The sequence below is a fragment of the Passer montanus genome, unplaced genomic scaffold (genome assembly GCF_014805655.1).
Source record: "Passer montanus isolate IOZ18808 unplaced genomic scaffold, ASM1480565v1 scaffold106, whole genome shotgun sequence".
Classification (NCBI taxonomy): domain Eukaryota; kingdom Metazoa; phylum Chordata; class Aves; order Passeriformes; family Passeridae; genus Passer; species Passer montanus.
Window position 1 is genome coordinate 435292 of NW_024357170.1, and position 72089 is coordinate 507380.

At 40.3% G+C, this 72089-nt stretch overlaps 3 protein-coding genes across 6 annotated transcripts in view; 1 reads left to right on the forward strand and 2 right to left on the reverse strand.

Moving 5' to 3' along the window:
* Positions 1-1473: 1473 nt before the first annotated feature.
* On the reverse strand, positions 1474-36713 carry TXNRD1 (thioredoxin reductase 1). Of its 2 annotated transcripts, none has more exons than XM_039721056.1 (15): positions 36541-36713; positions 26258-26367; positions 23979-24104; positions 20714-20786; positions 20478-20597; positions 19648-19790; positions 19403-19518; positions 17818-18043; positions 15688-15780; positions 13927-14003; positions 12169-12325; positions 9950-10057; positions 8515-8610; positions 6324-6458; positions 1474-3154 (listed from the first exon to the last, which is right to left on the reverse strand). In XM_039721056.1, the coding sequence occupies exons 1-15, from the start codon at positions 36617-36619 to the stop codon at positions 3092-3094; spliced, it is 1722 nt and encodes a 573-aa protein (XP_039576990.1). In that variant the 5' UTR covers positions 36620-36713; the 3' UTR covers positions 1474-3091. The 2 variants fall into 2 exon arrangements, with proteins under 2 accessions (XP_039576990.1, XP_039576999.1); XM_039721065.1 differs by lacking the exon at positions 36541-36713 and adding an exon at positions 29223-29240.
* Positions 36714-48125: 11412 nt separating this feature from the next.
* On the forward strand, positions 48126-65394 carry NFYB (nuclear transcription factor Y subunit beta). 3 transcript variants are annotated; one of them, XM_039720765.1, is made up of 8 exons: positions 48126-48262; positions 51059-51157; positions 56154-56247; positions 56731-56861; positions 58651-58848; positions 60554-60635; positions 62938-63017; positions 63240-65394. In XM_039720765.1, exons 2-8 carry the CDS (start codon positions 51149-51151, stop codon positions 63270-63272), a joined length of 627 nt encoding a protein of 208 aa, XP_039576699.1. In that variant the 5' UTR covers positions 48126-48262; positions 51059-51148; the 3' UTR covers positions 63273-65394. The 3 variants fall into 3 exon arrangements, with proteins under 3 accessions (XP_039576699.1, XP_039576707.1, XP_039576715.1); XM_039720773.1 differs by lacking the exon at positions 51059-51157; XM_039720781.1 differs by lacking the exons at positions 48126-48262; positions 51059-51157 and adding an exon at positions 49027-49182.
* Positions 65395-71450: 6056 nt separating this feature from the next.
* The window catches only part of HCFC2 (host cell factor C2), an 18353-nt gene continuing 17714 nt past the window's right edge, over positions 71451-72089 (reverse strand). Inside the window, exon 16 of the mRNA XM_039720374.1 lies at positions 71451-72089. This exon is cut by the window's right edge and continues 1410 nt beyond it. The gene's annotated coding sequence lies outside the window, so the exon portion shown is untranslated.

The window sequence follows — 72089 nt, forward strand, 5'->3', positions numbered from 1 at the left end:
GATGCCTACTCTGTCACGAGATCTCCAGCATCCACGGCATCCCCAGAAAACCCACTGTGCCTGGCACAGGTCCTGCCCAGCCTGCAGCTCCACAGCGAGGGAGCCTCCTGCATCGGGGCTCTGCGCAGGCAGAGGGGCTCGAAGGAGGGAAGGTGGGATGCAACTTGGAATACAAAATTTCCAGAAAAGTTAGGATTGCTCAGACAACTCGCACCAAGGGGAGAGGGGTAAAAAGGGGAATGAACAGCTGGGGTAGACAAGCTTAAAAAAAAAAAAAAAGAGAGAGAGAAAAGAGAGAAAATTCTGGGAGCTGTCAGTGAAACTATTGAATTCCCCATTCGTCTGTAAAATTTCCTGTCAACATTTGTATCTGTGGTATGTGAGGCTGATTCTGACCCTCATGTAAGAACATCCAAAAATGTTGATTACAAATCAATACGAGCAGAACATAAATACTGATTAGCTTAGTAAATTTTCTAGTATGTGCTTCCAAAGCATGCATTACCCCAAGTATGCTTAATCTGATAAAAAACTTAGCTTTGGTGTTTAATAAATACTTATGTGATTATAAGCATAGTAATATATAATTATTTAGTAAATCCTTATGTGTATATTATATACCTCTATCATCATGCACAGATGACATAAATACTGATTAGCTTAGTAAATTTTCTAGTATGTGCTTCCAAAGCACCCATTACCCCAAGTATGCTTAATTTGATAAAAAACTCTGAATACTTAGCTTTGGTGTTTAATAAATACTTATGTGATTATAAGCATAATAATACATAATTATTTAGTAAATCCTTATGTGTATATTATATACCTCTATCATCATGCACAGATGACATAAATACACACCTGAAAATGTCTTCCTTATGGAGGATTAACAGAAAAAATCCTACCAAAAAAAGTCTCACAATTTTAAATTTGAAGTAAAAATAGAAGTAATTAAGCCAAATACCTGAATTAGTGTAGAAACATGCATCATAAATGATGACATGACCCAAGAATAGATATGTGTAGGTCCAGCCTTACAAAGCCAAGATCATACATATCTTTATTTCCTCCAGGAGTAAAGGATCCTAATCTCCAGAACCTTTCTTAGACACCTGCTTGAAAATGCTGCTATCCATGTGCTTAAATATGAGCAGCTACACTGCCCAGCAGCTCAGGAACCTGCACTCCTGGGTTTTCAGAAGTTACATGGATGGCAGCTGGTGCAAACAGTGTAAGATTTGTTTCCTAATTATCTTTTATTTTAAGTATGTCCTTCTCAAATATTTAACATGCAAAACAAATGTGTATGAAACAGCCTCAAACCCTGTTTTTAAGAGAAATATCTACCTTCAAAATGCAAGCTGTGAAGGCAAATCAAGCTGGATTTATCATGGTGCCCTCTTCTGGCCCTTGAAAAACAGTCGCCTTGCTGTCATCTGGTGTCTGCTTGGAAAAGGCATCACAAGGAGCATCTGCTTGTGCAAATCGATTTATTTATTAAACTAGCCAGAAAAATACCATCACAGACCCTTCTAGATACCATACAAAACACATTTAAAAATTTAAAATGGGTTTGTAAAAATAACTTACAACACTATTTTAGAAATCTCAGGAGAAATACATGAATTTGTTACCAGGTAGGAATTTAGGCATGAGGCATTCTGCCCACAGGGCTGGGGAATTCACCCCTGTTCACACTGCACTACTGAACTCCCAAGAACCATTTAATAAAAGTAATCCAAACCTTTCTGCTAAAAGAGAGGGAAATGGGAAAACAGATGAAAAAAACCACATTCATCTCCATTACAAAGAGCCACTTTTGCCATTTCTTGACAAGTAAATATGCAGCTGATCCAACACAGGAGGGATACTCAAGAATCTGGTATTTTCACTGAAACCTCCATTTTAAAAGTATTGTTTTCTTAATTAAATATAAAACATAGCACACATGGAACTAAATAGAACTTCCAGACCCTATCTACACAACAGATTTTTCACTACTGGTTTTTGGAGTTTGGCTGGAGGGTTTGTTTGGATGGTTGTTTTGGGGGCATGTTGTTTGGTTATGTAATTTTTTTGATTCTAAGGGCTCACTAATCTTCAGGAAATCTCAATACTTTTATGTTCAAAGTGGGCAGTTTAGACCTGAAATAGTGCAGCTTATGACAGCTCACCTGGAAAGAAAGAAATTTATTCAAATTTAATGAAGTTGCACAAAGCTCTTGGAAGGACAATTCATTCAATATTGGAATTCTGTCAGCTCCAAATCAGATTCATTATAATCACATAAGCTTCAGGAAGAGCTAAGATCATCACATCTGCATTATATGCATGATTTCAGGGAAGAAACACAATAACTTTCTGTATCAAAAGACCTTAATTATTTTCCTTTCTCACTGAGAAGAACGTTTTCACAACTAAGGCTCTCTAAATAAAAAGTCACAACAGAGTCAGTTTGGAAGGCACGAAATATGTTATTTTAGGTGGTACTAAACTTTTTTCCAAGGCTATTTTCTTCCTCGTGATCAAACAAGTAGAACTTGCCCTCCATAGGCATGTGAGCTGGTAAAGCGTGTGCTCATGAGGAGACCTTGGATTTGCTGTGTCATGACCCAGAACACAGGAGCTATTTCATCTGATACAACTACCTGGATTTGGGGGGGATTTTTCTGAGTTGGAAAGTTCTTTTTTCTGGAAAGAACTAGAAAGGAATGTTCAGGAAAGAAACTAGAGAGGAATAAAGCCAAACCAAAACAGTTGTTTTCCAGCTGTGCTAGCAGTTCTTCCATCACTGCCCACCAGACAATGCAGGCTTCAGGCTGTGACTTCATGAATGCATATATTACATGCCCTGCTAATCAGCAGCTCAACAGTCAAGATTCCCATTGCATTGCTAATTGCCAGCCAGGCACCACAGGTGATCAACTCCCACAGAGCTCTTCTCCTTAGGACGATGGAGTGTCCAGGTTAAGCTCTACACATTTCTGCAGGTATCCAAGGGTGACTTCTGCCAAAATCTTCTGAATCGCAGGAGTCAGACACTGTGATGAAAGTCAGTCTCTGGCAATAGCAAGGATGGGGGAATTTAACCTCAGCATCCACTCACAGTGGTGCTTTCACCAGAACGCTTAGTCACGGACAGGGTGGTGAATACCTTGAGACAAAGAAGAAAGAAAACTCTCAGTATGGCTAATTTTGTTTTTCCTCTGGAAGATTAAATTGAGCATGATGCTCAAAACAGCAGCCATTTCTTAAAGTACGAAAATAACGAAAATAATACATTTAAAATCCTTGCCTTGAAACAGCACACACACATACAAATTACTTTTATTCTCTTAATTTAGCTTATGTTCTTCCTTTTACAGTGGAAAAGAAAGAATTAAGGAAGTCACATGGCTTTATACCACCTCTTGTCTTAATTCTCCTAAGTTTTTACAGTGGGAACAAGCTCAGCAATAACTGACTCCAGTACACCTAATGAATAAGTGTCTTTATGGCTCAAAGAAAACTCCTTTGTTTGGGAAAGTGAAGTTAACTCAAGGCCTGGGCATTTGGAGAGAATTTTGCCTTTTTGCCTTTCTAGACATTATAGAAATGTGGCAGTGATTGCTGATGAAGGCATTATGTCTGGGATCTGTGTCCTCTCAACAATAGCTATGGGAACACTGAGTAAAACTAGTTTGAAAAATTCCATTCTTTACTGCTTTCAAGTCACATTAAAGAAAGTAACATATATTTTTATATATATATAGATATATAAATTCCTAAATAATTATTGTAAAATTAACAGATTAAAATTTGGGAAGGAAAATTCTACAAAAATTTGCTTAATACTGGTACTTTACTATGCAAATAATTGCATGGTTTTGCATACATACAATATAGAAAGGAAAAAAGGAAATCAAAATCACTGTTATCTAAATGCTTCAAAGTTGCAATGATTAATTATCATCAGAGCCATCTCTCAGGAAGAATAAACTTAGCATAGAATAAAGTACATACATGTTTCAACTATACAAATAACACTGAAGTATCTAAAGATAATGCGGATCAGAAAGACCTATATTTCTTTAAGTAGAAGCTTTGCTGCATTAAGACTGCTAGCAGCTCTTCAGAGAATGACATCAATAAATTATAAACCTTTTTCACTTTCTATATGCATGAAAAGCATTATACACAAATCAGGAAGACATGCATGTCTAATAAAAATGGCATAAGAACAGCGACTTATCTGAAATATAGTGCATGTCTTGGGAGAGGGGTTTGTAGACTTTATTTCTGATCCACAGCCTGACAACATATGGGAATCAGGAATCTTCACTTATTGTTATTTCACTTCAAAAGACCAAGACTGAAAAGCACAAAATTTATCTGCTTTCCTCCTGGCCAGACTGCAAGCTCCAGGTGTGGGAGGGGACCACACTGCTCCCTAGTAAGCCAGCTGAAGTAATTTGATAATTGTTTGAAGCAAATATTTCTAGATAGAATTTGTTTGTTACTTAAGAGAGGACAAAACCTTAGATCCAATGGCTGAAAAGCCATAATTAGCTACCTGGAAGAATCACCCCAGCTTTCAGAAGACAATTTCTCTTCATCATAGATTATCAATAGTACCCCGCTGAATGTCAGGCATCACAGTGCAGTTGAGGCTGAGATGTAATTCTCTGTAGGGCAGAGATCCTACCAGTTCTGTGCTTGCAGTTATTTGCACTTAACCTTGCAAGAAATACCATTCTGAGCTCCTGTTTTCTGCAGAATAAAATGCTGCTTCAAGAAGAGAAGGGGAATCTGGCTCTAATTTGTAGACAGTGAGAATGTAACACTTGGTCTTAAGGTTTTCTTCAAGTGGAATAAAACCATGTTTCACAAGAGACTTAACAATTAATTAGCACTAGTGCCAGTGAAGATGTCAGCATTTGACCCTGTAATACTGGCCCTTACCTGTTCAAATCAGATTTCATTTTCTTTAACTTTTACAGGGATGTAACAGTGATATTATTCATCATTCTATTCATCCAATATGCTCATACCTCACAAATCCCAGTTTTCAAGCATTTTCTAATCAAAGAGTGCCATCTTGCACTTTGATTTTTGTTTACTGCTCAAGAGATTAAATTAAGTAAAAGCATAAAAAAGCCTTTTGAAGACTGTCACTAAAAATGATCACTGTTCCCTGAAGCTTTCAAATAGCGTATTTCTTCTGAGCCAATTTCTTCCTCCCCCACTCAAACAAATATGATTATCTGAAATTACCTCCCTGAATTATGTCTAATCATCATTCTATTCAGTTTCAATTTTAGCAGCTCAGATGTCCAGAATAAATTATGACTCTCATCCTCTCTTCACAGTGCATATGCTAATACTCCACTTGAGTTCACAGGTTTGAATGCTGCCCTCAGAGATCCCCCTCCACAGGCCTCCTGGGAAGATAAGGACCTGCTAGCCCTCTTCAAGGGCCTCCAAGAATGCCATTAGATGGTACCACAAAGAACAGAATATATTGTGGATGCTTTGCAGAGGATTCAGATTGCTAGCAGTCCATTAATGGAGCCCTTATTACATTGCTTTTACTAAACCACCTAGAAAGTAGGAAAGAAGAGAGGTGGATGTCACTTCTGCACAGGAGCATTCTGGTGCTCCCTTGTACTGCTTTAGTTCTAACACAGCCAGAGACTCTGTATGAAGACTTACACAGGTCATAAACAAGATTTCAGGGATCCTCAGCAAATATAAACTGGTCCTAATGCTACTAAAATCAACCTGTGATTTACATCTGGGAGGAGCTGTTCCACACCTGCTAGAGAAAATTGAGCTCTTCATTAAAGAGGAACAGCAAGATAAAAAGAAGAAATAGTTGTGTGGCTTCATGAATTGAAAGCCTATAAGATAAAGAAAAGATCTTCAAGAGAGAGTTTAATAGAAAAATTGTCATGTAGCTGGTCCATTTTCCCAGCACTAGTTTGTAATCCTATTTTGGGAACAGTAATCTAGCTATGACAATCACTTCAGCAGAAATAGTATTTGAAGCCTTCATAATCTTGAGTGGGATAAAAATTCTATAGTTTCCAGTAGAGAGAGAAATGGATTAAGGGAAGCCATACATTTTTAACAAATGAACACAAAAAAAAAAAGAAGAAAAAATATCCCAGACTAAGCCTAAGTGTTAGAATTCTAAATATTAAAACAGGTAATTTCTTCTCCTTTCCTCCCCACTACCTTCCTGCAAATTTGGACCTCTTTAATAGAGCTCTGTTATTCAGATTTCCAACACCTTACCCCAGAATGCCATGAAGCTGGGCTTAGAGGTGACATTGTATACAAACCTCTGCACAGACAGGATGAATTCCTACGGTGCTGTCCAGCTGTTCTTTTGTCAACCCACATTTAATAGCAGCTGCAAACCCTTGGGTGACTTCTCCAGCATTTGGACCAAGGACATGGAAACCAATGACTCTCTCCTAAATGCCAAAGACAATCAAATGCAAGCACAATCATGAATTCAGTTCTCTTTAGAGAATGTGTAAAGCTTTCTTATTCAGAGTATATAATTTAATCAGCTCACAAAACTTATCACAAATTAATGTAACCACTAAAATGTGAACTATCATTAGCACCAACAGATGTGAGGTGGTGTAATTTTGTCCTCTCTCTCCCAGGATTCAGCTAGGAACTCAGGAAATTTTATTCAGGTGAGTTATTCCACTCATGCCAACAGAACACTTGCCTAAGTAGAGGTGAGCACCCTGCATTAAGGTTTTCAGTACAAGGGCCTGTGGTAGGGGTCTACAGGGTCTGTATCTGCTGAAGAATTTTCAATGTGATAGTTGCTCACAGGAAAGGACCACAAGCTGAAGTTGTGGCCAACCAGACACGGCAAGAAGTCTATTATAACTGAACTGTCAGTGACTCTTGTGGCAGTGTTGGTTTTCAGTGGGAGATAATACACTTAGAGACTGGCAAAAACCCCATCCAGTTACAAGGAAGGTGCCATTCACACTTCTCCCCTGTATACTCCTGTTCAATTGCAGAACACGTCACACTGCACACACATCCTCAGAAAAACCCAGCAGAACAAGCTGTACTGACTTGACTTGCTTTTCTTAATGAGAGAAACATGAAAATTTAGCACATGTCACCTGCTGTGAGCTTTAGTGGAATGATGAATTCAGGGAATTCATCAGTTTTTGGTGAGCGTAGATGTAGCCCAGTTGAGTATCAAAAGTTATCAGCTCTTCCTGCTAAATATCACATATATTTGGTATAGTGAATTCTTTCAGTAAGTCTGAGGACTGAGGTTTACCACAGGGTTTATTTAAATAAGAAAAGCTACAATTGGGTAATAAGTAAAAGGGAATTATCCTAATTTTCCTTTAAAAATATTGACATATGTCATAATAAAACCATAGCAATGAAACCAAGGCAATGAAAGTTTTAAATAGTTACTGAACTATTTTTTTTTCCAGGGTAACTTTCAACACTACCCCTAGATGTTTAAACACATTTCAACTTTTCAGGAAAAGAAGTGAAAATAAATTAATGAAACACTTTAAATCACCATTAAAACTTTGCATTTTCTTAGTTGACTCTGGATTAGAGCATAGCTAAAGGCTCTAAAATACCTTCCATGCTACTGTAAACTCCTCCAGAAAGAGGAGATGGATAGGTTTGCAAATTTTACAAAGTGTTGACAAGATGCTTAAAAAGACTGCAGGAAGATAAATCTGTATCTAAGAAAGATGAATATAGGTTAAGTAAGTTTTGTTTTTTTCTCACAGGACAGATAGCTATGCCACCATCTAACAGGAATACATTTTAATAGACTATTACTCTTCATAATAATTTATATTAATAAAATCAACTACATTTTATTGAACAGATGACGATCATTCTGAGATGACCACGCCAATTCTTCTAACCAATTACTAGCATTGCTTTTGCTCCAGTGGGTACAAATTTCCATGGCCAGGAAATTTGATCCTAGTCCAAGGATAATCCTGGCATTATCACCCTAAATAGGATTTGTGCAGGCAAGATACATTATCCTGTTAGGACAAGCTCACGAGTTTTATGAACACATGTGAATTTGGAAAAGTTTCAAGTTGTGATAGCTTCTGAGAGACCTCAGTTTCAGAGAGAAGAGTCTCCCAGAAGAGAATGTCCCAAGTCTGGGGCAGAGAGAATAAACCAATAAAATTTCTAATCATTTTTACATGCATTGATTTGCTCACTTCTCAAAGTGAATCAACAGTCTAAAAGATCTCTACTTCTTATTTTATATATATGGAAGAAGTACCATATGCAAATAGCAATGGCAGAATTTTGTATTTTACTGGGAGTTGGTTTTGTATACACAGAAATATGCACCACTATAAATATTTATAACACTTCAAAAGGTAGGCAAATTTAAATAAATTCTAATTTGTTAGAAACAACCTATTTATAGCTGCTGTATCATCAACAGTTTTAGGATAAACATTTAGATATTGTTTTCCCAGGAAGGAAAGATTCACTTACATTATCTTGAATATTGCAAATTATCTTTGCATAGCATTTGTTGTTATCTCTGGATGGCACAGTCCACTCCAGTGGCCAGAAATGACTATGGTACACCTGGAAATAAAACACAGGTTAAAAAAGAGTTGTAAAATTTCCAAGCAGAGAACATGATCTTCCAAAAGCTGCCAGATTATCCTAAATAATGAGCTATGTACACAGCATTTAGAGCATCTGAAATCATGATGATACTCTTTTCCCTTAATGAATGCCAAAGACAGAAGTCTCTATAAACCAAATACTAGTGACATCCAATAATTTAAAAAGGAGAAGCCATAAGAATATTACACTTCCAGGACACAGTTCACCATGTTCTTATTAAACTACAAAATCACAAGTGACTCAATAACCATATTGAGGCTTGCAAACACAAAAGCCAATAAGGTGACACAATAAAGAGGTCAGAATACAATAAATGAGGACTTAGCCAGAGCACAAATGCTTCTGGGTGCACATTTTAAAAAATAAAATGCTTTGAAAATCAAAAGCCCATTTTCCAGAATAAAGGGTCCAGTGTTTCATATATAACACCAAGAATTTCACTCAACAACAAAAATGTTCACAAACTTTGCAGGGAGAAAAGAATTTAAGCCTTTGCCCTGTGGTCAGGTTAACTGTATTTTTCACACAGCCATTTTGAGTTGTATTTACTTATTTTCCTCCGCAGTTCAAATCAGAAAATGTCAGCTAAGAGGGGGAAAAGTTCTCAACTTCATGCACTACCACTTACCCACTTATTTCTGTAAATAATGCTCCTCAGGTGATATTTGCAGGACATAAAAGTTCAGTTTATTGTGAGATTTCCTCCCCTCATGCTTTTAGTAGTGTGGTCAGTATAGCATTTTGGAAGAACAGCCTCAGGCACTAAGTGCTTATATTTGTCTAATTTCACTCCTGACCAGCAATCCCAGGGAATGAAAAGGGATTACTCACATGAGTATAATTAAGCACATACCTCTTTGTACAGTCAAAGTAAACAGGAAAAATGAGCCTAACATTTGGCTTTATAAAGTAAAAATCACTATGGTAAGGAATTTGCCATGCTGTAGGTACAAAAGCTCCACTTTGGCATTAAAACCAGTGTATGGCTTCCAGCATATACCCAGTTTAAAATTATCCTGAAGTATTTTCAAACACAAAGAAACCCTTTTTCTATTTTTTTTAACCAAACATTCCACCTTTAAGCCCCCCTTTGCCAAAAATAGAACATATCTGCAATTAGAGTTTGGAATTGAGGATTATTTTTATAACATGTCTAGGAACAGCCAAGGAAGACAAAAAATGTACCTGGTCACCTCCTGTCCTTAGAGCAGAAAATGCTGTTTTAATTTACTCTTAACATTATTTAAAATTACAAATTGGAAAACTAAAACCCAGATGAAATTAAGGCATTTACCTCAATGTTTTCCTCCCCAAATTTCTCCACTGCGGTCTCTTCAGAGTACCCACAGGCTCCATACTCCAAAGGAGTAAATACAGTAGTTGGAACATTCACATAGTCACACTGTATGGCATTCAAAACAAAACAAAAACCCACACAACATCAGTAATAAAACCAGCATACAGCAGTCTGAAACACAGCAAGAAAAGCTTGATTATTCACAATTCTGAAAGCTCTTTTGTTTTTTTTTTAAATTGTCTTAAATTAAGGTACAATTTTGTGTTTGTTCATTCCAGAGGTGTTAATTAGAGCAAGAAAAAAAAAAGACAGCTTAAAGCCACTCAAACATTAGTATGCATTGATTAAATGGAAAAGGAAATTCACTGCCCCATTTTAAAAATGTACCAGATCACAGGCCAAACTGGAAATAAAAGTTGCCTGTTCTACCACTTCTACAAAGCATACTATTTTTAGTTGGAGATGCTGCAAGGGCACGACTACCATTCAAAACTCATTTTTCATCAGCTGTGGCCTAGGTGACACCAAAGAACCAATGACATGTAGTACAACCATCTGGGGGGACAGTGAAAACTTGTCACTTCTCCCAGTTTTGTACCAGCTCCAAACTTTCGGAGGGTGCACTTGTTCTCAGCATCCAGATCCACTAGTTTAGCTGTTAAACAGCACAGGAACCAAGCCCAAGCCTGTGGCACACCACCAGTGACTGGCCTTCAGCTGGTGTCTCGAATGCTGGTCACAGCATTAAAGCTTAAAAGCTTGTCTGTTCAGCCAGTTTTCAACCCAGCTCACTGCCCACTTACCCAGCCTGCAATTCATCCCTTTGTCCATGACAATGTTATGGAGACAGTGTCAAAAGCCTTCACTAGACTCAAAATAAATAAACCTCCACTGCTCTTCCCATATACACCAAATGAGTAATTCTGCCATAGCAGACTAGCAGGCTGGTCAGCTCTATTTTATGTCTAGCAATTTTATTTTCTACATATTTCAACTCTAATTAATTGACTGGGGGTCAACTAAGGTGCTGACTACTGTTCTTGCCCCACCTATCTGTAACATCTCATTACATTTCAATCACTTTCTGCAGATTTGTTACCAAGGCAGTATAAGCCACACTCCCATTTTTTTTTTTCAGTAGTTACTCATTTCTTGGATTCACTGAATAAGAATGCTTCCTTTGGCAGGGTAACAATTTTTGCACCTTGACAGACTTATCTGGCATAAAATATAAATTAAGACATATCCATAGCATTGTAGCAACAAAAAAATTTGGCTTCTGCTACGGTTTGTTAAACCTTGCCTGGCTATTTCAATGACATTATGCACACTGATTCAGGGTTCTGTTACTGCAGTACCTGCCAATGTAAAACAAACAACTCAATCAAGCTCTAAATCTGGCTGATAGTTGAACTTGCTATGAATACAAGAGGGTCTGAAAGGGACAAACCTTTATGGTCGTTCCATATGGTTATGAAGGTGAGACAAGCACCCATATCAGTGTAACAATTCTTTAAGGGCACTCTCCTTTCCTTCTGGTTTAAACATAAGGTGTAAATGAGCACCTACGTTACTCCCATTTGAACAACCATAACCTGGCTGAAAGCCAGAACTGCACTAGTACAAAACATGAACACTGAATCCATTAATTCAACTACTCAGGTATAAACGTGAGCTGAGTTACTGGTACGTCTGATCTTCCTTCGTGTCCACATTCAACTACAATTAGAACTGACTGCATATTTTACACTGAAAACATACAGATGAGAAGTGAAAAAAAATTCATCAAAATGACTCTAAAATTAAGATCACAAACTCCTTTTCCACTCTATTTAGGGACCATAGGAAGGTTCAGCAAACTGCATTTGAACTGGTGTTACAGCACTTAACAGGATGGGAAAGATTGCTGACTTTTAGGGAAGGCAGTAGAATTAAAAACAAGTTAAATTATCTCTGTTACTTTCATTATCATTATACTTTGAGAGAAAACTAAACCCTCTTAATAGGAAAAACAAGAGACTACTGCTTAATCCACAAGGTATTAATTTCATCCTACATAATTAGGTGAACACATCTGCAGTAATATCTTTGCTGGGGGAAAATTAAAACGATCATCAAAGCTAATACTTAAAATTCTATTGGGTTTTCCACAAGCAAACAGACTTGCACTCTGCACTCAGAGCAGTGACAGTGTTTCATGGCAACTGGGTCCTTACCTTAGCAGTTGCCCCAGCATAAAGCCTCTGAACTAACAACCTTCCTGCCTGGATTGCCACTGGCGTGAGCTCCAGCTTGTCCTGCAGGATATCTCCAATAGCATAGATATACGGAACATTTGTCTGCTCCTCATCATTGACAGGAATTTTTCCCGTTCTGCAATTAGAATTAACAAGAAAAAAGATCTAAGTGTTCTGCTGTGAAGGCTGGAGGTGTAAATAACCTTAGGTTTAAGAGAAAGACTTGTTATGTGAAGTATGAAGGAAATAATTCGTACTCATAATCTTACAGACTCGGGCAGGAATATAAAATAGGGCAAATTTGACCAAAACTACAGGAATTCACACACTGGATAAGGAGGTATCTTCAGAAGCTGCAATTCATCTCCTGAATCACTGAGGTGAAGCATAAACCTCTTGAAACACCTTCTACCACCAGCTGAGCTGTGTACTAGCAACTTTCAGGAATGACAGAAAGAGACATTTTCCCACTCCATTTGTGGGACAAAACAATTTTTCCACTACTGAAATTTCAGTCCAGTGGCTGAAGCTCTTTATAGAAACTAATCCTTCAGGCTCCTACACAGAGACAGGTCAAGTTGTTAAACACCCTACCTAAGGGAAAGCCAGCAAGCTTTTTAGCTGTAAGTGCACTGAGCTAATGGAAGTTTTTAATTATTAATATTTCCTACTTCATCAATAAATGAGATAGTGCAGTAATCACCACAGGAAACACATGTAATAGGGAAACCTAATCAGACAGATACAGAAACAGTCACACAGTTACTGGAGAAACCAGTAGCAATTCCCATATTAAAAATCCAATTTCCTCAATTTTGCACTTGTTAAAAAATATACAGTTTATGCTAATAACTTTATAGTTCATTCTATTAAGCTAGTAATAGGTGTCCTGACACCAGAAAGATGTGTACTGTTCTACAATCCAATGTGGATCTGCCAATTTTGAGCAGACCAAAATTTCCACTTATATGAAATATCACAATTGCTCCCCTTGACAACATCAGTTACTGCATTCACATATAAAAATTCTTCATTGGTCAAGGTCATGGTCCCTTGTCTTCTCTTCAAAGGGAAGATCTCTGAGGACCCACATGCCTGCAAGATGTTTTAGTTACCAACACTGAAAATGTTACTGACAGCTCCACTCACTGGTACAACAACCTCACTACATTAAACATCAAATACTCTTCTACAGAAGACACAGATTGTATCCAAGGGCTGCTTAAAGGCAAGAAATAAAACCCTCCAAAATTCTCCAAAACCTAAAACACATCAAGAATTTAACCTGGGAGTTTAAGGAATGCTACTTGAACCTTATCTTTCAAAATAACATATAATAGCTTTTACATTAAAATATTAACAAAACTCACTGCTCTAAAAGCCTGTATGAACAAACAGATTTTTGTTCCAAGAGGTGATAAAAGCAAGGAGATGAGAAAAAGAGAGTACAAAGAACTGACAGATCTTAGAAAACCCTGTAACTGGAAGAAGCTAAGATAGAATGAAACAGACATTTTTTCTCCCAGGAATTAGAAATTGACATTTCAGCACCAAAAAAGCAAATGCAGCAGTACTATGGGAGAAAATGCAGTTATCTGCCACCTGGTCTCCATCCAAGTGTACAGAAAGAGGAGACAAATTTTTCTTCAAAGCTTTTGGGTGCCTCTGCACCACTACCATTGTAACAGCACATGACACAAGCTAAGCAGTGAGTGGTGCACATACATCTGTCCTTACCTTTCATTGATATTCACTCCAACTTTGTCCAAACCAATTTTTCTTGTGCATGGATCTCGTCCAATTGCCAGCAGCACCTACAAAACAGCAATGCACATGACTGATTTTTAAAAACTCAGAAGTGCATTTTCCTTTGGCTATTATCTTTAATATATACTAGACATTAGTATCTAAGGCTTGCTCATGGTAAGGTGAATACATTTGTTATCCATTGTACATTCATAGAGTTTAAGACAAGCCATGTTACCACCATGACCTAACAATACCAGGTTTTAATGCTAAGATTAAAAACAGGCAAATAGCTTTCCCTAGAAGAATACCCCAAGAATATTCTAAACCAATCAGTTAGGGACAGATTCTTTATTTCCTTCCAGTTTTACACCAAGGTATTATCCCAAATCCTTACCAGAGCAAGTGACCTCAAAATGCCCCATAAAGAAAGGGCTCTTTAGGAAAGAAACTCAGATGCTTAAGCAAATAAAAATATCATAAAATAGTATTTTTTAATCTGAAAATATAATTTACTCATATAGGCTCTCAGCCAACCACTGTCGAAGAATATGATTTTTGAATATTGTTTGTTTGAACATTTGTCCAGGCTGAAATCCCATCCTATCAACTCTGCTAACTTAATAAATCATGTTCCAACTTTTGCCATCACAAAGAAAATTGCTACATGCTTTGTAGTCTTGGACAACTGCCCAGATAACTAATAATGTTTTTCATATGACAACTAAGAACTGTCCTGAAGGAATCCCAGGATCTCAGACGATCAAATGCACCACATATTTAGAGCTGAAGGTCTTAAAATACAGCACACACAGCTCACATCTTCTATGAGGAACGACAGCATTTCAGTGACGATGTAGCAACAAGAAACCAGAGGTTTCATTAATGAGAGGATGGTATTGATTTCCTTGCTAGTAAGCTTTCACTATTATGGACTGGAAAAACCCCAGTATTACAACCCTGTGCAACAGCTCTGCTACCACTGTTAAACTTTCTCACAGTATTGGCTCACAGATACACTGAGGTGTGTCCTTGTTAGGGGATGACTGATGCACTGTACAGGTAAACGAGGTCACTGGCACACAGTATTTGCAGTCTGGAGTCTCAGGCTGGCAAAGGCCTGCCTTTATGCATTCTGTGAGGTTCCAAATACTCTATTCACAATTTTTTTTTCTCCTTTCAGCATCAAGGCCAATGAAAATGAGTGGAGTGACGTGTGATGGAAACAGTCAATCAAACATACAATACCATGCCTGCACACTGCAATTTTACTGTTTTAAGTGTGTAACGAAGTTTCCTGACTGACTTGCCACAAGGCATTAGCTGTGTTTGTGAAAATGTGTCAAGACATGTCACCCGTTTGTTTAACTCCTGCACTGACCATTGTTTTGTGCTCACTACAAAACGTGCCCTAATTACTATGAAAGATAATAGAAATCATTACTGATCATTTATTACAAATATCCCATGAGGAAAAAATCCTGCAACTGATTCCACAGGACCAAGTTCATCTACCCCCTAAGCTAAGAAACAGGTTTCAAAAGCATGCAAACTGATTTGGCAAGGCAAAATAACCATTGACATTGGGACTTTTATTTCCAGATTAATTACCTGCTGAGTGTGTGCAATTAGCATATTGTAATGACTAAAATAATTTTTAAAAATCTAAAGTGTGGATAAAAACACCCCACAAAATATCAACATTTAATGGAAGGCTATTTCCCATTCTTCATGCATATAGACAGAACTCACAGTATTGTACTCCGCTTCAATGATTTGGTTCCCTGTTGTGGACTTGGCTGTAACTTTCAGTATTCCAGGAGTTCCTTCCTTAACCCGCTCAACCTACAAGAATTTGGGGATTGGATGGGGTAAAAAATAAAAATTTTCAAATAAAAATATACCAATGTATATTTTTCCCACCAAATATCATTGAGAGTTTTAACCATGATCTAAAATTAGGCACTTACTCCAAAGATTCTTTACATTTCTACTTGCACATTTTAATGTGTTTTTTTAATGTCCCTGTGTTTATTCTTACGACCAAAACAAAATCTCATTTCTGTTGTTAAAAGTGGACACATGGTTAAATTCTTGTCCAAGCCCATCACATGACCTGGGGACGCACGCCCTCATTCCTCTGGGGACAGAGGAAGCAAGTAGGAAGGAAACTCTTACAAGGCCTGGAAACACCATCAGACATTTTCTCTAAGTGCTGACATCATTCCCTCCACCCATGGAAAGCCAATGTCATAGAAAACCCTCATTGGTACATACAACAGACATGTAAGTGTGCAACACTTAACATAATTCTGGGAAATTTTAGTGTTCATCCTACAGATGAAAAGGTACTTTTCAACAACACCTTGTTCCTACTTCATGTTCAATATTTAGAGGCAGAAAGAGCAAAGTTTCTGATGAAGATTTTGTGTCCTTTTTTAATTTAGAAAAGCCAACTGCGCCATCCTACCAAACTTAAAGGATCACTGTGCTAAACTGCTTCTATTCAAAGGCAGCATTATAATAATTCATCTTCTATCTTCAAAAGTCACAACAAAGGGTTTTAATAAGCAAAACATGCATAACTTCAAACAATGTCTGAAAGAGATGAGAAAACTACCTACCAAGTATCTTAAGCTGAAAGATATTCTCAATCAGAAAAAGGGCCAAATATTTTATTCCCATTGAAATCAAAGACATATAGTGAAGGAACAAGGCAAAATACACAGAAGTGCATTTTGTGACTGTGGTGATAGACTGCTCATCACAGGATGCATCTGGAGGAACCTGCTTGGCATTTAGTTGAAATTACCTGCTTCTAAACACAGCTTCCTTCTTTCTCATTCCCCATTAGAGCTTACAAGAGGCCATGTCTGCAACAAAACCTAGATAATCATCCCTACTTTTTATACAGCATGGGATTTATGCCACAAAAAACCTGCATAAAAATTAAGTTCCTGGAAACATCCATTTTGTCTTCTTACAGCAACTCTCATTCTGTGAGAGAGGCTCAGACCCACAGTAGGAACTGGCAAGAGCATTTTTAAAGCTGCTCTTGATACTGCTAGGAGTGGAAATGAACAGTCTTCCTGAATTTGATGTTTTAAACCCCGAAGTGTTAAACTTGGCAGCACGCTGGTTTAACACCAAATTGCAATTGCTTCATATGTGATTTGCTATTTCAAAATAAGTAAGGACTATTGTGAAAAAAACATAAAGAAAAATACTGTTAGCACCCTCTGAAGTCTTTGATAGGGCAATTTTCCATTAGAAAAGCTCCAGAAATTCTAATCCGGTTTAAAATTCAACCTGAATTTACCTATATATGCAACTATACCTGTATGTAAGTGGCTGCATGAGTACTCTTACTGAATTCAACCAAAATTGAGCAAGTATTTAAGGAATCTGCCAAGTAAATGATACAGATGATACTGCTAAAGCCCATTTACTTTTCTGGATAGTCCACTAATCCTCAGCATATAAACAGAATTTGCTGGCTGAAAATTTGAAAATTGGCAATGAAAAATGGAATTGTTTAAATGTGCTGGACCCTCATCTTAGAGAAAATTATGCATCTGCTTAATTATGGGCCTGCAAGAAGAACCAGGACAAGCAGGTGTAACATTTTCAGTGTAACATATACTAAGCTAAGTCATTCTGATAAAAACAATGAACTTCATAATCTCACAAAAATTTCATATTAAAATTAAATTATACCTTTCAATTCATTAAGTTTCATGGAGTTGGTTTAAAACAAAAATTAACCCTATGTCACAGCAGATACTGTAATGAAAGTTCAACTTTTGTAGTAATTAACATAATGTACATCTTAAAACATTATGATCGGCACATCCCAATCAATTGTAGTCACTTTGAGCCTACCTTGATTGGCACAAACTCCCTAATGAACTTGACTCCATGTTCTGTCATATATTCACCAATTCTGTTTGCCATGTCCTGGTCAAATCCTCTTAAAAGAATGGATCTCACCATTACAGTCACATCTAATCCGAGGCCTGCAAGAAAACCTGCACACTCCAAGGCAACATAGGAAGCTCCAACCACCAGGGTTCTCCCTGGACAGTAAGGCAGAGAGAAAAGGTCATCACTGGGGGGAAAAAAAAGGAGGGAAAAGGGAAATTAGAGGCAGGCAGGCAGAAAAATGTATTGTGCTTGATATTTGTCAATTATTTTTTTTCTGTAAGAATAGAACTTTATTCCTTTTCCTGTTCACAAAAAACCACCCTGCTTAATTTTTTGGAAGTTCATTTGGAATACAAAATCAGTGTGTGACAGATGTAAAAGTTATATTTAGCAGTACACATAAAAATTAAAGGAGTATGAAAATTCTGAATCATCACAAAAACATGGAGAGTTTTTTCTAACAGAAATTTAGGACAAATTGTTGAAAAAGGTAGGTGTTGATTTCCCCTCTGAATCTTGCTTTAAATATTTTGCTGCAACATTTAGCTCCTGAGAACTGAAAGTGGAAGGGGAAGCTTTAAGATAAAATACCATCATCACTTTGAAGACTTATCCTTTTGCTAAAGCATTATACACAGTGCCAGATATACACAGACAACAAACCACAGTACCAGGTGAAGACAGAAGTATGAAATTATGGAAAACATGCTCCTTTGCCTGCTTTTCATTTCTTTCAACTGCTTCATCAAGCCACATCAGTTCTTCCACACTTTGGACCTAGGCTATAAAACTAGGGCTTCTCCACAGAGCCAGGACTCAGGGAGGCACCACATTTACTCAGCAGACAGAGTCTGGCAATACAGTTCTGTGTATATTTGACTCTAAAATAAGTGCCCCTTTTCTCAGGGTGATGCAATAAAATGTGATTGTGCAATTAAAGGCTGTAGCATAGCTCCTGTACTCCTAGGATCACAGTGAAGATTACACAGTGTCAATCTGATAGTCTAACTCTGGGATTTCTGACTCCTCCATCTTGAAGCTACTTTAAAGTACCATTTTACTGGCTGTATTATCTGTCACCTTTAATTTCATTACTACTTATTAAAAGGGAAACACACCACATGGCATTTTGGTTTCAGAGGAATTGTGCCAATTATTTATTTCATTGCTATAGGTTTGCCAGTCTGTAATTCCAACCTCTGTTTCTACAGCAAGTAACTTAAAAGTTACTCTGATATGAGAACACATTTTATCTTCATATGACATTTCTGCTTGGCAGTACAAATGAACCAGACACACAAAAACAGTTTTTTCAAATGTTGAATTACCTTCACTGAGTAGCTGGGGAAAAAATTGTGCTGAGTTTCAAGACTGCCCCAATGCATGAAGACAGATTCCTACCAACTTCATAACATCAGCAGCTATGCTATTCCCACTTTCCCTAATATCTAAGTACAGAGTTTTCTTTCAAGCAGACTGTGCTCCTCAGTATGGGGAAGCATTTACACACAAGGAATGACTTTGTATTCCTCTCTGTTTTTACCTGCTAATGCAATATTCCTTGTCTCCAGGTATACCCAGGTAGCGTGGTCGTTCACCAGTGGCAATGATAAATCTCTCAGCTGTGTACAGCTTCTCAACTCCCTTTTTGTTTGTTGCCTGCATACAAAGTATTAGTGCCAAGTGAGTGTTTTACAGTCCCACCACAGGAAAAATTATTCTATTTGACAAGCATTTCTATTCAGAGAGCACTACAGGAAGACACAGCAAACGATGGCTATGAAGTACCTTAATTGTGTGTGGCCCGACAAATTGTCCATATGCATTCTCATACGTGACCTTCTTGTCTCTCAGTGCAACCCGATAGCCCCAGTTCAGTGAACCAATGTAATTCTGAACAGATTCTGTCATGGTCATCCAGTTGTGTTTGACTGTCAGCAACAAAAGAGGAAGGTTCATCTTTTAGTCTTTTTCTTTTTCCACAGCAAAACTGCAATTCTCAAAGAATGCAATAGGTATGACTTAAAACATTGAAAATTAAGACTTACTGAATTATTGACAGTTTTATATTGACACGTATATATTGACAGCTGTGAGCAGGTGACATTGCTCAACAAATGAAGACAATGCATGTCTGAGAGGTGCCTCCGCATGCTTCCAAATAGAGGATTGCAGCCTAAATAAATCATAATCCTATAACCATGCACATCAGAGATAATAAAAAGTAAAATCTGTCTTCTTACACAGTAGTGATAGACACTTAGGGAAAGGAAATCCTTGCTTCTAACTATAAGAAGCTTCTGTCAGTCAACATTCTGGTGTGCTCCCTTGGATGTTGTGGTACATTCAGAAATGGAACAGTACCTTTTGCTTTTGTTCACACAACAGTCTCATCAATTACTAACATGATCAGGAGCTATTAACAAACAGATAAAACATGGAGGCAATGAGCCCCATGGCTTTAGACTTGAAAAGCACTACAGCTTATGTGTAAGCTCTCCAAAGTTGCCTCACATTGTCAAAGCCAGCACATGCTGCAGTGCAACAAGCACCTGATTATGAAGCACCTCAGGATTTTCAGTGCAAATGACAAAACTGGAAAAAGTGTTCTTCTTTACCTTCTTCTGTAAACTGCCACCCAAATTTGCGTGAATCTTGCAAGGCTTGTCCCAGTAAAGCTGCCTGATGCATCAGTTTTTTAGGTATACAGCCCACATTTACACATGTTCCTCCAAGACCTGAGAGAAAGCAACAAAATGTGGTTTTCACATCAGTGTAGCAGATTTCAAACAAGAAAAGCAGAGTCTCTGAGCAAAGCTCTCTTATAACAGGATTACAATGAAGAGAAACTTACCCCACGAGCTTCCCTGAGGTGTAGGCATGACAAAGTCCAGCACCATCACTTTCTTTTCATATTTGGCAGCCTCCTGCAAAACAAATTAAATAAGACACATATCTAAATATTAGAGGTTAAATTTGGAGCAGACAATAACATCACGCATTGCTGAAAAGCTTTGTGACTTTTAATTAAGTAAGAGTGAGTGATTTGCAAGGCAAAAGACAGTCACTAATCTTCTGAATTCACCTGTGTATTCAGTAGGAAAAAGAAGATGAAAAGCAAAATAAGGCATTAATTCTACTACAAAACAGCATGGCACCAACTGATATACAGGAGACTCTGTGAGTCCAACCTCCTCTTCACTCCTCCATCCTGTCACTTTGTTCAGACTATTTCCCAACATACCCATTTACTTTTAACCTACTTAACAAATTCCTAATTAATCCAGATTTCCCTTAAAAAAATGGTTTCTCCAGCATTTGTTTGAAGACACATCAGAAATGACACAAGCAGTCACATGGCCAAGCATGACAACCTTAATGACTCCATGATCCTATATTTCCCCTAAGAAATTTCACTAGCAAATCTACAGTTAATGCCTGTAAATGATACTGAGAACTATATATTAATTTCATGGCTCCCTTTGTGTTTTTTAAGAAAAAGGCAAAAACTGACAGCAGTAAACTGCTGCCATGGAAAAGCACTTAGGTAAGCACTAGGTAGCTGAGAAACAACAAAGACTGATTCCTCCCATAAGACAAAGCAAAATAATTTTGCTTCTTGAAGTAACCACAACTATGCTGACATCATATGATGAATTCTCAGACATGTGAGCAGTAACAACTATATGAACAGGATATTACTCTAAGGCCTTGGGTTTGGTTTGGGAGGAGCTGGACAGCCTTCAGCGTTCTGTTACCAGTAATACTTGTTAATCCAAATACTTGACAATCAGAATTTCAATTTTAAATGTATCTTACTACATGCAAAATGCAAATCACACTTCAAATAACACAGGCAATAGACACCTTCGGAAAATATTGCTGTACTGGCTTTCCACTTCCAATAAAGATCTAGTCCGGCCAAGAAGCTAATTCCTATCCATTAGCAGCACCTCTGTGAAAGTTCCTCAGAAAGGCACTTAGGGACTGAGACGGGTCATTAAAGCTCCTTTATGATGACAACTCTTAAGCACTGCTCCACAGAGCCTTAATCAGGGTTAGCTAAGCAGAATGCATGGATTCCCAAGCTTCCCTCAGCTACATGCACACATAACACAGCACAGCATTGCATCGCCACCTTGGCAGAGATCATACACAGGTGTAACCACTTCTGAGTGGGCTGAGTCATCTGCCCACAGCCACAAGCCTGCCCTGTAGGCTCTCAAACCTTTCAGGGCTCAGTGCAGTGCCCTGAACACAGTGCAGGAACACAACAAGGCTGCTCAGGGAGCTGTTCTGTGTGAGCTGAGAGCAGGGGCCTGGCACCATTCTGAGTCTGTAGCCGAGTTGTACCCAGTCAGCCTGGCAGTGTTTGCACTCCCTGTGGAGAATGGCCTCCAAAGGAACAAGCTCTGAGCACAATATAAAGAGGAAGATGTGCACACAAAGGTGCAGGCTTCAGAGTGAAAAGCACACATCTAACCAGTCTAGATAAACTGCTGCAAACCTGAGTGCAGATATCTGCAACTTTGTATGAAAGCTGTGTAGCTGGGGTTTTTTCAAATCACTGTCAGTTAATTCTTTTTAAAAAATTGAACAATCTAAGTGAAAGTGAGAAGTTTATGTGCATAAAACAGTTTCACTTCAACTACATTAAACTGATTTCAAATACACACATTACAACTGATAGGGATATTGACTTTATTGATCTACCATCTTCTGTTCTGCTTAACGATCAGTTGAGAACACTGAGAATCAATATACTTCACACACTGAGTTGAAGGAATTAGGCAGTTTATCTTCCTACTGCACACTTTTTCTATTCAACAACTGAAAAATTATGCAATAAACATCACTGTGTCAGTCTCCTTATAGAAATTTCAGCAGATGGCTTATATTACTGCAAACGCTTTTTGCATTAATGCAAACTCTATTTTACTCTTGTTACTCTCTCCCGACCCAGAACATCTCCATTCTCTGAAAACCAGGATTTGCTTCTCTTTGTTCTCAGAACTTTCATAGATCTTTCCTTCAATCCTCAATCCTACACCATGACAACAGTGCCCCTATCGATAGGAAAGCAGTAAACTACCAAAATAGATGGATCTACAATCCATGACTCAGCCCTGCACATTTCCCTTATAACAGAAGTACTTCTAAGGGACCAGGGTTCACTGCAAATCCAACACAATTCTAAAATATTTTCTCCTTACTGTCTTTCACTGTGCAGTGACCTCCTCCACTTCTCGAGAACAAAAGAAATGCTCCCAAATGGAGGAATAATCCAGCTCCAGGTCTTGAACAACAAAGTAGTTTTATTCACAGGAATGCTCAATTCACTTCTAAATAGCTAATCCTACCACAGACAGAAGAGACACAATGTGCCTGACTACTGATGTAAGGAGAGCTACTAACTTACACTAAAATTCTTCAAGTTTAAAATATTTGGGATTATGACAGCTCTAAGAGCTGGTATATTTTGTACCACTGTGAATTCTTTTATTTAATTCTAGATATGCTTCTAATAGCAATATTCTAACAAAATCACATAATTCATCTGACTACAGGCAGGAAATACCAGACCCTAAAAAGGGAGGGTGAAACCATAGCTTAAGTATAGGCAAAATCTCCATTTATGCAACTATGTAAGCTCAAAAATCACAGTCTCCCTCACTGCCAATAATTAAAACAAGATACACATTTATGTATGAAAATATAGTACTTCTATACAAAAGTAGATACCTCCTGATGTTAATTCTGAATAGAACCTTTTCATTATTGATTTGAGTTTAAATTGAACTACTAATAAACACTATTAAGATATCTGCTGTTTTCCAGCAACATCATCTCCCATAAATGGGGACCAAGTTTCATTCTAGTAAAGGAGTGTTAGGGAATATTGAGGAGTATACCATGTTTTCCTTCTTCAGAACATAAAGAAAAGAATATTGAATAATAGGCACTAACCAAAACAGTGAAAAAGTGAAATAGTAAAAGAAATTTCACCAATCAGACAAAAGTGTTATGCCCCTACAGTGTTAAAGATACCAAATCCAAGGCACTGGGGATGTCACCCACCTACTTACAAGGAAAGTATAAGCATGTTTTCCCTCTCATACCTTGGCAGCTGCCAGACCTCCTGAGCCTCCACCAATGACAATGAGATCATAGTCATAGGAATCTGGCACCGGCGTAAGCCCATTCACTTCCATTGTTTTCTGAGGATTTTCTTCTTCCTTATGTGCCTGAACAGAGAAAACAAAAGTATTGGGGAATATTGAAACATTACCTACAGTGTTCATAAATTAGTATTTTCAGTAGCAAATATTGTGATAAGGGAACATAATTGCATCTGAATTTTCTGAGCTCTGCTTTTAATTAGCTTTTAAGTTCATCTTCCTAATCCATCTATGAATAGCTCTGTACCTGTCAGATACTGAACTATAAATTTTCTTGTTCATTGGAGCACTGGGCTTCCTTGCAGAGCTGTTTCCCACAACAATGCAACCCTAGAGCCTCCTCATACTGTACTCCAGGATGAGATATGTACTCCTGACATAAGCATTCCATTAATTTATTTTATTCTTTTCATCTGCCCTGGACTTTCCTAATTAGTGTTTTTCCCTTCCTCCTGCATATGTTTGTAGGAAAATACAACAATCCTATGCAACGCTGTACTAATCCCCAATAATTACCAGCCTTACTAACAGAATGAACAGAAGTGAATTAAGAAAACTTTGTCTGAAATCTGTGGTTTTGTAATATGCCAGTGTTTATCATCTCTTTGGTTTAGCACAACTTTGGCATTAAATGGATCAAATGTGATCACTATGGTTTCACAGATGATTTTTTTTTAAATCACAGCTACTACCACAGAAAAACTACCTATTAGTCCTAAAATGCATTTTGGCAGCTTATGCCACAAAGAACATGGCACTGTCTTCATATATACTTTCTAAAATGAACCTTCATACTTCATTTGTAAAACTCCAATTTATTAGGGCTTCAGACCTTCGAGCCTTTGGAGTTGTGGCAAAATTCTTAATGCCTCTCAAATGGCAGGACATGATCTGGAGTGAATAAAAATCAGATTCCTTAGCTGATGTAAATCAGTGAGCATCAACTAAAGTAATGAAAAAAACTTTTAAGACCCAACCTATCAATTAAGAAACCCATACTTTGCCACTTTACATATACGTCTTTCTGTCTGCCTAGCTTGATAGAACTTGATTCGGTACTACTGGAATAGTTGTGGCAAATCAAAGGAAAGAGAAGAGCCCAAAAAGTTTCCCTTGTCTTTTCATCCTAATTTTGTTTTGCATTAAACAGCCCTTTGTACTCAACCCATTTTACTGTTGCCTTCCTCTGAGGTTATTCCCTCTCTGTCGCCTTCCTCTGAGGTTTGATTAGTCCCTCCCAGTAACTATGTCTACTCTACTGACTGCTGCCAGTGCAGCCATCTCATTGACAAAAATCCCCTCTTGCTCAGATGAATTACACAGCAATGTCAGGAGAAATTCAGGCTGTACATCTGCCTGCACAAAATTAGATTGTAGTAGTGTTTCATAACCCCAGGCAGCATGTTAACAGTAGAAACAAAACCTCTAAAGCACCTGAGGCCACTGTGAAGACATTCAAAAATACCTCATTCTCCTTCCTCTTCTCCTCCTGCTCCACCACCCCAACACACACCCCTGCCACTGAACCTACTTTGTGCTTGTTTCCCTTTTCTCTACTTTTTTAACACTGCCATTAGCCAGGATCAAAGAGCAGAGGGGCATATATTGTCCCGTGATAAGCAGCTTCACTTCATTTGTATTTAGAGATATAAAATCAGAGAAGGGGTGCCTTTTCAAAGCAAACCTTGTTTCTAGCTTAGTGGAAACAGGACGGTGTGAAGCATAAAGGGAGACTAACTCCTCCACAGTCATCAGACCCAGCTACCAAGAATGGTATCTTTATGATGCACAGAAGGAAACCACACCAACTAGTCATTTGCTTAGATCATTACTTTTATCATGATACTTTTTTTTCCTCCTTTTAAAAATGCTTTGTTTTCACATGGATTATGAAACTTCAGCTTTTATTTCCTACTGTTTTGTTCATTTCTCATTAATTCTTCATAATAGCTCTTTATAATAACATATTAAAAGCTTAAATTAGACTAAGTACATTACTAGCTTCTGCTCTTCCTCCTGAACCCTGCTCCAAAGCAGCCAGGCTCTTGACAAGCTCCACATCCCATTTACAGGGGGAACTTCTTCATGACCATGATCCCATCCTGGGAACAGACCTCTACTCTTCACCCATGAACTACAAATTTTACAATAAATTCTACACTCTGATTATTTTTCAATGTCAAAACTAAATTACAGACTTTGAAATGTACTCCTCCTACCTTTAAAGTTCTCTCATGATCTCCTGTTTGCTTCTCCCGTGCAGAAACAACTGGCTGGGAAGCTGCTGCTACTGCTTCACGCTGCCCTTCTCTCTGCTTTGGGGCTCCCCCTGTGAAATCAAGGATAAAATAACGTAGTGTCTGGAGAGATGTCCTTTATGAGGGCTGTGCTCCTCGAGAGAAATTATCTGGGGGAGTGGCCTGGCAGCTTCATCACTTCCTCATCTGTGGCATGTCTGTCCCAGGGGAGAGTTTCCTAAGGCGACTTGTGACTCATTTGCAGCGTTAGGATGACTTGCGATATTTTCCTGCTGAATAAAATCCCATACAAGAGTTGGCTGAGATTTCAGTACTTTTGGTCAATCTAACAATATGATTGGATCAAAGCAAGGAAATGATATTTCCTGTGGCTAAGCCTGAGACTTCAGTCTTAAAAGAACATGATGATTTTTATTATTCTTGCCCAGAAAGCGACACATAAAATCTCGTACTTTTTAAACTTAATTAAAAGTTTTTAGTTTTCTTCTGCAGTTAGTTGCTTGGAAACTTCTTTCAGTTCAATATATTGATAAAAAGGCTGGGAAAGATCAGTCTTCCCACTGGTCATAACTGATCATATATATATATACACACCCCCAATATAAAAGTTCAAGAATATTAGTGAAAAGAAAAAAAAACCATATTTACACACAGTGAAACTTTATTTGATGTGGCATTGAAAAAGAAAAATGTGTAAAATCTAGTAGCTGATTGGAATGCATTATCAGCTCTGCCTTCCGCCACATAACCCTGAATTACATTATGCTTGATTTCCAATAAATGGGTCAGTACGCAGTTGTTTGTACTTAATCACATACATACTTTGCACGGTACAACCAGCATTAATTAGCAACCCATGACACGTGCCTATACTTAGAGAAACAGCCCTACTGAATGCTATGTATACATTCCTTGGGCACTGAGCCCACAAACCTGAAAAGCATTCACATACACACAAATCAAAAAAGGTAGCCATTGAAAACTGGTCTGTAATCCTTGTAATTTCTGACTTCTTCTCTGAAGCTTGTTGCTAAAATTCCTTTATCTCACAAAGGTATTGGGAAGAGTACTTTGGTGATGTTGGTAAAGGGGTTTAAAAGATCAGAACTCTTAACAGTAATATTAGTGATGGATACTACTTATCCTATTCTAGTTGGGGAACACACATGTAAAAAAAGAAAAGCAAGAACACAGGTTTTGAACAGCCTTCACAAAGGATAAATTTTTGCTTCAGTATATTATATTAAAGCCACAGTCCTGTGCGTACCTGAAGTAGCTGAAAGAATATTTTATTCCTGCAAGTTTGAACAATCTCAGGAATGTTCACCTAAAACTGTAGCTTCAGTGAGATAAAATCTAGACATTACCCAACACAGGTACTTGTATAAATATCTCTAATTATTTTCGTGTAGATCTGTGCCAGAGGTACCAGGTTTTAGCAATAGCCCCAAAACCCAAAGGCAACCATAGCCCCTGGCAAAGACTTGAAAGAGTTTGTATGTTGGCTGGCTCTGCTTCTGGGGGCCTCTCCCTTGTTGGTTTGGGCAACCTGCCACAGGCAGCATGACAAAGCAGAAAGTGTTCTGTGTGTCACCAGCTTGCTCTCTATAAAATTCCATCCGTTAACAGCAGTTGTGATAACCCAAGGTCCTGGTGAATAATTGATACTTTCCAAAAACTAGTCAGCAAACACCTTTATTCAGAGTGAGACTGTTAAAGAGAACCCGAACCATGGATCTGCTTTGAATAACCCTCCGAGATGTGGTGGTGAGGATGACTCTGCCTGGTACGTATCAGTGATATTCAACAAGTCCGTAGCAAAGAAGCCCAGTGAGGCTCTTGCCCTGCATTACCACCAACTTTTGGTTTTGTTAATCCCAGTCTAGGAGGTGGCAGCTGCTGAGGTGGCACCTTTCCTATGACCTGCCAAGTGCTCCTTGATATGGGGTGAATCAACCAATACTAAAACAAGGGGACAAGTCTATTCTTTCACCACACTTTTTTTCCTTCTTGGCGTCTGCATACTTGGCACCAGTTCTGGCAGACCTCAGACCCGTACATGAGCTAAATCAACTCATTAACCTAGGAGAAAACTAACCCAGGAGAAGAAAAGTTGTGGACAGTTTCCCACTAGTCTAACAAGCTCAACCAGCTCAAGGAACAATCTGTGATCACCACAGCTGGTGCCAGGACAAAGGCATTACCAGACCATTAGAGAGTAAGAGGAGGCAGCTACATCTCTCACTGGTAGTGGCAAAACTGTCAGGTTTCCTCAGAACTTGTTAAACCAGAAAAAAACCCTATCTGGGGAGATTAAAAAAATACAGTGAAACAACTGTGGTGTTTTCAATCCATATCCTTCCTTATTGGGAGGAAGCTTCCTCACAAACCAAAGTCCTCCCTAGCACTGAGGCCTCTGAACTTTTGACTTTTTGTTGTGTAACTTCTGGCTAGAATGAAAAAAGGTACGATTGGTTTCAGAAGGCTTTGATCAGGTGGGAACAGGACCAGCCCAACCCAACAGCCTGGATGAGCTTTGTAAGCAGAACTGCTCCAGGATAAGAATTGCCTTACGCTGCAAAAGTGATCCAGTGATCCCACCAGCTGCAGAGGCAGGACATGGGAACCAATGGAAAGCACTTGCCTTTCAACTACTCACTCTGGAGGTCTAGAGGTGGTGCTTCAAGGCAAAAGTCTCCACTGATTTACCTAGAGTTTCTGTATCACAGAAACGGACATTACCAACAAGAATAAACTTCACATTTTAACAAACTATAATTTAAAAAAAATAGTTGTCTCTACTCCAGGAGTTCAGAAGACACCTCTAAATTTGTAATGTTTCTGAGCAAGCACATGAATTGCTTTACAGCTCTATCTTCAGGCATTTGGGAAGTACAGGCTATTTCATATGACAATGAATATTTACCTTATGCCGAAGTGATCTTTGTAGGTTGAGAAATTTTCATGTTTTCCTTCTTCTAGATATGCTCATTTCTGCACTATCCCCACAGGTCACTACCTCCCCTATTGCGCAAACTAAAACATTTCATAGTGACAGCAACAGAGCCATTACATCATTCAGATTAGCAGGGAAAATCCCCGAGCCCTTAAAAGATACACCTCCAGCCTGGATCAGATCACAAATGCACCCTGAGAGGTTGCCTTGCAATCAGCTGAACTGACAAAACTCAGAGGAAATGGAAGCCTGCAGCCTTGCTGGCATGGTGTCATTTGCTTTATCTACTAAATTGTCCCAGTTTTGAGTTTTCTCACCTTCACTCTTCCAATTTTCTCCCCATCCCACCAGGGAGGAGTGAGTGGGGAGGAGTGAGCTGTCAGCTGGGCTCTCAAACCCAAAACCCACCAAGCTTTAATACTTGACAAGCAAAAGAGTAAAGTGCATTTTCCTAAGAAATGAGAAATTCTCTGAACTATGTTATTGCTTATATTTATCCAGTATGTTGCTGCAAAGCCCTTTAATTTTAATCCTATTTTTGTTTGTGTCCTTTTCATATCTAAGAGCTTAAAACTCCTCCCATTTAAATAAGGGACTGCTTGAATAGGATCAACATCAACGCACAAGGTGGACTAACTGAACTTTGCAACTAGTTGAAGCAAGGGCTCTAGCTGGTCAGACTTCTGTTAGCAGAGTCCTGACAGTGGTACATAGTACTACTGCAAAACACCTATTTCCTTAATGAAAATATAAATTCTTTGTTTTTACCACAACTATTTGAGTACAAAAAGCATTTAAAGTAAATTCTATAAGTGGAAAAACATTTAGATACAAACTTTCTTCAGGGAACTTTCCAACCTAAGTGTTGAGTGCTCTAAGCCAGAAGAGAAAAATCCCCCACCATTCTCAGCCAAACAAATGCAGTTAATATATGAAAAAGACAGGAAACAGCAGAAAGCCCCAGAGCACAGTATTCTCAAAGGAATTACAAAACCTAGACCAACCAAAGAAGAAACACTGACAGAGGAATGATGAACACCAGATTAAAGGAAAGACAAACATCGCAGAGCCTGAATAAAAGCTCTCTATACCCATCAGAAAAGTTCCCACTCAAAAATGGCATTAAGTAATAAAATTCACCCTTTCAGGTTAATTTTCCAATGAACATCTGGGAACCGACTCAACAATATCCTCCAATCAGTTTTCCACTCAAGATAGGTCAGCACTGTGTTTGGAGGGCTCCAATCCACCACCTTTCCATCCAAGAACCTAGGACAAAACACTCAAGCATCCCCTTCTCTAACAATCATCCACTCAAATTCATAACCTGTCTCATCCAGTTAGTCAGAAAACAGGGGTTCTAAAACTGGTCTCAGCTCCTAGTTCCTAGCAAAAGAAGTAATTCCTACTTCCAGGCTTCTGTCTTCCTTTTGCTTTTCTGAGTACTCATGCAGCTACCACAAAGTCCAACTGCTTTAAGAAAAAGTATATTAAATAGGGATTTTAACAGGGACATCATTATACTTCTTGGTTTGTTATGAAGTCCTACCAGATATATTTCTCCCATAACAATTCTGGAATTTAAAATCCCACTCCAATAAAACCTGGGCTTTCTTACAGACGTTCCTACTAGCACTCTCACTCACAGAAGTTTCTCAGTAGTATCAGGCAGTGGGTACTTACCCTTGAAAGTCTTCAGCCATTCCTCATTCCTTATGTAATTGTTTACAGTAAACCATACAGGAATTAGCCAGGTTGCTCTAATGAGCACTAATAGGGATGTTTTCTGAGAGCATAACATCACATGCTGACCTCAAGTATTTCCAGAACATCTACAATACAAACTCTGTTGTCTTTAACAGAACAAGCTGTACAAGTTTAACAAAAATAACTCTCAGATTCTCTCCTCCTCAGTAAAATGCAACCAATCTTACATTACTTATGTATCTTGGACCACTTTCATCTTCAATTTTATTTCATTCTGAACTAAACTAAGTAGGATATGAAATTCTTAATATAAAACTTGTCTGCCTCTGGAACTGTGGTAAAAGCTACAATATCTCATATAACAATTTACATGCAATCTTTATGGAAAATATCACCTTACAACACCAGTAATTTTAGCATAGATTTTTGCCTATTTCCTTCAAAAGTCACAGTTGCTTTGGGATTTACTAATATTTGCTAATGCTTAATCTAATCTAGATCAAAACAAAGGAAGCTGGCTTCTGATATAACTACCTGCAAAGTGTATCATGCTCACAGTGCCATCCATACTGGCTCACCCTTTATTTGGGGTGACCTGAAACAGCTGAGCTTCCTGACTTTTCTTCTTGAAATTCCTGGGCCAGCACAAACCTGTCATTCCCACAAACTGTGATCAATATTCTCATGCTACTTTTTTTTTTTAATTCCTGCTCAGTAAATAAACAACTCTCTGACACAAGGAGGAAGTATCACCAGCCTCACTTGAATAAGTGTGGCACCTGAGGCCAGAGAGGTAAAACAGTACTTAGCAGGGATGGAACAGGATCTCCTGGTGCTGGTGCCATTCATTAGTCCCTTCTGCCACTGGCCATGCCTTTATTGTTTCTACCACAACTAAAGCAATTTATTCATTCACACATTTCTTTGTAATCAGGCTTGCGTTTGAGTCATAGAGAACATAAAAAATGGTGGAAAACAACTCACACACAACCAGGGTTTTTTGTCTAATGACCCAGTTATTAAAAGTGAACACAGTTAAAAGAAAGCAAGCCTGTTGCAGGTAATCTTACAGTAAGGGCATGAAGTTTAAGGCAGGTACAACACCACGGAAAGTACCTGGGTACTTGGTTCAGAAACATGTGATTTATTTCTACCTAAGCAGGACTTTTTAAAGAAGTGAGCAAAAAACCCAGATATTTTAATCCAGAGTAATCAAAGTTTTTTGTCTTTGAAAAACAAAAGGACTTGAGTGGACTGTAGCAGCCCAGCAAACAATGACACAGCATTTCTGTGAGGAGAGGGAAGCAGCACAGTCTAACAGGTCACTCACTGCCCTCTAAACTCTCCTGCCACCAAAGCAATCCAACAAACTAACCCTGTGCACACAGCCCTTACAAAGGTCTGCCTGGGAACGGTTGTGAGGGTGGCTGGAAAACAACAAACACCTTACACCTGTGAGCCAGAGCTACTGAGAAGTGCTTTGTGTCAGGCTGTGCAAACAGCAGAGAAGACAAGGAAGTTGGGAGTTTCCTTCCCACCATGCTGGGGATGCAATGCCAGGACACAAGAGAGGTGACCGTGTCAAACAGCTCTTTCTTCCTTGAACATCTGACTCAACAAGCAAAACAGGCAACTTTGCTAGAACAGAAGATAAAACGAGACGGTATCTCCATTCACTCAGTAAAACCAGTTCATTAGCAGATTCTTAAGAAAAGCCAGGACTACACTAGACTAAGTCACCACTATTTCCTATGGAAATAAAAGTATTTGCATGCTCTAATTACTTCCTCTCTTTGCATTTGTATCTCTTTTATGCAAAAGACAGTGCTGGGTCAGATAGGGTTGTAACAGCCAAAAATTATGGGGGATCACACAAATCCATAGAGTTGACCATAAAAGAATCCCTTTACTTACTCAATACTACATGGCACAAAGAGTACATATAGGAAAGGCAATATGCTATGGAAAGCAACAGCTTTTTGGAGGAAAAACAGAAGGTAAAACCAAACTGAAGATAAGGAAAAAGACAGGGCATCAGATATAGCCAAGCAAGTTAGGGGATAGTTCTGCAAGGTAGACCTAAAATGTGACACCACATTCAAAAAAGGAAGTTATTTAAAAGCTTGAATGGGGAAAAAATTGAACAAGCAACGGAAAAAAAAACCCAGGAAATACATGAGTTGAGCTATAAACTAGAAGGCAGCTGCATGACAACAGGCAGGTATAAAAAAACAGATATCAAAAACAAGGGAGGCACTGTAGATAACAACAGATATCTACCACTATAGATAGCAGTGGTAAAGAAGAAGGAGAATAATTTAGCAATTCAGTATAGTAAGTAAGCCCCAGTGCACAATTTTATCTGTTATTTAGTTTGTTTTCTACAAGCAAAACCAAAACAGAAACAAGGCACCCTACCAAAGGGTTACTGAGATGGGCTTAATGGAGGAACAACCTTCAAACAGGAACAAGCAATGGAGTTCTATCTCCAAAGTTTTGAAAATAGAGAAACCATAAAAAAGGATTAGAAAAAGGAGACAGATACCAAACACTGTTGAAGGCCAAGGACTGTTTCTGTTCACAGAAGAAATCAAGGGATGGCATAATTATTAACAGGGGTAGAGGAAATGCACGAGCATCCAATAAGCCACATCCAGGATTTGAGTTCACTCTACTTTTTTGCACAAGGAGTGCTATGACACATCTATTATTGTCACCTGAGCAACTCATATGTAAATTATATGGTCAACACATTTCCAGGAAATACTGCAAAAGTAAAAATATTTGGGGCCTCATTACTGTGACGCTCACCACATGTAAATGTCAACACAACCTAATTACCACTGGTGCTCGTACTACTGCACAGAATTAGGACCACCAAAGTGGATTCCCTGTAACTCCATCTCACAGTTATGCTGCATTCAGAGGCTCTCATATTAGCACTAAAAATGAGGAACAATTATGCTAAAACTATTTTTTAACTGACTTTGTAGATTCCAGCCCAAATTTCATTCCCAGTCTACTTTCCAGGCCCACCAGTGAGTGTGTCCTGAGTGCCCAGTCCCAAAAGAAGCTGAGCAGCTTCAACATACAACAAAGTCAAACCAAACTAAAACACAGCCCCTCATAATATTCAACTATGACAGTCTGAGATGAAAAAAAGTAGCACTAGATATCATAACAAGTTAGAGTCCCACAGAAACAAACAATATGTTATATAAAGCAAAAGCTGCAACCCAGGCTATCTTAATTCTGAGATGTGTAAGTTTACTCCCTTATGGTACAGCTTTGAATTTTGTCCTTAATTCTTTCTGCAATAAAGTGCATGTTCATAACACAGAAAATTAAGTGTGGAGATAATTTAACAAATGTATCAGGAAAAGCACTGTCTTCTCAGTTACTTCTAATTTTCATACCTTTACACTCACAAAATGCCATAAATACTGCATGTGCAAAAATGCATTTCTTGAAGTATACTGAATGCTATTTGAAGATTGAGAATAACCTTTTTGAAAGCACAAGGTAAGGACATGGGAATGTATTTAAAACCTTTGTTATGCCAGCTATATATAAGCATATATATAAGCTACATATAAGCAACTCTCCTGCTTGTTATGACCAACTACAGAAAGGGGGTAATTTTAGATTGCTCATGTTTCAGAGTCAGTTAAACAATGAGTAATTAGCATATTTGGATTATGTTTCCGGTTTCATGTAAATTATGTATCTCTGTTCAAATTTCTGTAAATTATTTTGCTTTAGTGTTGTGTATAGGCCCTTCAACAGCACCCAAAACTCCTCTCATTTCTTGTCCTAAAAACAAAAAACTTTCTACACTAAAAACTTTGATGTGTTCCTTTAGGAAATGGACATTGGGTTTCAGATAATAATTTACTCATAAGCAACTATCCCAGAAGAAAATCTGCCTTGATGCTGAAATATAAACCTTGTCTCACAGTTTAAACCAACCTTCCTGGAGAATTACTTTAAGATGCTGCCAGAGTTCTAGAATAGGCAACAGGGAATAGTAACACCTTAAACTGAAAAAACAAAGATACAGGAGAGCACATAAACCAAAGCCCAAACAACATGCTCTTTTAAGTTGTTTAGCCTAAATGAGTCAGCTTCACAATGCTGAAAATACTCATTGAGATGCAGGTTTCATTTCTGATTTTATGCCAGTAGATAGATTGTTGGCCAGAGAAACCAGGTTTGGGTATAACTCCAGAGCAGCTCCCTATGCCCGAGACTCCATGCTACCACATCTGCACAGATTCCAGTATCTGATTTAAAACTAAATTAGGTACTTCTAAATCATAACATGGTAGTGGCAGCATTAGGTAAGGGAACTGCTGTCAGGTCACAGCAGTGCCCTGAAAGTTTAAGGACAACTGGACTCTCTAGACAGTGCTTTGAGAGGTTTTTTTGGTTTTGTTTTGTTTTTTATTTTTCTTCCCCATTCCTTCTTCTTAGGATCAAGGAACATCTGGGGTTTCCAGTGCTCAGACTGGAGGATTTTATGTTGGTGTAATTGAAAGATCTAAGCAATATGGAGCCATAACAATAAGCCTATTTCAAGAGTTTTAACTGTTGCAAATGTCATCTTTGTATTTGTCAGCTTCTGCTGTGCCTTATGCAAATTCTTACTGCACAGGCATCTTTACTTTTTGTTTGCCAAGGTTTTGACAATTTCCGTCCTGCATAATAAGACTTAAAATACCATGTAACACCTTAAAGCTCCCAAGGTGGTTTTCTGTCAATGTCCTCAAATTACTGCAAGTGTAAGAACATGTTTAAAAACAGCCTCCTCTCCCAGGGATGTGGTAGAGCTGAAACACTCCTATAGTAGTACGCCCAATGAAGTACTACGTCCTAAGAGTGCCTTTTCATTTAGGCAGAACTGCTGTTCAGCACCAGATGTAAGCATAGGCTCGTTTTCAGGTGTTCATTACTTCGAGCCCATTATTTAGCTTCTTTCATCGGGTTTTATAGAGCCGGCGAGAGCACGGTTAATGCTGTGCCCATGGAGGATCTCAGCCTGAAGCTCTGACTCTGACGAGGTACAGAGCAGTCAGCTGAAAGACAACCTTCCCCATTCTGTTGTGGGAAGATGGTAGGCAGAAATCATATCCATGGATCAGAGGGCCATTTAATTCACATCTAATTCCAAATGGTGTTCCTAACTCCAACTCTCGTTCCCTCCTCAGCACAGACATCCTTCAGGTCACACTGTGGCAGCCCTGGGGGAGGGGGTCCCACAGCCAGCATAGCTCTGATCTACCGTGGGCAGGGAGATGCGCACAGCCTGCCCGGTAAGGCACTCAGGGGACAGCCGGGCTCTTTGGGGACAGCTCCCCAGCACCCGCGGGGGACCCGCGGTCACCCTGCTGAAGGCACAGCGAAGTTCTGCAGCGCGGTACCCCCGCGGGGCGCCCGGCCGCCAGCACGGGAGGGGGCCCCAACTCCGCCTTGCCTGGTGTTTCACAGGGAAACCGGAGCCGCTCCCCCCGCCCGCTCCGCCGTGCCCGGAGCCCGCCAGGTGCGAAGCGCTGCCGGGCGGCGCTGTCCGCCTGCCGCCTACCTGCCGGGCGCCGCCGCTCCGGGAGCGCGCCGCCGGGCGCCTGCCGCACCGCCTGGCTCTTCCGCAGGGTGCTGCCCATGGCGCGGCCCGGACAGGAGGGGACGGACGGGACGGGCTGGGACGGGGTGGAACGGGATGGGGTAGGACGGGACAGGGTAGAACGGGATGGGGTAGGAAAGGATGGGGTAGAACGGGACGGGATGCGACGGGCCCGGATCGCCGCCCCTCGGCGGCGGCGCCCCCTGGCGGCCGCGGCGCCCCCTCAGCCCCGCGCCCCAGCGCGGCCCGGTCACGATGGCGACCGAGGCGGGCGGGCCGGGCCCTGCGCTCCCCGGCGAGCCCTCCCGCCCCCGGGCTGAGAGCTGCTGGCGAGACAAGGGCGTTCAGGGGTGTTCTGGGAGAGGATTTCCCCTCACAATTAATGGTTCGTGCTGAGAAATACAGAGATAGAAGAGGCGCTGTAACGGGAAGGTCACCTGCGTGAGGCTGGTCACACTGCTACTATGAGGGCTTGGGCCATTATTTGCCACCATTACCTTGCAGTGCTGCCGAGCCTGTGGCCCCGTCCTGGTGGCTTACACTCCAATGGGTGCCAAGAGAAGCATCTGCCAAGGACTGCTGGAATCAGCTGAGAAGCCAAAGCACGATGAAAGCCGTAACCCTTTAAAGTACTATCAAGCCTGTACACAAATGTCCGCTGTTGACACCGGTCAATATGAACTTTCTTCACTCTCCTAGTGGTTTGGCCGTGGCTGGATACCAGACACCCACCAAAACACTTCTGTCCCTCTCTTCCACAAGTGGACAGGGGAGAAAAAAAGATAACAGAGGATTCATGGTGTAATAAATATGTATGATTTGTGCTGATAAAATTGAAACAGTAGTCAATATTGATACAGTAATTAATATATATATAAAAAAATATATATAATTAATAATATATAATGAAACAGTTAAAGGTGTAATGCCAAGAAAGAAAGAGAGAGGAGGGGCTCCCCTCACCTTCTCCTGCAGATGTTCAGAACAGGAAGAAGCAAGAGATAACTATTACTAAATTTAGTTAGAAGAGAGGAAGATTTGGTTGGACCCCAGTAAAATGTTAATTATATGAGATTTATTGCTTTAATGTTAGAACATAATATTGGCTTATACTATACCAACTTGGTGCACATGTGTAATCCAAAAGGTGAACTACAGGACACCGACGGAGAGGCCTTCCTCAAAGAAGACCCCCAAAGAGTGGCACGACCCCCTAAAAGAATGGTGGAGCATGCAGTGATGATGAGAGCAGTGATACAAGTGTGACGAATCAAAAATGGGAGGAGATGGTGATGACATACAGCATAAAAGGGGGAATTTTGGCTTGACAAGCTGGTACCTGAGGTGGCAGGAGTCAAGCCCTGCACTCCGTACCCTGCACGGTTATTTTTGCTTATGCATTATTATTAGAATCAAATTATTCCTTATTTTAACCAAATTATATTGTCAATATTTCAAGTGTATTCAATTTTATATATTTTAAGCTACTTAATTAAAAATGCTGTTACATTTTGTTTGTTTGTTTTTTTTAATTAAATAGTTGGGCAAATATAACAATGTGTTGAGATAGTGTCTGGGAGAGAGCACTTACCAAAGACCATCACAGGCAAAACAGACTTGAATTGGGGATATTAACTGAATGTATTACTAACAAACTCAGAGCAGGATAGTGAGAAGTAAAATTAATATTAAAAACGCATTCCCCTTAGCCCTCCATCCTTCCCAGCTCTACCTCCTCTCCCCCAGAAGCACAAGGAGACAGGGAATGGAAGTTATGATCAGTTCATCCCAGGTTGTTTCTGCTGCTGCTCAGGGAGAAGTGTCATTTCCCTGCTCCAGCATGGGGTCCTTCCTACAGGAGACAGTTCTCCATGAACTTGTCCAACATGAGTTCATCTCATGGGCAGTGGTTCTGCATGAACTGCTGCAATGTGGGTCACTCTTCCACAGGGTGCAGTCCTTAGGCACAGCCTGCTGCAGCCTGGGTACCTCACAGAGTCACAACTCCTACCAGAAACCTGTTCCAGTATGGAGTCCTCTCTCCACAGATTTGCAGGTTCTGCCTGGGGCCTGCTCCAGCAAGGGTTTTCTAAATGTTCACAGCCCTGTCTGGGGCACCTGCTCCAGCATGGGTCTCCTCCATGGCTGTAGGAGGATCTTTGCATCCCCATGGACCTCCATGTATTGCAGAGGGACAGCCTATTTTGCCATGGGCTGCACCACAGCCTGCAGAGGAATCTCGGCTCCAGCCCCTGGAGCACCCCGTCCTCCTCCTTCTCTATTGACCCTGCCATCTCCAGAGTTGCTCCTCTCACATATTCTTACTCCTCTTTCCTCTGTCTGCAATTACATCTATACAATAACTTTTTTCCCTTCTTAGAGGGAAAAGCTTCTGGCGTCTTCTCACAGAGATCATCCTTGTAACCTCTCACTCCAAAACCTGGCCACACAAACCCAACAAAACGCTTCACGATGTGTGACATTACATCAAACAAGGCAATTTACCTGGTCAGCATTCTTGTTTACAGCAAATACTTGCACTTGTTTGAAAGGTTTTAAAATTATGCAAACCTAACCATTGATGGTTTTGGCTGGATGAGTCTTCAGTTGCACTGGTTGACTGCTGGGATCTGTGGCTGAGCGAGCACAAAGGATGCTGTGCCGCCAACATGTAACAATGAAATGAATGTTGTAGTCCAAGGAACTCTTAGTCTTAGTGACTACTGGGTTGCTCTGTTACACTGCATAGGTCCTAAGTGTTCCCCAGTGTACAATGTGTCATGTCTACTTCAGTACTCTGCCACAAAAGGAATAATGAGCGGCCACAAAGGATCAAAAGAAAGGGAAGCAAGAGAAACAGGATAATAACTTTGAGTCTTGATGTTTAAGAGGCACTGCCTCCCTGTCTCCACATTTTTTGCTCAGAGGACTTCAGCAATGACTATTTGTGCTTCTGTATTACTCTTTTACTCTGCAATGATATCCCCAGTGTCAGCTGGGGTTTCAAACACAGAAAAAAAAAAACCCTAAACTTAAGACTGTTAAGTGGAAAAAAGTCTCTGAACTTATGAGAATGACCACTGTGATTTTAGAAGTTGTGTCTTCAATATAGCTATCCGTAACAACAAAAATTATAATAATGAGGATAATAATTGTTGCAGGCATTAATGAATTATTATGGCTTCAGAAATACAGTTATTAAACTAATTTGCTGAACAAGCTTAGGGAAGGAACCCTATTCTACCAAACCCATCTCAATATTTTCATTACATGAGGACTACCAGCTGGCAATTCAGCCAATTTGAGAAAAATCAAATTTAAAAAACCACCTTGCAGTCCTGTTAATCATTCACAGCACTTCGTTTTGCTTACTCTTTTGCAATTATCTTTTAATCAGGTTAATCTTTTAACCTTTCATTAAGAAAAAGGTCTTGCATTGCTGAGGTGCAGATCCACTGAAGTAATGGAAAAAAATAAGTTCTACTTTTGAGATGTTTCATAAAACCAGTGCATACAAAAATCAGAATTACCCAGTGTCACTTATAGTCAAGGAGTCTAACTGTAGAACAGTGGTGTGTTCACCACCTCTACAAATCACAAAGATTATGTTAAATTAATACCAATTCCTCTAACTTCTAGCAAATCTGCAGTATGTCATCTCTTACAGTCGATCACTCAGCATGGTTCGCTTGTGACTTTACTCAAATACCTTGAGAATCAAATATTAAGGACATTACAAACACAGAGATGTGTCAGTTTTAATCATATACCAAGATGTGACCTGTAAAACTTAAGACATGGGACATTTCCTGTGATAATTTTGGTAAAAAATGGTAATTTCAAAAGCAGTTGTATACCTCACTAAACACACAATGACTCCTACAGCTCTGGCTTGTGTTACACACTGGTATTCCCCACATGGCATTTTAAAATGTATTCTTTTTAGACATAAAAAGGGGGAATGCCTGGTGCTATCTATACCCTAAGTAATTTGACATTATTAAAAGGATTTTATATATTTAAAGATATGAGGACTTGAGGATTTTATCTATTTAAGGATATGGACCACAGACCTGAACTGAGATAGATTGTTTCTCCTGTTTGTTGGTTTTCCCATGGTTCTAAAGTTGAAATATTTTCTGTTTGTAGAGTTAAGTTGTAAGTTTGTGACTTCCAAGTAATAAGCCTGTGGCATGCTATTTTGAGAACTTGTATAGGTGGTAATCCCGCCTGACAGCTCCTGGGAATAAATAGTACAACTTCAACCATTTATGGGATGCATCACTGGCTGGGAGAGGCTAGGCATGTTGAGTTGGATGAAATCATTGGTGTCATCATGATGCCTTGTGAAGGCTGACCTAGAACAGAGGCTAGACAGAGTTAAAGTAGGTATTTATTAGAAGGCCTCAGTGGATACACCTTGGACAGCACAAGAGCCCAGCCGGGGCTACACCCAAGATGAATCCAAAATGATCACAAAATGGATGACCGGTCATGAGGTCTCTCACTTTTATAAGTTCTGGTCCCTTAGCATCTTGGAGTTAATTGTCCAGTTATAGCTTTTAGTTATGAAGTCCCAGCCTTCTTGTTTTTCTCTCTTCACTCCACCATTGTTTATGCTCTTGGGCCTGAAACTTGGATCAGTTGTCCTTGGTCCCAAGTTAGGAAAGGAATTTTTTTTGTCTAGCTACCCTGTGAAGAGAGCTTACCATCACTTAATATGAAGCTCAGAACTACACACTAAAGCAGTAAAGGATCTCAAAAATATAAAAGCTAAAGCCTAAGGCATCAATCATGCTGTCTTGTCATCCTGTCTGCAAGGTGCCTTCAGAGGGATGACAAAGAACACTTTGCATTTTTTAAAACAGAAAGGGGGAAGTGTAACAGCTGTAGCTGGTCTATAGCTGCCCAGATAATTTGGCATAGCAGACACCAATTTGACCAGCCTGGCTTATCAGAGAGTGGAAGTAAACAAGCCCCTGGACACAGTACTGATAGGTCAGATTCCATTTCAAACTGGGGATCTCAGCCAAGCCCTCTGAACTGCGAAGGAAATGCATCCATATCATTGGCCAGTGGAAATTTGAACCTCCTATAAAAGGCGACCAGCAATAAAATCTGGCTGTTTCTGCATGATCTCCGTGTGTTCTTATCACATTCCTATCTCCATCATCAGAGACCAATATTAATGAAATTTAAATACCACTGGTCATTTTTTGCAAGCTGAGATTCATTTTCTTACCTCCAGATCTCACCTCAAAGGTTGGCCTCTTGTGTAAGCTCTGGATCTAAGCTCCTTCTGCAGCCAATAGAGAAAGACAGGTATATCTAGGTGTTAGCCCATCCTTCTGAAGAAAGGCACTTCAAAGGGTGACCTTATATCGAGTCCTTAGTCCGGACAAGTCCAAGAGAAAAGAATTTCAGCTTTCATGTTTAAGTTGACAGAAGTCATCTATGTCTCTGCCTACACTGCAAATGCGATTGTGTCAGTCAGTACGTGAGTTCAGGGCCATGGCTAAGATGTTCCCTGTGTGACCAACTGTAAGAGAACAGTTTTATTTTCATCATGCTGCTGACAGAATGGTAATGTACACAGGCCTTTGAAACAGTGCACTTTAGGGTCCCATATCTACAAGAAGGAAACTACAAATACTGACAAATGCCATAGCCTCTGGAAATCTCTGATACCTCTAGGAAAGTCCTGAATTCCTCCATTCATGCTGGGTTTGGCTGAGAACAAGTTAGTTTTTTCCCCAGCAGCTAGCACAGTGTTTGTTTTAGATTTATTATTAGAATAATGTTGATAATATATTGGTGTTTTAGTTCTTGCTAAATTGTGTTTTGCTCTAAGTGAAGGACTTCTTGTCTTCCCAAGCAGTGACAGCTAGCAGGGGTACAAGAAGCTGGGGAAAGCACATAGCGACGACACCTGCCCCGGGCTTGCCAAAGGGAGAATCCATACCATAGAATGTCATGTTTAGTAAATAAACCATGGGCAGTTGTCCAGAAGCTGCTGATGACTGCTTGGGGTCAGGCTGGGCACTGGTCAAAGGATGGTGTGCAACTGTGTTGTGCATCACTTGTTTCTCTGGAGTTTTATTCATCTTTCTCCTTTTCTTTACTACTACTACTACTAGTATAATAGCATTTTATTTGAATCATTAAATTGTTCTGATCTTGATCTATGAGGTTTACTTTTTTGTTCAGATTCTCCTTCCAATTGAGGTGACGGGGACTGAGTGAACAACTGTGTGTGTGGAAATTGCTGACTGGGATTAAACCATGGCACATTGCAGCTGCGGCGGCGGCTGACCTCTAAAGTCTCTGGATGACCCGGCAAGCTGCGGCCAGCACCGCCAGACATGCCAAGAAAACCAAGTGCTCAAACCTGTTAAGAGCTGTGCAATTCAACCACATGGACCCAATGTGAAAACATGGGCATTATGTAAGCAAATATTAATGATTCAGAGAAAAGCTTAGTTCTGTAGCCCAGCAGATCTCCTGCTCTGTAAATCTGCTATGCCAATGCTGACAGCCTCAGGGCTTCTAGAACTGTAACTTTATCATCAGAACTGGACTGGGCAAAAGTCCACATTTCCTCACTTCCCATCTTCATCTGACATGCCTTCTGTGCTCCCTCTGCAGTACCCAAAACAGAGCTGTAATGGAACCCAGCTTCCCCACCCCTGGGAGATGTAGGATTTCACTGCATAGCCATTAAGCAGCTGCTTGTCCTCTTGCAGAGTAGGATTAAATAAGGCATCTTTCACCCGACTTGTACCACTGAAAACTTTCAATCCCACATGTAGCTGGTAATAGGGAGAAAATCCAAAACATAACCATAGAATGCAGCTGAATACTAGTGATATCTGACAAATCCATGTGAATGACCCTTGCAAATGTGTAATAAATTTAGTTATGAAAAATTAAATTGAAGTTTTACCAGAGCTACTTCATTAGCTTTTTCATTTTATACCTTATATTACTTGTCATAAGGTTTGAAAAAGCTAAATGATTTAAACCTTTGCTATTTAAAATGAGCATTGATTTTTTTTCTGTTCTGTGTTTTGAGAAGAGACAAAACCAATGCTAATGGTTTTATCCAGGAGGTTGTAATGGCACAGTTGAAAAGCGAGCTGTTCTCAGATTGCATCACAAAATGGTGTAGTTCCTTTTTTGAAAACAAAGCAGAGGAGATATTGTTATAGTTTCACCTCCACCTGTTGCTGTATTACTCATGTACAAGTTAGAAGCTTCTGCCAAGATCTCTTCTAGTCCTTCAAGTGGTTCTGTCTTGCATGTGTACTTTGAAGTTTCTATTGCTTGCGTGGAATGTCTATACTTGATGTTTTAGACATGTCTTAACATATAAATTACCTGATTACAAGTCAGTGCTGTTCCAGCTACCTTTCAAAGGGATTGCCGCCAGCCACATTTAACCCCACCGGGCTGAGATTAACTAGCAGACCTAAACTTCAAGCTGTATCTTTGCATCTATTTTCTTGACCAGCCATTCCACTGGTGAAAACAGTAAGCTGGTTTTTCTTTTCTCTAAAGGAACAAGATTTAGGCATGAGGTACAGCCTATTTATCTTAGTTCCCCCAATAAATTTTGAAATGTTGGTCAATTTTAATAAAGTTTACTTGGTGGAATATGTCTCAACATAGTACATTTCTGTGCATCCTGTGAAGGAAAGGCTGTTGAGCAGTAGTGACGAAAAGGCTCAAAAATTAGTTCAGCTCTCCTCAGGGATTGGCACACAGCAGCTTGGTCTCAAGAAGCCTTCATAAAATAGTTTCACTTGTCATTTCTTACCTCTGGTACTCCTGCCCCCACTGCTTTCCCAGTATCTGAGAATCTGAGCCATTCACAGCTCAGGTCAAGATAGGAAAATGACACTGCTACCACTTTAGCAGATGGGGAATTGAGGTACAATATGATCGAAATTCAGATTTTCACAGGCATTTATGCATGTCTCAATTGAAATCTGATGGTTTGGATTTACAATAATTTGCCCAAGGTCATACAAGAAGCATGGAATAGGCCTGGGAAATTGTATCCATGGTTGCACATTGCTCTTTGGACCATACTTCCTAAATGGGATGTAGTAATTTCAGAATTGCACGTTCCCAGCCCCCTCTTTGGTGGGATACCAGTCTGCTGTGAATAAATACATCCTTTGGTCCTCATGGCACGTGCATCAAAGCTAGCTACTCTTCTAGATTGGCCTCTCAAGTGCACTGGCACAGTGCAGATGCTGTACGTGTCTGCCCTTCATAGCTGTGGGATCACACAGCACAAAGGCCACCTGAGCACACAGCTCCTTCCAAGTGTAGCAGATATTTTACTGTTAAAGGGGTACTACTGCCTAAAAGGAAGGCATGTCTAATTAGCTGAAGAATTTTTCAACATAACAGCGAGATACTGATCATTAGAAAAATAAAAATGTCTTGAACTTCATTTAATTCCACCTGGTCTCTTCCCACTCTGACTTGGTTAATTACCTGTAGATAATTTCTTCTGGATTTCCACATTTCATCTTTTTCAGGTAGCATTGCTTAGCTCTGTAGCTTCAAGAATCTTTTATTCAGGATCATCGAATACAAATAAGAATGCTCTGATCTACAAAAAAAGGAAGAAAATTAACATTAGAATGATCACTATGAAGAATGAATACCAGTTCCTGATGCCCCATGGAGTTCACAGTTTGATGACAGACCTATTTCCAGTCTATTACACTAAGAATTTCACAGTTTTGAGAACTCTGGAGAAAGTTAGACGAACAACTCACTCACCCTACATTCAGTGCTATTTCTACAAAAATCAGAATTTCTTATTTCAAGCACTTATTTTTCCAAATGACAGAGTTCACAGCACTAGTAAGGCACATTCTGGAACAATGGATATATCTGTTCTGGTATAAAGAAGCATACTTGCTCACCTTAGCTAACACCTACTAAATGGAACAGATACCTGAAGATTTTGATTTCCTCAATGAAAATTTTAGGCACAAAATGACAATTTCAGGAAGTAGATCATTGCCTCACAAAATATGGAGCTTGAGAATATACTTAGCATGGGAATAAAATAACAAACCAATTGAAGACTGAATTACAAGTGTGTGATATAAATTGTTACTAATGGAGGAACACAAAATAAAATGTTTGTAAATGGGAATGCTGGCTTGGATTCCCTGGCTCCAGCTGACTGACAAGTTAACCACTAAGTGCTGTTCTGTCACCAGTAACAATGAACACTTGTTCCCACTGTGCTGTCCTAAAGAAAAGTGCTGAGTAGAGGGTAAGAGGATAAGTAGTTTTTCCATCAACACAACATTGATAAATATCAGTACAAAAAACCACAGGAGAAACAATATTTTCATTTCAAATTTGAAAAAAATGCAGTAGAAAAATGTGAGGGCTGTGTTTTCAAGAAGATTTAAAACTAGTGACTAGCAGCTCAAAAAAGGGCACTGTCTACTCTGTGCCCTGGAATACCTGCACACTGGTCAGCGCTCGTTTTTCTAATCACTTGCGAAATTCTGGGCTGGCATGACAAAATCCACCCAAAGATCTTAAGAGTGCACAGATTAATAGTGTATTCACACAGCACTGTACTTAGTGAACACAAGCTATAAAATAGATAAAGGGGAAAACGCATCCCCTAAGGTCCCAAACTTAGTGAATATTCTTGCATTACTTAACATCTTCTGGGCATTAAAAAAGAAAAAAAATTACTAATTACTGCTCACAGTACCCATGAGACAGGATTAAGCTGCATATAGCATTTGTAGTCAAAACCCATGGCCACGCAAAATTCTTCTAATTTGGTGTTTCACTTTAAACTCAAAACAATCCAAACACATGGACATTTTGAGTGAATCGAAAACTTTATGCTATATCAAAGCACATGAAACTAATGTTGTTATGTGAAACCATGTGGAAATGAGTTTCACTTGGTGTAAATCCCAGTGCCAGAAGAGAGTTAGGAGAGGCGTGTATTTATTGTATTCATCAGATGTTAACCAGAAGAGGATGCTAGCAGAAGCTACTGTGAAATGGGACTTTCATACTAGTTTAGTTAAAACAATTAAGATCTTCAAATAATGAAGGTTATTAAGAATTGCACAAACCAAAAATATTCTTATTACCTCTGTTGAGAGGAGGTTGCACACACACACACGTGTTGGTGGCGGATGTGTGGAATATTTTGGGCTGCTTTTTGGCCCTTTCTGATTCTAATTAATGGAGGGACTGGTGGATTATGAAGTGTTTCATATAAATGCTTCATAAGAGAGGTTTATAAATCCCAGTGGAGAAGTCAGTCCAACTAATATCTTCACTCAGCAGCCTGTATTTCTTCAGAAGTGGAAGAAAAAGGTTCTCTTTAAGCTCTGTATCACCAGGGGGAAATGATCCTTTTTCATTTGCAGTAAAATTTTACTTTTTTCTGGGAAAGGAGAATGGGGAAAGTAATACAGACCCACAGATCCCCTCTCCCAAGGTTCTATTCCACCAAATGATTGGTTAGACCTGGGTTCTATGAATCATCCTCCGATTTCTCAGGCTGCACAAAATGTAAGAAGTCACTGGGGAGGTCACCTGTTCTTCTCTCAGCTGGTAAATATTGATGCAGGTGGAGGACAGATTGGAATAGATCTAAGGAACCTTCATAATAATGGTGCCTGACAACAGGCACCAGGCTGGTGAGGCAAGAGGGGCGTGAGGCCAGGGACAAGGCCAGTGGGACACAGCTGGCCACTCTCCCCCAGCCCCCACCTCCCATGACAGCGAGGATGACTGGGGGACTGCAGCATCTCTCTTATGAGGAAAGGCAGGAGGAGCCTCAAGAACAGATGATTGAGAGGGGATCTCATCAATGTCCACCAGTATCTGCAGGGAGGGGGTCACAGGATGAAGCCAGGCATTTTTGGTGGTAACAAGCAGTAGGACAAGAGACAACGGGCAGAAACTGATGCACAGGAAGTTCCACCTGAACATGAGGAAGACCTTCTTTACTGTGTGGTGACCACACACTGGAACAGGTAGCCCAGGGAGACTGCAGTCTCCCTCACTGGAGACACTGCAGAACTGCCTGGATGCAATCCTGTGCTTGTGCTCCAGGATGACCCTGCTTGAGCAGGGAGCTCGGACCAGCTGTCACACTGCGGTCCCTTCCAACCTGACCCATTTGCGATTCTGTGAGACCGACGCCGCAGGAAGAGCTGCCCCTACTCAGAGGCCCCGCTACACAATCGCCAGGAGCAGCAGCAGCCCTGCGGGACCGACCGAGGCCGCAGGAAGAGCTGCCCCTAGTCAAAGGCCCCGCTACACAATCGCCAGGAGCAGCAGCAGCCCTGCGGGACCGAGCCCGGTGGCAGGGACAGCCCTCAGCGGCCGCCGCCGAGCCCCAGCCCCGCGCGGGGGGGGCGGGCGCGGCGCCCCCGGCCCAGCCGCTCCATAAAGGAGGCGGGCAGGGCCGGCCCGGCGGGAGGGTGCGCGCTCAGGGAAGAGCCGACACGAGTGGCGGGGGGGGGGGGCGGGGGGGGGGGGGGCGGCGCGGAGGGAGGGCAGCCCGGCTGCGGGAAGCGAGGCTCCGCGCTGGGACTGGTTCCTTCGCAGCCATTTTCCGTCCAACCAAACAGCCGATTTGCGGAGGGAGCCAACCAGGGCCGCACTGGAGGTTTGTGCCTGGCTCCGGCCAATGATTGGTAACCGGTTGCACTGCAGGCTCGAATGAAATGTCCGTCTCCCTCCCCGGGCCCCGGCGCTGCCGCCGCGCCGCCGCCGCGGGCACCAGGAAGTGCGGGGCTGCCGCCCCGGAGCGGGCGGACGGGCGGGCAAGCAGGGAGGGAGGGAGGCGGCAGCGAGGGGGGTGTCGGCAGGGGCGGCGGGGCAGCTGCCCGCACCGCTGTCCCGCTCTCTCCGCGGGGCCCTCCTCGCTCCGGCTCCATTTTGCGGCCTAGGCAGGGACGGGGGCAGCAGGCGGAGCTGCCCCGCGGCCGGCCGGCATCCCTCACCGCCGGCTGAGAAGCAGCGGGCACCCGCGGGGCGCACGGCCTCCCGCCACCCCTCCGTATCCGCGCTCGCTGCGCCCGGGGCCGCGGCTTTGTGGCGGCCGCGCCGGGCGGAGGGGGCTCCGCGCTCTTTGTGTCCCGCCGAGCCGCCTCCCCTCGCCGCGGGAGCGAGGGGCCGTGACCCCCACCACGCCCACGGCCCCTCGCCGGGCCCAGAGTCGGGTAGCGGCGCTGCAGCGGCCCGGTCCCTTCTCCCGGTCCCCCCCGCGCCGTTGTCGGGACCTAAATTTCCTGGAAGGCTTGGCGGTATTTTGCAGGGATGAGGAGCGTAGGGTGAGGCCCCGGGATGTGGTGCCATACCCGGCTGGGCATGAGAGGCCTTGGAGGGCTGCGCAGGGGAAGCGCCCGGCCGGCCCCGGGCAGGTGCGGGCAGCGCGGCAGTCACAGCCAGGGTGACCGACAATAAAGTTGCTGATTAACTGAGGACTCGTCGTCTTGTGCCATTTGTAAACAAGGGGTCACGGTAGACGAGTTGCCTCTCGATCACACGCGAGCTGGGTGCCAGGAAGGCTCGGAGGCTGTCGGTGTAAGTAGGAGGGTGTCCCCCTCGCCCCAGCGCTAGCTGCGTTTGCATCGTTGAAGGGCATGAAATCAGGAAATGGGATCGATCGGCTCGCAGTGGCACAGAGGCAGCTGTGTGGCTGTCCTGTGGCACACATGACAGATGGGAGAGAGACGGGACCCTGCCATAATCAATGTCTGCACAACTTTTCGGTGTGTGGGAGGTGTTCTTGGGCAGACCTGTGTGTGCTAGCCACTGTGCTGCCTCCAGAAATTATGTAGTTGGTGATGCTGAAGAGTACTGTGGAGGTTATTCACAGACAATCCTATCAGAAAACCACAAAAACTCCTGTGTTCTAGTAACGTTTCTGTGGCTATGATATATATTCTGCAGTACAGCAGCAGTACAAAATCAACTTCTAGCTTTACCAATTTCTTTGAGGCTTAACCAAAAAGATTTTTTCTGAAAAGAACTGTCAGGTAAAAGCTACCTAGTGTGCTTGGGTTGCTTTTGGGATGGCAAAATTACTGATAACAACAATCTGAACATTTTTAGACAATGAGGAACACAGAAATCTGTGTTCCAGCCCATTCCTTGACCCTATTACATGTAATAACCTTTCCTTGGCATGTTGGTAGATGGCAGTTATTGTCAATGAAAAAAAAAAAATTCGGCTTTCTCAAAAGAAGCTCTGGCAAAATGATCGGAAAAAGGAAAATGGCAAACACCACTTCGGGCAGTATTCAGAGTCTGGCTTTAATTGGCTTGCAGGAATGGAGAAATATATAATCATTAGCATACTGTTCCTAAACAATAAGCTGGTGGTTGCTTTCTTTTTTTCTTTGCTTATGTGGCCTGTGGCATGACAGTTGCAGTGTAAAGGCAAGATCTATCTAGAGTTCTGTAGGACACCCAAGATGGCTCAGTTGAGCCCTTCTGAGGCCTGTGTGAGTTTGGTGCTGTGCATTGAGCAGGTGATATACGTCGTCTTGGCTGCTGGCATTTACAGCTATGGCATTATACTGGGAGAAGTTAGGAGCACTGCGTGTTACTCTTTAGACTTCAGGATTTGACAGTCACAGCAGTTCAAAGCTTAACACTTATTTGTGGTAATAATTACATGAAGGAGGCAATGTTCAGAAATTGAATGAAAAATAATGTTTAAGATAATGTCAAGATATGAAACATTAAACACTGAAACTTTGAAAGTCTGGTGCCTTGTTTTGTCAACATTTAAAAAAGGTTTGTAAGGTTCTTCCTTTAGTGCTTTCAAATATAAATCTGATGTTGCTCCACCTTTAAAATTTTGCTTAGAAAGAAACTTGACTATGTACTGAGTTTTGCAGTAGTGTTTTGAAGAAACTTAGTATATGGAAATTGATGTTTTAGTGGCAGGATGCTTGTAAAAAGAGCAAAACATGGCTATATGTGCCCATAAACAATATGGGTAAATAATATTGATAGAATAAAACCAAGTGTCAGCAAATCCAGTAGTTTTGGCCAAAAATAGGCTGGTCTGAAGCTAGGTCAGTCTGCTCTGAACTAGTTTTGTAAAACTCTTACTTGCCCTGTTGCTTGAGAGGAAAAAAGCTGCTTGGCATACTTGAGTTACTACCTCAACAAAGGAAAAATAGCCTACTTTAAAATGTTCTTCTAAAAGGAAAAAGACAGGATTTATGGATTGCTGCTTTAATAAACAGATAAGCTTAGTTTTTTACAAAAAATACTAGAAAAGTATCAAAAACTTACTATTGAAAGGTAATATGGGGATTTCAGTCAGGTTGCTGAAGGACTGAGGTTCTAGTGCAGTGTGTTCAGCACTGCTTTCTTTTTCCAGCTTCTGCAAAAGCAATTAAACTGCCTCCATTCCTCTGCTCATCTTGTTTATTTTCTCCTCCAGCTTCTCTCTTCTACTGCCAAAAAAGAGAAAGTGTGGAAACTCCATTTCTCCTGCGTCTGTATCACTGACCCTCTCCTTCTTGATGTGAAAATGCATGAGGTATTAGTCCAGCCATGTATATTGGAGCTAACAGTGCTTGTGGATATTAGCCAGCCTGGGAAGGAGCCACCAGCTGCTCTAGCAGAGCTGGAGGGGCCTGTGGTCAGTGGCACTGGGGCTTGTGAGATAAGACATAAAGTTGATAGAGTGTTACATGGAGTGGGAAGGTGTAAAGGTGGCAGTGCCTTCTTTGGATTTCATAAGAGAAAGTTTCCTCCCCATGGGCCAGGGGAAGGATTCTGGTACAGCCCAGATGCTAATGAGACTTGGTGACACTGTCTGGTCCTCTCAGCATCAGTCTGCTTTTCCCTGTGTTATTCTGCTGTGGGGGAAAACACTGAATGTAAGGGATTAGAGACACCTGAGATGGAGAGAGAGTGCAGCATCTGGTTTTGTTCTAGCCATGTGCGAAGGGGTTTAGCATTATATTTTTGTGTGTCTGCTGGAACAATGTCCTGTGAATGCATTCACCAGTTGGTATTTCTTACATACCTGCAGGTGAGAATTTAGTGGGAAATCGGGGTCCCCAGAAGTCACTGAAAAATAGAAAGAAATAGGTGTATTTTTAATTGAAAAATTAACAGGCAAGGGTGCAGAAAGCTCAAATAAAACTCTGTGTCTCTGCTGTTACGTCCTGATTCACAGTTCTACATCTCTTGTGACAAGATGTGGCAAAATGAATGATGTGGTTACTACCTACAGCTTTAGCTATTGTTTCTGTCCTGCTTCTTTGGCAGGCATGACTGCATGAAACGTGTACCAAGTTCATTGCCTATCATTTTCTACTGTCCCTGTCATAGGGTAGCAATTTTGGGAGACAGGGTGAATAAATACCACATTAAATACTTCAATCACAAGAGGTTTTTTGTTTCCCTTCAAGAGGTCAGTTTGTAAGTCATTGCCAGATAACTTCCTCGTTCTGAAAACAAAAATCTTGTTTCTTCAGTTTTTTTTCTTCTTTGTTTTTCCTTTTATGCTGATCTAAGCTTTAGTCCCTTATCAGTGCTAGCAGGCTTGGGCTTGTATTCTTCTTTAGTTATAATTTAGCCGAGACACTGATATTGACTGGACTCTTAAGAGAACTTACAAGATTAAACAGGATGCAAGATTTACTTTGAGATACTGATGTTTTATTAGTTTAGTATAGACGTATTATAGGAACAGTCTGAGTTATGGGCAGCTGACAGTAGCAAATTTTTTTAAGCATCCTCAAGAATATTTATATCAAATGTCAGTGTAAACATGTGTGTTCACTCATGTGCATCTTATCACTGAACCTTCTTTGATGCTCTTGAACTGTTTCTCTTATATTTCTTTGGTTAATTTCCATGCATCAAGTAGTTTGTATATCTCTAGTAATATTATTTTTTTATTGGAGAGAGAAAAACCAAACAGAAAACGACTATCAGAAAGCATTGTGCTGCTGCTCTGTATTCAGATTTTTCTTTTGCAGTGTAGTGTTGAATGTTTATGTCCTGTACTTGTTTACTCTCCCTGGTTGTTGATAAAATCAGATAGTGGCATGGTCATTTTAGAGACTGACATGTCACTTCTGATATACTTAGCTCTCTGTCTTGATTCAGTCCATGTGTATGCATAGAGGAACTTCAGTGTCTTCCTAGCACTGGAGCCTGAGGATAATGTACAACCTGTAGTAATTGCTTCCTGCAGTTATGCACTGCACTTGCTGCTGGAGGACTGAGGTGTTGCAAGCCCTCCCTCGTGTAATTTGGCAGCCACACAAAGGTAGGAGATGCTCTCATATTAAAAGGCACTGCAATGTTTGCATGCTGAAACTGCCATGCAAATGTGATGTATAATCTGCAAATGGCTACTTCTCCTTAAAGCAAGTTGTAACAACTCAGCAGTCTAAAGCAAAATCTGAGAGGAAAGCTCTTGCCCACCTGAACCTTTTAGGATTAGATCTCCCAGGATTTTGCCTGTTGTAGCATCTACTTCCATCTAAAGTAGTAGGTCTTCCTACTGAATGGGCCAATATAAGAACTGTTGGCCTTTAAGTCTCTCAGTGACTGCAGTTAGTGTATGCGAGGTGGTGTTTCTGTGCTATATTGGACTATTGCCTTTTCCAGGGCAACTTCATGGACACAGAATTTAGTTTGTGTCATGGTTTTGGAGGGGTTTTATTGGTTTTTTGGGGTGTTTGTTTGTTTAAAGGAGAGAGATTAATTAGCAACAGTGTAGTGAGAAGAGTGCTTTCTCATTTTCTGAACATTGTCAAGCTCAGCATAAGTTCTGTAACACATATAACAATCAGGTAATGTGGTGATTGACTGGAGTTTTGAACATCTGAAATGAAAACTGTAATGTGTGAGCATGTAACTGTTTGTTATGAGATGACTGGGATAGCAGTGGTCACATTTTCTTGCAAGGTCATGTTTGCCATCCATCGGGCTCAAAGAAATACTAGTAGGGTGACTTGGATGGCATATTAATTACAGTTGCTATATTCAGATGCCTGGATCTAGATTTGAATTGAATGACAACTCTGGCTGAAGTTCTTCCATCAACTTACTTTAATTGAAGTAGTGTGCTGAGATCCCCTCCCTCCCTCATGGCATGGTCAGCCGGGCTGTGGAAAAGGCTCGTGGGGCCAGCTCTGTCTGTGGTGGCCTTCAGGATGTGGCTGGAGAAAACCCTGAGTGCTCTGAGCTCAGAGCTGCCCTGCTTTTAGCAGGGGCTGGAGTAGAGACCTCCCACAGTCACTTCCAACATGAATTACCCTGTGGGCCTGGATCAGGACCTGGTTATGCTGAGCATTATGCAGAAGGGTGTTAGTGCTGTCCCTAATCTCCTGTCCCAGGGTTGTCCTGGCAGCTAAAAATCTTTCTTCAAGTAATACTGACAGAAGTAATTTCAGTTGATGTTAAGCTGTCAGTGCCTGTTTTCCTTATCTGAGTCAGACCTTTGGTTTTTTGTTGCAAGCCTTTTCCTGTCAATTTTGCTAATCGCTATTTTAGATTCATAGTGCTGATAAATGTCCACACAAATTCCCATTAATGGTGAAATAATACATCCTGTAAGTAGATCTGGAAATGTGCACACTGAAAAAAATAGAAACAAAGGTACTACCTTGAGGATGCATTAGTCTAATATGACCAAAATGTCTGTAGATGCAGCAGAGGTTTGAAAGAGATTCAAGCTCTTGTTATCTTTTGAAGGCAAGTGGGCTAATGAAAGCAAGGTGATTTTTTTATTTATTGCTAGGTCTTGGCAATAAAGATTCAGATGGAGTAGCCTGCAGGAGAGGTGAGCAGAAACCAGTTAGTTATCACATCATGGCAGAAATTTGAAGAATATTGCAACCCTGGAGGAAGGAAATAATTTATAAGAAATGTTTCACAGAAGATTAAAAAAAAAAAAGAGGGAAAGAAAGATCAAGGTGTTTAAAATACCTTGTACTGGGGCTGGTAAAGATTGAGATCCTGAATTAAATTCCAGCAGGGATCAGAGAGCCAGAACTGAGAAGAAGACTACCAGAAAACTCTAACTTAATTTTGGAAGTAGCTTTTGGGATTTACCAGACTACAATTTTAATTGTTTCAGAGTGCAGAAGGGAGAGAGAGGCACAATTCTCTTAATGATGTGTGATGTCAGTTCGGGTGATCATGGCATGCAGGATTGTGATATCCTTGCATTGTCATTACAGTAAGCTGAGTAAGGAAACTGCAGACCCTTTGGGAGATTGAAAAGCAAAGTTAAATCTCCCAACAAAGAATCTGCAAAATGTGGACAAAGTGAGTTTATGTGAAGGTTGCCACACAGAAGGTTAATGCCTAAAATACTGCCCTTCTTTTGGGTAGAGCTGCTGTGAAGGAAGTGAAGCTGGTTTACAAAAGCCCAGCAAAAGGGACCTGAAATTCTTTATAAAAGTGTGTGTAATATTCTGCGCAATGAAGAAGAGCTGGAATAGTCTTTTTCTCTTGAACAGCTCCTAAGGCTCCGTCCAGCTGTTGTTGGAATGTGAACAGCACTCGTCTTGTTTGTGCATCTGTGGCCACAAGCAAAGTACAGATTAGTGGGAGGTTAAATACTCATATTTCTGGGTAGGTGTAAAGATAACATGGCCTCTCTCTTTCTCTCTCTCTCTCTTTGTCTCTCTCTCTCTCTCTCCCCCTTTCTCTCCCTCTTCCTGGGTGTGCGAAAAAGTCAGATCTGTGGTCTCACTGACAACAACCATGTGATCCTTCAAAGACACCAAGGTACCCACACAGTGGGTGTGGGGTCAGTGAGTGAAGTCAGCTGGGCTCTGCCTCGCCAGGGGCCGTGTGTGTAGCTTGTCAGTAGGAAGGAGGGAAGCACAAGCTCTTTTGGCTTCCCTTTTTCTCTTGGCATTTAAGTTACCTATTAAACTGTGACCACCCCCATCTCCAAACCCTCATGAAGAAGTCTTCTTGTTGGCCACCACATCAGAACCTTTAAAGAAGAGCACGTAAGGATGCCCAAAGAGTGAGGCAGGGCAGGACCAGGTAATGCTAGAATGTGACTCAGAAAGCACACAGGAGTAACTGATGTCTCGGGGAGGATGAGGGTGCAGAGCTGGTCCCATGGTCTGGCTAGAAGTTTGTCAGTGGGCTTGACAAACCAACATGGAGTGTAAAGGTGAGTGAAGGATGCATTCTGTGTAGGAACTAATAGGTAAAGCATTCAGAGAACAGGGGGCTGTAGATTTTGAGGATTGGTCAGAGACACCTTACATGTTCTGGTTAGACTTTCATGGGAGCTATGTGCTAGATAAACCAAATGATTCTGTGCATAGCCTGTGCCTCTGGCTGAGTTTTTTGAAAATCCTCATAAAACAGTTGAACTATTTCCACTGTCAGTAAAACTCCTTAATGACAGTGGGGATACTGTTCTCCAATAGCAAAATATTTATGCTTTGTATAAAGGGATCGTGTCGTTTGTGCTGGGTTTGAGTAATAGCTGCACTTAGTGATGTAACAATCACACCTGAAAGGTTTCCTTCTTCTGGTTGTAGATGGATGGTGACAGCTCCACAACAGATGCTTCTCAGTTAGGAATTGCTGGAGATTACATTGGTGGCAGTCACTATGTCATACAGCCTCACGATGGTAAGAAGTGAGAGAGTAAATGCTACTATTTCTCTGTGAACGTGTGTATACATATATTTCTTCCAGTACTTGTATCATTCTCTGCTATCTTCTCTCAGGCTAAGAATTTGCCATTGTTTTTGTAATGCCTCACTGTATAAAGCATTTTCTGCAGTCTGAAGGCGGGAGGTTGGATTTCTTGATGTTGGCACAGAGACCTTGAGGGGATAACAAAAAAATTGACCTTATAGGAAGCAGTTTGTATTTTGACGTGGCATTAATAATGGTTGTTGATCAGCAGCCATGTACACTTCTGTGCATAATGTGATAAAATGCTATCTTTATAAAGGTATCCTGATATTGCATATATTTTAAAAATTATTTCTATGATGTTAAAACACTGTGCTTTCAAAGGTCTTCATCCTTCAATATAAGACTTTAAACTGAATTATTGCCTGCTGTCTATCAAATACAATTTCTGTTAACTTTTCTTCATTTCATTAGACACAGAAGACAGCATGAATGATCATGAAGATACTAACGGCTCAAAGGAGAGTTTCAGAGAACAAGATATATATCTTCCAATTGCAAATGTGGCAAGGATAATGAAAAATGCCATACCCCAAACAGGAAAGGTAATACTGTTGTCTGGTAAAGAAAGTGTGTTAATGAGTTTTATTCCTTCCTCTCAGTGAACTTGAGCTGATTAGAACAAGATATTTTTCCAAATAATGCTGGTTTATTGAAGAAAAGCGTTATAAAATGAAAGGGAAAAAAGCCCCAGGAGCAGGAGGTGATTGAGACCAAGCCAATTTTTCTTAGATTTCTCAAAGCTTATCGTATCTTCAGATGTGTTCTCTGAAATTGTCATAAAGGATCAGACTTGATGATAATCACTAAGAATATTTTCTATGCAATTCTCTTGAGAGATTTAGTCTGCTTTCATTGAGGTGCATAAAATTTGGAGTAAGTGAATAATATAAGTGGCTGAAATAGAAATTCAGTACTCATCCCGAAGGAGAGAGAATGGTTAGCCTTCCATCACCTGAATATTAACATACCCAAATGCCAAAGTGACCTAAGAAGTCTGCTTTATATCGTGGAGCAGATAAGGCCAGATATTGAAAGCCTTATTTATTTCTTACTTCTAAGAATAGACTTTTTAATCCATTCTGCTGAGCTGGTGATTGTATAAGTACTTCATCATTCTAGCGGTTTATCTTAAACCTTTGCAGGGCTCCTATGATTTGCTGTTTCTCTATTGCATTCCAATACAATTCCAGCCACAGTAACATTTCCTCCAGCTAAAATTGATCTCTCTTTTTGGAGATCACTCTAAATAGAAGCAAGACATAATTTACTCGCATCTGCTTGTATTTTCATAGTGTTCAGGGCTTTCTGGAGATCTGGATGTTACATTTATAACTTTGCTGTGAAAAACTGTACCCTAGTCCATATTGTCATAAATGTTTAGTGATCAAGATGAGATTTTTCTTGAGAATTTAGCATATGGGATGTGGAGCTATCTTGAAAGATCAGGATGATTTTTTTGTAAAAAACTGCGAGGGAAGCTGCTGACTGATGACTTCTGAAAATCTCACCCTACGTGTCTGAAAATATCAGAGGAGCTAGTGAAGACTCTGCACACAGTGACTGCTTCAATTTTTCAGGTTCTTTTCATGTGAAGAATAAGAATCTTAAGTATTATTATCTTCTTGTTGACTTCTGTCAGCTTCCCAAGTAATCATGAATAATACTTGCTGTAATTTTAAGTCAGGTAAATGACTTTTGTCCAGCTGAAAACTGTAATCAAATTTACTTACTTCATTCTTGCCAGGGGCATATGTTGCTTCATTTGAATTCTCATGTGGTATATTTATACCAGAATACTAAAGCATTAGAAAGGCTTACTGCTAGGTGTATATTCTGGTCCTTGAATCTAGGCAGGATAAAAATACTTGTCAGTGCTGAATTTGTTGGAATGTGATGGGGTAGGGTTTCTTAAAAAGGTCTCTTAAAAAGAAGAGGAAATGGGCTGTGACATTGTAATGAACAAGTTTGAAGAAACATAGGTAAGCAAAGCAAGAAGCATCTGTGTGTGAAAGCCTGTATAGAAATTAGGACTTCAGAAGATCCTGGCAGTTGGCTGAGCTGCTTGAAATAGTAAAACCTGGGTAAAATCACATTGCAGCTGGTCTTGCGTAGAGGAGTGAGGCCATCCAGTGGTTTGCTGTGCAGGTGTTACCATTGGGTTTTGGGATGTTTCCTCTATTATCTGTTCTACTCTTTGGGGGGTTTGTGTTGCCTAAATGGGTTTTGGGATGTTTCCTCTATTATCTGTTCTACTCTTTGGGGGGTTTGTGGTGAGTTTTTTCAAGTCTTGTGTATTCATTAATGATTTTATGATACTTATTTCCTTACTAGATCGCTAAGGATGCAAAAGAATGTGTACAAGAGTGTGTAAGTGAATTCATCAGCTTTATAACATCAGAAGCAAGTGAGAGGTGTCACCAAGAAAAAAGAAAGACCATCAATGGAGAGGATATTCTCTTTGCCATGTCTACCTTGGGGTTTGATAGCTATGTTGAACCTTTGAAGTTATACCTCCAAAAATTCAGAGAGGTTGGTGTATATGGTTATTTGCTCATTTATTTAATCTGCTGGTGTTTATCCTTAGCTCTCTGTTGTTGTAACTATAATGGCTAACTTTCACAGTATCTCACAGCTCTTGGTCAGGGAGTAAAATAATGTTTAAAAGTATTCTAGAGAATGTCAAGAGAAAAAGGAGGAAGTAAGCATTTTGATTAGACTTGCTTATTCAGAGTAGTTAAAGCTTTCAACTGAATAAATTCTCTAATATATGTGGTAGTAAATTGCTCTGCTCTTTAAGGTTCATATTACGAATGTTTAATTGGATCTTTGGGCTCAGTCAGTATGTACTGACTGCATCCTCTGAGGAACTGGCCTCATGCCTATTGTTTGTCTGGACTTCAGGTCTGCACAAGAAAAAAAACTGTTTTTCTCATGTTGGAATAATGATTCACATGGAAAGCCATTGCTTCAGTGGGGTTTTTTAAATTATTATTTTAGCCTGTCCCTCGATTTGCTTTTGATATATAGTTCATGCTAGGTATGTGATTCAAATCAGTTAATTTAATTTAACCCTTCTCTAGCAGAAAGTGACTTTCTTCCTTTCAACAATTTAGACCTATTAAAAAAAGGAAGTTGCTTCTCCTTGGGTTTTTTGTTCTGGTCTGCCTTCCCTTGTCTAAATTGGCAGAACAGTAGATAAGGATGTTCTTCTGAGTTTCTTTGTTTTGTAAACCTAAGATTTTTTTAGTTCAGACTTGCTAACAATATTTGTTTTGCTGACAGCACTTGAAGCTTCCTCTTCCCAGAAGGTCATTTGCTGGATAACTGAGTAACAGGAGGTGTAATGTAAAGTTGGAGTAGAGCTGTGTGCTTTTTCCAGTTTTGTGTAGCAGTTGCACATGCTGTGATAGGGCTTTTAAAAAGGCAAGTATTGCCTAACTAGTTCCAGTTCCTACTGAATAAGTCTGAAGTGGGTCTGTGATACTTTCATTCTTAATTGACCATTTTTGCAGATTATAGATGCTGTGGTAGCAGAGTAGTTGGATTGGATTTTAATTGCATGGATGGGTTAAACAGCTTTGCTCATCAGTTTTAAATCTCCATTCCAGCAAGGGTGTCTTCAGGGTGAAATACTTCAGTTTTCTAACTGAGTATTTTGTCTGCAGCAAGCAGTTGCAGAGAATCTTTTTTTATGCCCACATTATTTTTCTAGATGTTCTTATGTAATAGCATAGAGCATCAAACTTCAAACTTGTAAAACTGCATGCAGATGACTGGGGCCTTGGCTTTCTATGCTGATATCCTTTCTGGCTGTAGTCCTTGATGAAAAGAAATTCCACATCTTGGTTTTAAATGCCAGCTCTTAGTTTATGGTGATGCTGCTTGTGTGTGGTTGGTAAGCAAATGTTGCACATTCTTGGTAGGTGAGATTCTGTGATTTCTTGTAAATTCTCCTTCTGGATTACCATAGATTTTGAACTTTCTGCAGAGGGTGAAAAGCCTTTCTTAGAACCATACAGTCCTACTTTGCCAAGTTTTTTGTTTCAGGAATATGGCTAAAATAAAAAACACTCATGTAATATGCACATTCTCAAATCCCTTAGAGTTTTAACAGTTCATGGGATTTCAAGCTCCAGCTGTTGCACTGTAACTCTTCTGCAAGTTTCAAACCTTGGCTAGAGCTCCTGGGACTTGAAAAAAATCTCAAGCTTTTTTTTTTGCTCTCTCTTCTTAGGCAATGAAAGGAGAAAAGGGAATTGGGGGAACAGTTACAACTGCAGATGGTCTAAGTGAGGAGCTCACAGAAGAAGCATTTAGTGAGTAATACTTTTTAATTTATCATGTTATTACTACAGCTTTTATAAATAAAGCACTTCTGTCAGGCATCAGCATTCTTACTTGAGGAATATATCCTGGACTAATTATAGCTCATGTCAACTGTGGGAAATTCGTAAATGCATATATTAGTGCTTGTATACACTTAAACACAGGTTGTAATGAAAGGTGCAAACCTTTTTTTTTCTTTTTCCCCAGTAGCTACATATTTAGGCCCCACCCATTCTACTTGCAAGACTCTTGGGGGGAAAAAAGTAAAATGAACTCCTCTTGGTGACTTGAGGAGCTCATCTTTGAGAAATGAGGTAGAGAAGAAAACCATCTTTGTCTAATTCTAAAGAATTTAATGTATCTTACATTCAAAAGAATGCACTGATTGGCAGCTCGAAGGTGTAGGGTGAGGAGTATCATGTGCATTCAGCATAGTTTTTCTTCCTTTTACTGTAGATTAAAGCCTTAGTTTTTTGGGATTTACACTGATTTTGTTGGTGCTGATTCTTGCATGTAGTCTCCACCTTGGCTTTTAAGTGTTACGGGCTGCTAATGTTGAACCTGATAGAAGAGGAATTGGGAAGCACAGCTCTAGTCTTATCTCCTGACAAGATTTAGTTTTTTAAGTACATGATAAAATCACTGGTAGACCACCAAACTAGCACAAATTCAAAGCCTGAGGACTAAAATGAGCTATTCAGGATTGGAAATACACTTTGTTCTCAGTTTGACTTTTGCTGCATAAAACAATGCAGTCTTCTTGGGTCTCTTCTAGCCTGGAAGAAGAGTTTTAAAACTGTCTGGAAATTAAGAATCTATATCTAAATATTGCAAGGGTCCCTTGTAATATTTAGATTTAGATTCTTAATTTCCAGACCTTGGAGCCTCAGAGTGCTCTTTGAAAAAACTTAGGTTGCTGTCATTTGAAAAGAGCAACTTTAGAAATGTCCTCACAGGATTAAGGGTGCAAAGGAGATGTTGCAGTATTAAAGCAAAGTAAAAAATAGGGTTAAATAATTGATCATGTCAAGTGCTGCAGGTATTTCCCTCCACAGGGCCAGCTATCACTCTGTCTGGAATGAGTGATGGTGTCACTGCAGCAGTAGCAGTGATAGCTGTGCTTCTGTGGCATAACCCCCAGCTCTTTGTGGTGGCCTCATGCCAGGGCTGGGTCAGGGACTGTCCATTAAGCTGTGTTGGATGTGGAACGTGCACTTTGAAGGGCAGTAAATTTTGGACCTGCCAGAGCCACTCTCACTAATCTTAATGCTTCTCTTAGCCTGCAACTGAAGCAATTGAAAATTTGTTCAATGAAGGAGGAAGGAAAACAAATAATAACAACCTCAAATAACCAACCAAAAATCTAATTACAAAACCCTCAAGCATCAGCTTTCAAATGAAAACTGTTAGGATTATGCTGTGCTTTCAGAATTTGTATTGGTTATACATCTTGTTTATATTTAGTAACTACATGAACAAAGCCTCATTATTTGTGTCCTACCGGGAAATGTGCTACAGTGACAACCTACAGTATGAGAGTTGTGCTGCTTTGCTTTCAAATAGCAGTTGTAAGGCACCTACTCTGAGTGTGAGAGCTCCAATTACATGTTGTGAAGGTCTGCCTTGGAGCATCACTCCCTGTGTTTCCTCTCGGTATCTCAGAAGTACTTTTTACTCCTTTTGTTGGCCTCCCCTTTCCTCTGTGAAATCAGACTCTTCTGTGTGCCCTGAAGGAGGTGCTGAAGTTGACCAGTACAATGTCAGGCTCTAGCAGTGCCTTTTATTTTTTGTCATTGTCTGTTCCTATTGTTCTCTTTTGCCTTCCATGAGACTTCCATATTATGGAGTCCCTGATGGATCCCAGTTTATAAAGCAGTACAATGATTTAATTGAGTTCCTCCCCCATGGCTATGCTCAAGTGCTAACTTTGTGTTTAAACTAACTGAATTCTCCAGGCTTGTTGGGGTACTGAGCACTGGAGATGGCCTTTTCAGTGGTCAGGGTGGTGAGCTCCACTCCATTTGCCTGTGTGCAGGTTTCGACATTCTGCTTAGCCTCAGAGCAAAATCAAGTTGGATTTTTTGTGTTTTTTCTGAATGGGAATAAACTTGTTCACTTATAACACTTGGTAACAAGTGTGACTATACCAGTGTAGGGTAGTAACTCAGGAGATTAATGGCTCTGTAGTCCTGGAGTGGATCATAGTTATTTAAAGGTGACAAGACACATCAAACAAGGCTCTGTATATCAAGCAGTTCCTGCCTAATGTTTTTAAAATGCTCTTTCTTTCAGCTAACCAGTTGCCAGCAGGCTTAATAACCACAGATGGCCAACAGCAGAATGTTATGGTCTACACAACATCATATCAACAGGTATGATCCTGTATCTTGTCCTCTACTCTCCCTTCTGCTGCTAAAATCCAAACAATAGTTCAGCTGCTCTGTTCTGAAATTTGAGAATTAATTGTATTTGGTTCTTTGGTGGTGGCTATCATGCCATTCCAACACTGAGAATTCATGGCTGCTTTGCTGTGAACTGCTCTGCAGCTTCAGAAAATGTGCAGTGGAATGTAAGCTTGCATTTTCTTTCTCTAGATCTCTGGTGTTCAACAAATTCAGTTCTCATGATTTTGAAGAAAACTTTCCATCTGGGAACACGACACAGAAAACCAGTACAACTCTAACGAAGAGGCAGTTTTAATGACTGGTGAAGAGATTTATCTCTTTGTATATTAAATAGCTGTAATGTAGCTACCAGAAGCTTGACTAATTGAGGTGTGAGTTCTGACTCAAATCTTTTTCATGATGATTTTAAAGAAATAATTGGATTTTAAAGGTATTAAAGTATTTTTGTTTTGTACAAGAGTTTGTTGCTCTGTATAACTCCTGTATGCATTGTATATTGCAATTTATTACTGTCAGAGATTTGTAGACAGTTTCTTATTTTCATATTGAATCATGTTACTTTTGTAATTCAGGTAAACAGCTGGGTTAATTCATGTTTACCCTTTGAATAAAATTGTAAGGGTAAAGTTCATTTTTGAATGCAAGTTGCCTTTATTATAAAGATTGAGTTAGTCTTGATTTTGTAACTTGTCTTGCATGACAACTTCAACTAACTTGACATGTCAGCTTATTTATTGAGATTTTGAAAGGGACTTTTTCCTCATGAAACTAGCAGCTCAAAAGAATTGCTACAATTGTTTTTTCTAATGTAACTTCTGAATTTAAGGTTAATCAAAACCAATGAATGCTCTACTACATTTGGAGGTTTAGAGCTTATCAACAGTGTTAATGAAAGCACTGACTGTGAGATGCAGGTTTTCTTTTTTTAAATTTTTTTCAGTTGCATTAACTCTCTCCTTAGACTTACTTTGATACTTTTAAGGTAGTCTTTCTGCTATTGAAATAACTCCTCCTTTTTATGTATGGCTTTTAGAATCCCAAGCTTAGAAACCCAAGGGTAGGGGAATTTTATAGTCCTTGTGGTAAAAGATCTCATTTTAACTTTTTACTGAAATGTTTTAACGTTTCTTGTGAGCCTGTGGGAACTCAAAAGTGGTAGTGACTTTGTGTCTGGGCTGCGTGTTGTGTGGGTGTGTATGTGCATGAGTGGCTGACAGCTGAACAAGTGATACAAATCTGAAATGGAAGACAGACTTCAGGTTTGCTGTCTCTTCCCTGGTTTTGCAATAAATTCTACCTAGGTAATGTAGTTCTGTATATTTAGTGAGCTGTTCTTGGTAACATTGCTGTTTCTTTAATAATTGGGTGGGTAATTTTGGTGCCAAGTCTTAGCCTATTAGGATGGGGTGGGGGTTTTAGTAATATCTTACTCAGACTGGATTTTGGGACCTTCCGTATTTTTACTATTTTCAGTGGACTGAAATGTAATATATTAATTATCTTTCCACATAGCTGTTATTAATTTAAGCAAACCACACTTTGAAACTTGATTGAAATATGATTTCTTGCTTGTTTTGTCTTTCCTTAAAAAAAAAAAAAGAATGAAAAGTAACAGTTCAATATTGGGAAATCAGCATAACCTAAGATATCCCAGCTCTTTAGCTAAACAAAAACTTCATATGCAGATTTGAGCAGTGTTTCCTACCAGTCAGCATCCTGCTGGCAGAGCCTCTGGAGGCGATCCAGTGTGTTCTGGGCAGTCTGCATGGATGTTCTGGGCTTTGTGGCAGCCTGTCGTTTAGCAGCTATGAATAAATGGAGTTTCTCATTAAATGTAAAACTGAATAACACAATCCCTACAAGAGCCCCTTCTGTTTGTATTCCATTTATTTCAGGCCAGCGTAGCCTGTTCTTGCTGTTCCCAGATTTGCAATGGAAAAAAGCTGTGATACCAACTAAGGAGAAGCTAGGAAAGATTTGGCATTTTGATGTATAGAAAGCAGGTTCAGGTGATCCCACACACTTGCTTGAAACAGGCAAAAGTTTTCAGGCTCCCCTCTCTGCTGTGAGTTTAGGTTAAAAGTGTGTTAAGTTTGTGGTTTATACTCCATCATGTGAGCAATGAAGCTGATATTTAGTTTTTCCTTTTTCTTTCTTCTCCCCTCACCCTCTGAGGGCCAGGGACAAAACTGCATAACTTCTCATTCTCTTCCTGAAACTACAGCAGTAAAAGTAATAGTACAACACTTTGTTCCATGTCTCTCTGAAACCTTTCTCCTAATAAAAGTTTGCAGGGTACTGTAGCCATGGTACACCAAATAAAAAAAAATGTGGTCTGAAGAAATACTTGCCTAATTTTATTAGTAGCAGCACAACCAGTGCATTCTTTATATTTGTTCAACAAATCTGTGTTCTCATTTTGCTCTGTTTGGGTGTTTACAAGTAGCTAAAACCTGAACCAAGAATGACCATTCTTGCTACATCTCATCTGCTTCTACAAAATTCCTGTCTTTGGTCTTCTGAATGTTTTTTTTTTGAACTAAGGTACCCCCAAACTGAGCTTGAGTTTGAGGCAGCTGTGGCAGCGTATGTTAAGACTTGGAAAAGCAGTCATGTTCAAAGATCTTTTTCCAAGAAGAGTGATTTTTTTTTAGGTGCCTTTTCACAACACAAGCAAGTTTTACCACAGCAATTTTTTGAAAAATGCATTTTTGTGTAACTTGATCCTTCTGGTATTTCTTTATAGGGTGCTTTTGGTGTCTTTATAAGCACAGAATTGCTGTTATCTCTAGTCCAAATGCAATTATGAGAAAAGCTAATTTAGATGGTGTTCTTCTACATCCCATTTTCATTACAGGCAAAATGGGAACTGAGGCTCTGCCTTTCCCAGCCTTGTTGATGTACATATGCATTGTTAGCTATTTTATTTATTCCTCCCTTCTGATCTCTACTGAATGCTAAAATATGTGGCTGTATGGTGTAGCCAGAACACAGATGGAGTTCTGGTGTGAGGTGGTATGTCCTAAACACCTACTGCCCCATGCTTGTCTGACTGTAGCTAAAAATCAGCCTGAATTCTATGGGCTGTTCTTTCAAGAGCTGTCTTCCTTGAGCTGCACTCTGGATCACTCTGAATGCTGTGGAATGATTCCTGTTGCAGAATTTGAGGGTGATGCTCATGAACATGTTGTAGGCATGGAGAGTTGATTTCTGTCTAGCCTTTGGGAGGAGAGGAAGCATACGGGCAACTGCACACACAGAAGAGATTGCTGAGTGCAGAGCAAGGGGCAGAGCCAAGAGCTAGTCTTTTCCCCAGCACCTTGCTGTCATGATAAGGCCTGGCAGCAGCTTTGCTTATAGCTATAATATTCCTTATTTTGCAGAGCTCTGTGTGTGATTAATGGTCCAGTTAAATCACGGAGATTCGCTGCCTCAGTTATATTTACAGCAGTAAGACAACTTGCCTTTAAGTCACTGCATTACCAAATGGTGCAGGCTTGATGGTTTTGGGGTTTGATTTGTACCAAATAGAAGAAAGGAAGTTTTTCACTGAAACTAGGTGTGAATTTTGTGTCTGTAGATGAAAAAACCTCCAAAGCTGGATGTAGATTCTAAGACAAGTAATGCTATAAGGAAACTATATATGCAGTCCTATAGAAAGACGTTTGATAATGTTAACTCTAATGGTTCCTCTTATTTTTCCCCTGTTGCACTGGTTTGGTGAAAAGAGCAGTGGTGGGAGGGCGCCTTTTGCATGTGGTACACAGTAAGACATGGACCTAGTTGAAAACATCAACCAATTTTTCTTCTTTGAAAATCAGATATGCTGTTGTGGCAAAATAATTCACACTTTCACCCTTTCAAAGGCTGAAAAATACATTTAAGCAACCAAATATTGATCTGTTTACCTATTGATTTGTGAAATTGGCATGGTAATGGACTGCAATGTTACTTCTGACCCTCAGATGTAAAAGTTTAATGGGAAGCTCCCTGGAAACTGCCAGTTCAGCTTGCAGTGACATTCAAGGCCATGTGCTCTTGGGAGGGAGGGCAGTTTGCTGCTATGCACAATAGTCTCCAAATTGGTGCCAGCTGCACTGAGTTTATTAAATCCAAGTCCCCAAGGATGGCTGTGGAGGCAGGGCCAGAGTGATGCAGTGCACAGCAGGTCTGAGGGAGTCAGCTAGCCTGCTTTAAGAAATCTTCCAGGCAAAGTTCCAGGCTCATTTCCTGGAATATTTTACTGCAGTATACCAGGCCAGAGGGCCCATTTATCAGAGCAATGGCACCTGATTTGCTTATGTGTGAAAGAAAACTATTGAAGGTTTAAATCTGCTGGGCAGAGGAGCAGCCTTTGGGCTGTTAATTTAATGTGTGTGTGCCTGACGCTTACCCAGCCTGTACAGCAACATGAACAGCAAATAAAACCACCTCCAGCAGCACAACCAAGACTCAGTTCATGTGCAAGGGCCGTGTCACTCGAAATGCAGCTGCAGCTAAAACATTTGCAACAGTATATGCTATTCCTACTCTCTGCACCCTGGGGAAGACAGTCCAGCAGAGCCCATGTCCCAGCACTGTCAAGAGCAGCATGACGCAGATAAAGGATACTGGGATACACAAGTTTGTTTCTGCACTGTTCAACTCCTCCTTGGCCCCAGCCAGGAAATCCAAACCCACCAGACACCTGAACTCCCTGTGCAGTGTAACATCCTGGGAAAAGCAACCTGGTGAACAGGCAGATGCCAGGACCCAGCTGACAGGAAAAGCTAAGCACTGAGGGAGAAGGGGAAGGATCTGAAATCTCACCTCCAGCCAGCTGGAGAGCATTTCTGCTACAAAGAAACAGGCTCCAGCCCTCTGGGATGAGAACGTGGAGACTGTGGAGCCTGGGGAGGGCTGCAGCAGAGGATGAGTCTGCTCTCACTCTATCCAAAACCATAAGCAACAGCCACGTTTTACAAGCCAAGCAGCTGAAACTCATCCAAAATGTTTCTGGAGTAGATGCAGTGGGATCAAGTTCTGTACACACAAGAAGAAATATTGACAAAAACTGGCCATTTTATGTTGTCTGGCTTGACAGCTCTCATGTTGCTTCAGATGGCTGAAATGTACGTAGCTGAAATCTCAAGCTGTTAGATTGATATTTCAGGTTTTCTTTTTCAAGACAGTAATTCCAAAGAGTTGCTCCCAGACTAAACGCTTTCCTTCTGGAGCAGGCAGCATTTAAAATTAACATATAAAGTCTCTTTCCTACTCAGGCAAAATACAATGAGGAAATAACTAGGAAACTGCTGCTAAAAAGAAGAGTGGGATATTTGTTAATACTGCTCAAAGTTACAAGATAACTGCTTGTACTAATAACTTTTTGTTAAAAGAGACTTACCAGCACTGCATGCAAGAGTGATGGTTACTCTAAAAGGCAGTTAAACATTTAAAAGAGTGAATGGAAACAAAACAAAAAACAAGAGGATGCAAATGAAACCAACATTTTGGACTTTCTAGAAGGTATTGAACCTTCTAAAATGGCATATAGCCAGTGTGCCTCTTTTAAGAATTGCTTTGAAATAACTGTACATTGATAACTTCCATGTGTGGATAACAGTATTTTATAATTTCAACAGATACTGAAATAACTCTCTGAACACTAGGACACACTGAAATGCTTCATCTCCTTCTCTTCGAAGATACCACATCCAAGCCTAAGTTCTCATTTTAAGGAGCTGCTGTACCAACTTACCAATTACATCACATATTAAAAGCAGATGCTTGTTAGAGGCAAGAATCCCCTCAAAAAAAAACCCCAAAAATCAAACCAAACCAAAACAAACAAAAAAACCATACAAAAAAACCCAAAAAACCAAACAACCCCCACCCCCAACCAACCAACCAACCAACCAAAACCCCCAAAAACCAAAAAAAAAAAAGACCCAAAAAAACCAAAACAACGAATGACAGCAAACTAGGACCAATCCAAATCTGAGAGATATTTTTGTTGTTCCTGTCAGGACTGTAAACCAAACAAACACATTAAGTACTTTAGGCTTTTGAAGGATGTAGGGAACAGACCCAGTTAAAACTGACCACATTTACAGATGCCAGATTTTCACCACCTAGCATGAGGCAGATATAAGGAGATCTCTTGGGCCTCCCTGCCATCCTAACTCCCCTTCCAGGGGCTGCAGATGCTAGACATTCTCTGGCTGAGCCCCACCACCACTCAGTCATGCTGGGATCCAGCTGGGTGCCCACCCTACCCCCACCTGCCCCACATCATGGGCATTTCCTCTCTCTGGGGGAAGTGCTGGAGGTGCAGTATCCTAAACACTCTATGGATTAAGAGGAATTATTTTAAGCTCATCTTCCTGATAACTTTACGCTGAATTATTGAAATTCTAATAAAAAGGATCTCTACTTCCAGATCAGTGGCAAACACCTCAAAATGAAGATTTCACTACTGTTAACATAAGGAGGAACACATTGCCCAGACAGTGCCAGCAGTCAGTGCTCTACCCCTGTCCTGGGAATCTGGAAGTCCTTCAGTGTCAGAACTGGAAGCCACAGAATAAAAGCCCTGATGTTTAGCTCACTAGAAACGTTATAAAAATACCCTAGGGACCAGCTAATGCTACAAAGAAAAAAAAATCTGAGTTGTTTTTAAGACAAATTAATACAGCAAATTCAAATTTGCTTTCAATAGAAAATAACTCCTACTCTTAAAATCTTATTAACAGGAAGAAAACAGCAAGAGAGGATTCTTCACTGATGTTTTAGGCCTTCCCATTTGTTTTCCACTAATGCAAGCATTACAAACAAAGACAATAGTTAGGAACACAAAGAAGGAATCAATCTGGAGCAGACAGCTTTTAGCAGTTTCTCCTGTGAAGTCTCTTAAGGAGGTCTAGAAACAATCCAGTAGACCTTTCAGTTCACTTGCTCCTCTGCTCCCCTACTTCTTGCACCATGTACTGCTTATTCCCACAAGAGTTCCCTACAGTCAGCTGCCATAAAAGATGGTGTCATTTTGAGCAGAGCTGGACATGAACACAATTCAAATCCTTCGTAGGAGCGTTCTGAACAGACTTTGTGCTCACACATCTTTTTAAACTGCAACAAAGCAACACCAAACTCTTTGTCACTCATTGTCAGCAACAGCAACGTGACTCCTGTATAGACAGAGGAAATAACGTCAAAATTTCAGTTCAGAAGCCACAGCCTGCAAGGCACAAAGGCATGGAAGGGACTGAGTAATGGTGAGTGCACAGCAACGGCAGAAGGTGGGGCAAGGATATTGGAGAACCTCAACTACGGAAAAAGCTCATGAGGTAACCAAGAATTAACTTAGGAGACAATATTTATGAAAGAGTAATAGTATCATGACAGTGCTTATTATTAAACCCTCTTCCCAGTCTGAGAAATTTACTTACTCTCTGCATCAGAAATTCCAAGTTTGTACACATACATCTCTGAGAAAACAGACACACTTCAGTATTTACAATGTGTTTGATAGGACAACCACTTTATTACAAAGAACAAACAATGCTTCAAAATAAGACTACTCAACTTGTATTGTACAAAATGTCAGTTTCCTTGTAGAGGTCATTAAGTAACAGGCTGTAAGATTAAGTTCACGTCAAATTCGCTATCCTGAAATAATCAGATAACAACAGTAATACTTACAAATATATCTTCAGAGTTTATGGCATGATCATGTGCTCTACTCCAAACTACATTCAAAAGATATTGCTATAATTACTTTGAAAACACAAAGTGTAGGTTATTGTTCACTTCATTTCCACTTTCACAAGAACATTCTGAAGATGAAGCTGTAGCAGTGCCCCCCATAACCGGCACAACTGTGCTATGCTGACACAGTCACAACCTCCCTAAGGAGTTCAGTAAAACTAGACATTCCTACAATATGGATATAGTAATCTGCTAGATTTCAGCTTCTGTTACATGTCCTTTAGCAGTATCTGAAATAAATGGATAATGTGGAGTCTCAAAGAGCTGGTATCAACAGTCTTCTAAACTTTAAAATTGAACAATCAATATTTGTCTGATATCTAGTTGATAGGCAAACAGGTGGGATTTAGACATTATAAATACAGTTCTAAAAACAGACCAAAAAGTGTATTTTACAGTGTGTACCACAATTTCAGTTTAAAGTAAAACTGTGAGCAACTGAAGAGTTGCATATGATCACTATTCAACGTTACCAGACTTGGACAAAAAAGAGAAAGTGACATCTTATGTCAAGTCAGCTGAAGAAAGCACAGTCACAAGGAAATTATACTTTCATTGAAAACGCCACAGTTTTACCCTTTGGTAGTCGTGACACACCCACTGAAAAAAAATTGTGCAAAGGATGTGAAACCAAGTGCAAAAAAACTCCACCCAGACACACCCAACAGGTTTTATTCTTAAATAACAACTCTACAATCACAGCTATCAACCAACAAAATCAAAGCCACAAGTGTTTTCTCTAAAGGCTTCTTTCACAGTACTAGTAACAAAAAACAAGTTCTATTCTTCTAGTTGACAGTTCATTTGTATGGTACTTTAGTTATCAGACAGTATTGGTAGTGAGATCCTACCTGATGAAATGGACCATTAAAACACAAATATCTTAAAGCCAGTTAACTTCAGGAAAAATCCTATACATTCATACTATAAACACTGTTTAAAGTGAAACTGGGATAATCTGTCATTGTCATAAAAACATGATTCTTCTCTGGAGTCAAACAACGTGTGTTACTCCTGTGCCACAGTTAACACTACTATAGCCATTTATGGTCCCCAGCACTTCCTAGATGCTATTGGAGCATGTGATGCATTGCGATAATTAAGGCTGTACCAGCACTTCGTTATAACCCCGATTCTCAGGGTAGCCAACACTTGGCTGTTAAATCTGCTCTGGGAGACTTGAGCTGCTAAATCTCTACTATTTTAGTGATACTTCTCCCACCAAACCAGGCACATCATTGATTTTAGTTTATATATTTACAAATGTTCTTAAAACAAATTTTACTGGAAGAG

Excerpts from the sequence above, each read along its gene's own strand:
- TXNRD1 (XM_039721056.1), bottom strand. The coding sequence starts at position 36,619 with ATGGGCAGCACCCTGCGGAAGAGCCAGGCGGTGCGGCAGGCGCCCGGC. Across the intron at positions 19,791-20,477 it reads GTGGCAGTTTACAGAAGAAG|TCAAACACAACTGGATGACC; the intron begins GTAAAGAAGAAC and ends TGTTGCTGACAG. Across the intron at positions 18,044-19,402 it reads AAGGAATATTGCATTAGCAG|TGATGACCTTTTCTCTCTGC; the intron begins GTAAAAACAGAG and ends TTTTCCCCCCAG.
- NFYB (XM_039720765.1), top strand. Across the intron at positions 56,862-58,650 it reads CCATACCCCAAACAGGAAAG|ATCGCTAAGGATGCAAAAGA; the intron begins GTAATACTGTTG and ends TTTCCTTACTAG. Across the intron at positions 58,849-60,553 it reads ACCTCCAAAAATTCAGAGAG|GCAATGAAAGGAGAAAAGGG; the intron begins GTTGGTGTATAT and ends CTCTCTTCTTAG.